The following is a 72,089-nucleotide window of genomic DNA, read 5'->3' as shown; positions in this document are numbered from 1 at the left end:
TGAGGATACATATGAGAATAAGATATAATCTTATTAAGCACAAAAATAAAATAAAAAATAAGTTTCTTCTTCTTTTATAACTAAATAAATAAAATAATCAATCAAATACATTATATAAATTAGTTTGCAATTAGTGAGGTTAAGATCTTAATATGAGTAGACAATGTGCTAATATATTTTCTGATTCGTAATTAACTTCTGATCCATATCTCTAAATTAAAGACTATTGCAACCTAAATATGAATATAAAAAGGGTTTTTTATATTTGAACCGCAAAAACGTTATAGCGTCTCTATAATTCGAGTAACCATTGCTCAACCCGGAATCCGGGCAGGAACAATGTCCAATGTGTTCAAGGCATTGATAGTTTAAGGCACAAAAGGTGATTTTGGATGAATCCAGAGATTTCATGCCTTTTTGCTCTCATTGTGCAGTAAAATATTTGATCTTTGCACGAAACAATATCATTTTATTCCTACCCTCATATTCTCTAATCACAACTATAGGGATTATTTGTTCATCATCATTTGTAGTAGCTAGATAATATGAGTATTTGATCCACTTTACTCTTTTTTATTGTTGAACCTCGTGAAATAGAGGCTAGAGGGAGCAAAAAGTGATAGAAATCCAATTTCCGTTGATTCACCACTTGTGAATTGTGATGAGATTAAAATGTTCAAAACTTCAAATGCAATTGAAATAGTAGTTGGGAAATTAGAATGATTGAAATAATAGGGTGTTGGTGGTAATTACTATTGTTATTGGATTCACCATAAGGAGATTGTTACCAAATTCCAGATTTAGGTAAGGAAAATTGTATATTTCCTATTAAATCTTTTTACTAATCTTCTTACCTACAAGAAAATGTCATATGGCATAAGGTGATATTTTATTTATTGATAATTGGTTTAAAAGTGATATATGTCACTATCTTGTAATTATAAAGATTAGTAGGAAGATATAACATTAGTCTTTAGATAAAGGTATGTGATTCTTTTTGTTCGAGTTTCGTCATTTATTGGAAATATTCTGTTAGGAAGATTGTAAAAGAAAGTAAGAGGGAAAAGAAAATGCAGAAGAGAAATTAAAGATTACTGAATATACTCCATTGTTAATACTTTCTTCCAAATTATACAGCTTATAAAGAAATCAGAATAAAGTAAAATGATTCTAGCCATACACTTGGATAGATCTTACATAAAGATAAAGTTTGTTGAAACAGAAAAATGGAATATTCTTTCCATTAATTCATCACATAATCCTTCTGCCATGTGGGAGTTGTTACTTGTTACTATAAGACGATTGAGCCTTATTGTAGACTGCTGGATCCTATCATATTCTTTTTGTTCTTTACTTGATATGATGAATGAGAGAATCTGATAAATATGGGAGTAGACATGCATGAACTATCAAGTCTCTAGCTAGACACTCTTTATTATTTTGTATACTTTTCTTCTAATTAAAAATGGGGCTAAAAGTCTAAGACTTTTTCTTTTGTATTATCAAGGGTATTCCCTCACCTAATAGGGTAAAGAATTAATGTTTTTTAGGGTGTGTGATTATCTCTCACAAATATATCGCTCCTAAAAATTGAATCATTGACACTTTGATCATTATTACTAGCTCAATGCCTTGTTAGTAGACCACAAACTAAACAATAGGAAAATAAATTAAGGGCAAGTAATTAAATAATTAAAATATGACTAAACTATAACCCTCATGAAAGTTATATTGCTGTAATTTTAATATCACTTTTGGTGAAATAAATGTAATGAAAACCAATAAGGTGTTGACCTAATAATGTAAAACTTTATTGGATTACAAATAGAATAAAAGTCTAAAGGTTTAATTCATATGAGTGATACCTATTGAGAAGGACCTGAAAGAAATTAATTCCTTATCTAAAGAATAAAATAATACTTTTGATTTTCCATAAAAAAAATGTAATGATTCACAAGCATCAAGTGTAATTAAGTGGGACTTAAATTTATTTATGAATATATTGAGATGGAACTTAAAGGAAATAGATGAGTCTAATATTTTAGTTTATAGAAATAGGTTTGACAAAAAATCGTGAGTATTACGAAAATAATGATTTTTTAATAGCTTATTATAAGATGTGCCAATAAAATACCTAAATAATTTAGAAGGTAATATACATGATTAAGAGGTAACCCAAACACTACCTTTCTGAGTTACACTTATCTGGATTAAACAAACTTAAGATAGTTGCACGGATTAGACAAACCTAAGATTCAAAAACCAACGTCCCAATCAAATATACTAATTTGTCTTTGCTTCAATAGAAAATTAAAGCAATTTCACTTAATTAGAATTGAAATAAACATCATTGAATTGTATGCTCTCTAGGCTTCGTTACACATTATGCATAAGAAAAAAACAAAGTTCTAAGGACATGGAATTCTGATAGTCACTTAAATCTTGTCACATGGTAGATATCAAATTATCAATCATTTATTTTTAATTATTATTATTAACTCTTAAATAAAAGTAATACAAATGAATTATATATATTATATTAATTTTGTATAAATTTTTATGATTGGTGCATAAATATTACACATCTGATTGAAACACATTTTGACAACATATAAAACTCTTATATTATTTTTCTTTTTAATTAACACCTTTTTTCCGAATTGAAAAAGGCACAGCATCCAAATTTATTATGATTTGACTTGGAGTCAGGTGAAAGGTAATGTCTCTTTTACCACTATGATATTGAGCCACCATTCGTTGTTGAGCACGTAAAAGATTATTTTTTACTATACTGAGCAGTTCCGTGCATTGATGCAGAAGTGTCGCGGCTGGAGTGGTAGGTGCTGGCTTGTTCAAAAAATGAGCTATAGCGGGCGGTGGACGGCCATAAAGAACTTCAAACGGAGAAAAACCCGTCGCTGAATGCTTCGACGTATTATACCAATATTCCACAAGGGAGAGGTGACGAAACCACTGCCGCGGTTGTGAGCCAGAGAAGCACCGGAGGTATGTTTGGAGACATCTATTGACCACCTCTGTTTGGCCGTCAGATTGAGGGTGATAGGCGGAGCTGAAACGGAGAGTGGTGCCTAATAACCGGAAAAATTCTTTCCAAAAGGAGCTGAGAAAAAGCCGGTCGCGGTCAAAGACAATCGCCTTGGGAACACCATGCAACTGAACTATTTCGGCCAGAAAACGGTGGACTAAAACCGTTGCAGTGAACTTGGTCGGAAGTCCAATGAAATGGGCATATTTGGAGAGGTGGTCCACCACGACCCAGATCACGGTGTGCCCTTGAGAAGGTGGTAAGTGGGTGATGAAATCCATAGAAATTTCTTCCCAAACCCTCTCTGGAATGTTAAGAGGCTGTAATAACCCGTTTTGTGTTGTGGGTGAGTATTTGTTGTACTGACAGGTCATGCAGCGGTGAATGAATGCTTTGGTGTCCCGATACATCCCCGACCAGTAAAAGGAAGCAGCAAGTCGAGCAATAGTGGGCTTGAGCCCGGAGTGACCAGCTGAAGGGGAGCCATGATATTCAACAAGAATGGCCTCACGGAGTCCTGGAATATCAGGTATGAAAATACGATTTGCAAACAAAATAATGCCATTAGACCACTGATATTTGAGTTTCATTTTATTGTTTGTTTCACATTTAGTCACAAATGACTGACCAACTGTTGTTTGATAGTGTTGCCGGAGTTGATCCAGTAGAGTCGGAACCCGGGAAGACAAGGAAACAAGCTCAGCCACTAGCTCGTCAACGCGCCGAGAAAGAGCATCAGCCACCCGATTGGAGGTACCACTTCGATATTTAATGTCAAATTGAAAACCAATGAGCTTGGTAGCCCATTTCTATTGCTCTGGAGTGTGTAACCCTTGTGAGACTAGATGTTTTAAACTTTGTTGGTCAGTTAGTATATTGAACTTCCGACCAATGAGATACTGACGCCATTTTTTTACAGCTTCTGTAACAGCGTACATCTCTCGGACATAGGCCGAAGCATGCTACATCCGGGGGACCATTTTCTTGCTGAAGAAGGCAATGGGATGACCGTGTTGGGATAGCACTGCACCGATTGTTATGGCAGAGGCATCCGTTTCAACTTCAAAGGTGGCGGAGAAATCCGGCAACTAAAGAACTGGAGTATTAGTTATAGCATTTTTTAAAGTTGTAAAGGCCAGCTGAGCCTCATTTGTCCATGTAAATTTTTGCTGTTTAAGTAGATCGGTGAGAGGAGCGGCGAGTGTGGCGTAGTGTTTTACAAATTTCCGATAGTGTTTTATAAATTATATATATTATATTAATTTTGTATAAATTTTTATGATTGGTGCATAAATATTACACATATGATTGAAACATATTTTGACAAAATATAAAACTCTTATATTATTTTTCTTTTTAATTAACACCTTTTTTCCGAATTGAAAAAGACACATCATCCAAATTTATTATGATTTGACTTGGAGTCAGGTGAAAGGACGTGTTCCATTACGGTACATCATCCCACATATGGGATCATGTTGAAACTATTAAGTCATCGTTTACAATGGGATTGATTGTTCCATTTTTTGTGTCTCATTATATTACAATAAATTGACACATATTTTGAAAAAAATAAAAAACTATAAAAATAATATTTTTATATGATTTGGTGATATATGATTGGTTTAAAATATGAAGATAGAAAGTTTTTGGAATAGAAATCGTGGTTGGATTTCAAAAATCACTTCTTTAGACTCTCACTCTTGCTACTTCTTCTCCTCTCACTTCATACAATCACTTCGTACTCTCTTTTTCTCTTCCTCTCACTTCATAATTTCTAGAGTAAGTTCTTCTTCATCTCACTTACTCTTTATCTTTTTTCTTTCACATGTTTTTTGTTTTGTTTTTGCTTAACCATACATGTTTGATGTTCATTTTTGTTCCATAAAACCAATGTCTCAAATCCATCAAACAAAAAACAAACTAAATCCTTCAACTTTGTTACATTGTTAGGTCTAATGTTCGTGACCCAAGTCACTAAATCCAAGTTTCTCCATGATTGTAAATATAATTTTTATTTTCTTAATTTCCAGTCTCTATTATTTTAGTTTATAATTTTGGTTTTAGTTCATATTATTAATTAACCACATCATCAGTTCACATGATGCATTTTACATTATGGTTCAATGTTGGTTATGCATTGTTTGATAACATGCATACATAGTATTAAGAGAAGTTAAGGTTCCTAGTTATATACCTGTTGATTTACCAGTTAGGAGCTTAAAAATGATAACACCAAGGCTTTTTAGTCTTTGAAAGTTCGGTTCATGCAGTAATGGTAATAGCCTAAGCTCTTAGAACCTTAACCTAATCTCTTAGAGAATTTCTGTTTTGCTGTGCCCTTTTGACAATGTTAAAGATGTAATTGTTTGAAAACATTCCATGATATTCTTCATCTAACAATGAATTTGAAATATTCTGCTTTGAGATGAATGCAGGTTGCTTTGGTGGTGGGATATTCACAAATTTAATGTTTAGGATAGAAGTCACATTTGCCATATTAGGCCTTTCTCTTGCACTCACACAGTATTTAAAATTGCGATTGCGGTCGCACTTATGTTTATTGTGATTGTGGTCATCAAATTGTTGCAGTATGAATTGTTTTACGAGTAAAAAAATATTTTTGATATCGATACGGCCTAAATGCGGTCGGATGTGGTCATGTTGCAGCCAGTTACAGTCGCGTCATTATAATTCGGTGTCCTCAATTTAAAACATTGGTCCTATGTGTACATACCTCAAAATATCCTTCTCATTGACAGGGTCACATATTCCGGTTGACCTATTATAGATGCAATATTGTCTTCATTCCATAGTTTCATTGCCTAAAAAAATTGTATAAAACTGATTTGTTGTGCAGGTATCAATCACTCATGGCTCCGGAGAAAGCTTTAAGTTCCAAAATGGATCCAAGAGTTGCTGAAAAGGTCAAAGCAACTTGCTTTCGACCTTTTTTAGAAATTAACATTGCCAATGGCCCAATTAGACAAAATTTGCAGATGATAGCTACATTAGTTAATTTTTATAATGTTGATAAAGAGTGTTTTCAGTTCGAGGAGGTCTGTAACACCGTGAAAATTCGATATATTTTATTAATTATTTTTTTAACAAAACTTGATTTTAGAAATTAATTAGTAATGACTTAGGCTAAACCGTAGTTGAGTGTTAGTCTTTTTTTGTAAATTCCTATTTTTTGGAAAAATTTCGTAATTTTTTGTGATAGGAAGTTTTTGGACTGTTGTTGGGTCCAAATTTTCGGCCCAAAAATGTGTTTTTGAGTTTCGTAGTCGGAATTGAATTCCGATTGCGCAATTGCCTTTGAAATATTATTTCGAGTCAGGATAGACATCAAGTTTGTCCAAAACGCATTTCTAAATATTTTTCACTCTGAATTCGGCATTTCGAAATTCTAACCATAATCAGAAGATTTTAACATCCAGCCAAGTATTAGCCGACAATACTCAGGCATGGTCTCATCGCAAATGTGTCGCCGAAAAAGTCACCTCATGTTCCCGAGTGAAACTTGTTGGGCAAAAAGCAAAAATACTCATCTTTTACACTAAATAACTAAAACCTTTCACTTACCGATTGCATCATTAATCTTGGAAACATTTGGTTTGTCTCCATAAATAAGATTCAATTATCCCTAACTCTGATTTATTCCACTTAAAAGAGTCATAAAACCTCTTGAAATCCTTGACTTGCTTCTCAAAAAACTGAACCATGACACTTTAAAAAGAGCCCACCCCCTTGAGAAACTTTTGGCTCTACATTGCATTGCATTTCTTCTTCCTTTGGATTTTCTCAAGAACAGTAAGGTAAACCCTCATGCTTGTTCTTTATCTTTTAGAAAATCTAGCCGTTCATTGTTTACGATATTTGAGTATGATGTTTATGTGTATGTTACGAACATTTTTAACTGTCAAAATTTTCTAAAAACCTTCATATCTCTTGTTATACGCAAGAACGCGAAAAATGAGTTTTCATGAATATAGATATTGTTGTATTGAAACCATGAAATCTTGTTGTTCATGGGTCTGTTTTAGTGTTTAAAAGTATGCATGTTATTTATATTGATGAAAGATGATGATTTTGAAATCAAAGAATATTTTAAATCGAAATATCGTTTTGATCATGAGATCAATCCTTGTAAAAAGGTGTTGAAATGATTATGAACCGATAAGAATCGGGAACGAGACTTTTGAGGATAAATGATGATTTAAGAATATAAATCTTGGACCGGATGGATGAAAGTCTCGGATGTTCTTAGAATGGATTAAAAGGATGTCTTTAGCTTAGAGTTAGTAGGAAGACGATTTAACTCGTGAATCGCTGATTAGTTTTCGTGTTTAGTTTCAAGGCGTTCGAAGTCAGACAACCTACGCATTCATGGAAGGGAAATCAACCGCGCTGCAACCCAAGGTGAGAGAGAATACACCGTGACATAGTGGTGTCCGAATATGACACTCGGATCTCCAAATTACCTCAAAAGTTGGAAGTTATTTATGTTTTTGATAGAAACTCGTACTTAACCATATGATTTTGTGTATGGATTAAGTACGGATGTTTCCTTAGGTTGTATGCCCCTAGGATAGTATAAAATATCAAGTCTTATGGTTGTTATCCATGAAGGAACACCACTCGAGAAACTAAAACTCGTAGGGATCGAAAACATCGGTGGTATTCGATCTCGTGGCCCAAAAGGTTGAGAGAGTGGTCCTCGCCACACCTGGGCGAGCCAGCCACGCCTGGGTGAGCCAGACACGCCTGGCTACTAGACCAGCCACGACTAGGCAACCCGGAACGCCCGGGCGAGCCAGACATGCCTAACCACTCGACGTGTTGCGCTTGGGCGACCCAGACACGCCTAGGCGAGCCAAACACGCCTGGCCACTAGACCAGCCACGCCTGGGCAACCCAGCCTCACCTAGGCGACCCAGCCACGCCTGGGCGAGGGCCAAGTAGCATGTTTGGCCTGTTCTGGGTGGTTTCGGCGCCCGAGCGACAATCTCTCGCCCGAGAGAGACATAAAGGGTGATTTTGACCAATTTTTGGTGGATTTTTAGCTTGAGCGATAGTCCCCTCGCTCGAGCGAGAACCATGAAGGAAATTGAGTCTATTTTGATGAATTGGTCGCTTGAGTGACAACCTCTCGCTTGAGCGACAGCCTCTCGCTTGGGCGAGAGACACACATAAATTGTGATTGTTTTTTATTGATTTATTTCTTAGGCAATAGCCCTAGCTTGGGTGTGAAGTGTATTTACACTTGGGGAAGACCGTGACTCAAAGGATTGAGTCTAGTGCCCGAATTGACAAATGTATACTGTTACTTTTGTTGTTGCGCCTTATGTGAGCAAGGATTCCAACGAGGATGTCGTGAGCAAGGCTATGCCTAAAAAGGATTACATGATACCACGTAGCGAGGTCGTCTGACCGTAAGAGGCTTGGTCATGTGGTCGTCTAGGGTAAGTCAGCGATGGTTCGTAGTGGTAGGGATGTTATTCCTATATTACATGATACCACGCAGCGATGTCATGTGACCGTAAGAGGCTTGGCCATGTGGTCGTCCAGGGTAAGTCAGCGATGGTTCGTAATGGTAGGGATGTTATTCCTATATTACGTGATAACGTAAGATTAGGTCCCACAAGAAGCATTCCTTTGGGAGATGTCTTAGGATAGGCCGATCGATATAAAAGAATAATTAAAATATTTAATCGACTAACTTCGGTTAGTATGCATACTCATTATGTTTAGAGGGACGGTGATTCGTTAGCAAAGTCTTGAGGGAGAGTCTAGGTGAGATGAGTCCTTTGTATTCTTGAATGAGATATTCTATTGGATCGGACAGTTCTCACAGCGCAAATTAGACGATCTCTGACAACCCCTCTTTGCAATTAGAATCAATGAGAGGGATTCCTAGAAAGTTTGATACGACACCATCCTGAAATGGACAGTTCTTTGAAACCGATTGATCAAATATCCTTGCGAGGAATTTATTTTTGGTGCGATCAAATCGGCTTGTTATGTGACCTGTACTCTTGGTTATTTCTGAATTGTATATTGAGAGGATATTGGTGTAAGGATGGATGAAATAAGCATATCATGCATACATTGAGAGTGTGAATATTGATCCTCATGATTCGAGTTATAACATCATTTCATTATTGTGCATTATGTTTGTGATCTATATTGTATATATCATGCGTGTATATCTGGATGTGATATTCCGTGTAATTCCACGCCGTCAAGGAATTATATTCATTAGATGTCTTACTCTCTCTTCTTTTCTTCTCTTCTCTTTTCTTTTCTTTTCTTTCTGCTTGTTCTCAGTTCACATTCTCATTCAAATGGACCATAGGACGAGAATTCGGAGCTACCGATTCATGATGTCCCAGGAGGGGGCATGGAGTAGTGATGGACATAGATATACCTACACAGGCCCTTGTCACTTAGAGCTAGAGATGGTTTGCGATGGCTCTACGATGCGCTTTCTTTCACAGCATGCGAGCTTGGAGGCTTCTTTCACCTTACCTGCTCAGAGATTTGCACCTACAGCACCATCCATTCGATCTTTGGTCAGGATACCATCAAATATGCGTCAAGTTAGAGGATATTCCGAAGACTACTTTTCAGACGCGATATGGTCATTACGAATATCTCGTGATGTCATTTGGTGTAACCAATGCTTCTGCAGTGTTCATGGATTACATGAATCAGATTTTTCATTCATATCTTGACACATTTGTGGTCGTATTTATCGATGATATCCTGATTTATTCGAAGAATCAAGAAGAACATGCAAAACATCTGAGGATAGTGTTGTAGATTTTGAAAGACAATCAACTCTATGCCAAGCTGTCAAAGTGCGAATTTTTGTTAGAATCGGTGAATTTTCTTGGGCATGTGATATTAAGCGAAGGAATTGTTGTAGACCCTACTAAAGTAGGAACGATGATGAAATGGAGTTCTCCGAAATCTGTAACGTAGATTAGAAGTTTCCTCGGTTTGGTAGGATACTATCGGAAGTTTATTGAAGGACTTTCGAAGTTGGCATTGCCACTGACTACGTTAACAAGGAAAGGCAATGCTTTCGTCTGGATGGCGAAGTGTGAAGTAAACTTTCAAGAATTGAAGAAAAGATTGACTACAACACATGTGTTGATTCTACCATACCTGAAGGGAAACTACAATGTATACTATGATGTGTCTAAACAAGGCCTAGGTTGTGTGTTGATGCAACAACAAAAGGTGGTAGCATATGCTTCTATGCAACTAAAGACACATGAGTAGAATTATCCGACGCACGACTTGGAGTTGGCTACGATCGTATTTGCTGTCAAGATCTGGAGACATCAGCTATATTGAGTAAGATTTAAAGTCTTCAGTGATCACAAAAGGCTGAAGTATCTGTTCGACCAAAAGTAACTGAACATGAGGCAGAGACGATGGATCGAATTCCTTAAGGACTATGACTTTGATCTTCAGTACCAGCTTGGGAAGGCTAATGTGGTGGCTTATGCCTTGAGTAGAAAGTCCCTTGAGTAGAAAATCTCTGCATATGTCAACCATGATGATTAGAGAGATGGAATTGATTGAGGATTTCAGGAATTTAAGCCTCGCGGTGCAAGTAAAACCTAAGAGTTTGATGTTAGGTATGCTTACAGTAACAAATGACTTTCTGGAACAACTGAAAGGTTTGCAAAGTTCTGATCCAGAACTGCGAGAGAAGAGAATCTTGTTGGCTGAAGGAAGAGCCTTGGATTTTCAAGAAGGAACCGATGGAGTGTTGCGATGCAAGAACCGAGTCTGTGTGCCAAAAGACCCTGATTTAAAAATGACAATCTTGGACGAAGGCCAAAAAAGCCAACTAAGTATTCATCCTAGAGCTACCAAGATGTATCAAGACTTGAAAAAGATGATCTGGTGGTCCGGTATGAAGAAAGAAGTAGTAGACTATGTCTCACGCTGCTTAACATGTCGAATGGCCAAGATCGAGCACAGACGACCCGGAGGAGAACTCCAACCTTTGGATATCCCCGTTTGGAAATGGGATAACATTGCAATGAATTTTGTGAGCGGATTTCCTCGGAGTCAAAAGGATCATGATACAGTTTGGGTGACAGTGGATCATGTGCCTAATGTAAAAGGGTTGTGGTTAGGGATGGAAATATGTCAGTACATCTATTAGGCGCATATTACATGCCCTGCCAGTCCATATTTTTTCGTAAATAGGTAAGACCCATGCTTTTTAAAAAAGACTATTTAACTTAACATGTGAGACTTTAGATAATCTAAAAGACGTATTAAACCTAACAATTCAGTCTATTTAACTATATTATATATTAATATTTATATTGCATTATTTTAATATAAATAATATTAACCTATATAAAAATTAATATAAAAGATATATACACAAATATAACTTAATTGTTAGTGTGAGATTAACTTATTTAAAATTAGATCTCATGACCTATTTAACTTTAGCATAATAGACCTTAAAATAGGCTAATAAATTACGTTAGACTTTTAAATAATTTAGATTGATATGATGACTATATATATGTGTTATATACACATGATAATGTTCAACTAACAAAACAAATATTTATTTCCTAGTTGCCGCTCCTAGGAATATAGACTTATTTCTAGTGAGACATACTTCTATCAAAGTATTGCTAGCCTTAATAGTTAATCAGGATCAATGTTTCAAAATACCATCCTCAATATTAGTTGCAGCTGGTTCTACAACAACAACGTATCACAGTTATGGTGTGACTCTGATTCATAGAAAAAAACAGCAACATAACGATGTTGTGGCTGGAACAAAAACATAACTCCACTACAAAAGACAACATGGAAAGGCAAAAAGGACATGCGTTATAGCATCTCCACCTCATTGTCTTCTCTTTTTGGGCTGAGCTTCTTATTGCACTGGAACACCCAATTCTTACCACCATTCCAACAATTTAATTAATAAAATGTATTTCATACTAATATATCACTTTATTAACATATATTATATTAAGGTATGTAAGAGATTAAAGGTAAATAAGCATATAGTTTGATTTCATCATAATATTTTGGTTAATAATTTATGTTTCAATTTTCCATGGGTGGTGGGTGATTCAGTGGATTGTTGAATAAATTGATATTTTTGAATTTACTTTTATTCTTATTATTAGCCATAAATCAAAAGATAAAAGGGAGATATGTGCTTGTCCATTTGTTTTCCATGAGTGTGAAACAATATGTTTTTTATTTTGAAAATAATGAAATTGCATCTAAACTTGACTAAGCCACCATTAAAAACTTCAAAATTATTAGAGACTATAAATATGTTTCATTCCTTAACTTCATTAAATTGTTAATAGTTGAGAACTTGAGATAAATAGTAAATTAAAATTATAAATATAATATAAGTTGCAGTAATTAAAGATATATTTTTCAATTGTATGAATTAGAAATATTTTCATGTCACAACGGTCGCAATCCACATCACAACTACAATCACAGTAACTACAACTATGATGGCAACCGCAATTTAAAATAACTAGATACAGTATTTTAAATTATGATTATGATTACATTGTGTTTACTATAATTGTGGGAAAATGCGGATATATGCAGTAAGGATGCATTGCTTAGACTCTAGGAAACTGTAATATTGCAATTGTTTTGATAGTTTGTTTAGGAGTTTTAAAAGTAATTTTGTTTTGATAGTTTGTTTATATCTTGTTAGATACCAACTCAACTAGTTGTGTGAAACTCAATCCCAACTAATGCAATGGGGAAGGTAATTTACTTTTGCTTTTAGGCACTCTATAGAGTTTGGACACCATTTCCTTCTTTAGAATGAATAGTTATTTAGGATGAAAAATCAATTCTTCTTTTGTGTTTGTGCAATTTTCAGGTGAACAAAAAAGAGCTATAGAAATTGCTGATTTGTTATGATTTAAGCTCATGAGGAGAGCCTAACCAAAAAGACTAGTTTATTAGGTAGGAAAATTTCATGACTTAATACCACATTGAGTTTACTATTCTACTCAATGTGGAACTCTTAACATGGTTTCAAAAAAGTAAAATGCATTTTAGCATTTGTTTACTAAGCAAAGTCCATTTTCTAAAACCACAAAAGTCTCACCATGAAAAAATGTTATATTATAACCGATAGGGATCTTCTCTCCCAAAAATATTGTCTTTTTCTGTCCCTATCCAATAAATACACACCAAGTAATATAACTTTAATTTTATATTTTTTATTTAATTGAATGAGTGCATTTTAATTTGTCTAGGACACAGATGAGAATACAGGTCAAGACAACATATCTCCATTCATATTGCTACTATTTTAGTTGCATGAAACAAGTTAGTGACTAACGTTCATCTATAATACATAAAACAAAATGTTGCATGACATATTCCAGAACACTCAGTCCTAAGAATAAACAATTTTGCAATGTGTGATTAATTTAGTACTGTCTTTGTATAAATTATCATGGGTATATTTTTGGTTATTAATTATCATGATATTGCCTCCAACCATTAAGCATAAAGAAATTTTAATGTAAACCTTAGCCTATTAAAAATACTAGTGAGTATATGGCATTGAGTTAAAACATGAGTTGTATCCTATATTTGTAGTCGACTTAAATTTAAGACTTGATTGTTGTTAATGATATTGAATTAAAAGAATGGAACACTTTTGGTTCCTCAGGAAATTATGGAATACAACTAACTTATTTCTCATTTTGGCACGTGAATATGAATAAGGTGTTGACTTAGTGGTGTAAGACTCTATTGAATCTTTAAGGTTGATAATTTGATTCATGAAAACGATACTTGATGGGAAGGAAAATTACAAACCGAAAAGAAATTAGTTCCTTATAAAAAATGTGAGAGATTGGTAATACCAAAAAAAGTTCTAAATGCAATTTACAATCCAGCAATGTTTAATGCAAAATGATTCTAAAAATTCATTAATTAAAGTTCATGCAAATAATTAGTTATAAGTTTTGCTACAGATAGTTTCCTTCTGTTTTAGAATCATGTTAATATTCTTATCAAAATCATTTTGAATACATTTTTTATGAAAAATAAGATGCTGAACTTTGACTTATTTCATTATATTAGTGAAACTAAAAGTTTTTTTTTATTAACAAGGTATTCTTTTGCTTTTTTGGTTTGTGACTGTCCTTCATAATAAGTATCGCTCTCATAAATTGAATATTTAATTTTAAGAATCCAATGTAACTTTGTATCACTAGACTAACATCTTGTTGCTAATAACCCGATTAAAAAATATTGAAAGATTATTTATCTTTTATAATAGTAAATAAGAAAGAACAAAAGAAAAATGTAAAATTATAAAAATTAACATTTTATATTTCTTCAAAGTTTGTTTGTTTGTGCTGTTAGTTACTCTGTAACTGAAAGTGCAAAAACCTGAGAAAGAGAGAGAAAAATGGAGAAGATGAAAATAGAAGAGATTCAATCAACAACCAAGAAGCAACGTATTGCTACTCACACTCACATCAAAGGCCTTGGTCTTCAGGTAATAATTAACCTAACCTAATCATCCTCTCCTTTAATCTATTAGTTTGTAATAGATTCTTGAAAAAAGTGATTTTTTATAAAAATCTATTATGATAGAAAAACATTATGGGAGAAGATGAAAATTCTTGGTGTGTTTGGGCTAGGAGTTTGATTGAGTGAGTGCTTATTCAATAGGGTTTTGTGAAGATAGCTGAAAAGAGCTTTTTTTCATAAGGTTAGTAAGAAAAGCTAGAAAGAGCTTTTGGGAATTCATAAGCTATTTTCCTGTTTATTTTTGTAAGCTTTTTCATAAGCTAAAATTCAAATAAGTTCTCTATAAGCTGTTTCATAAGCTAAAATTCAAATAAGATCTCTATAAGCTATTTCATAAGTTCAAATTCAAATAAGTTCTCTATAAGCTGTTTCATAAGCTCAAATTCAAATAAGTTCACTATAAGCTGTTTTGGACTTCTTTTTACCAAACTAGAATATAATTTCAGAAGCGATTTTTTCATATCAAAAAGTGTTTTTTTGAAAGAAAAATCTAAACAAATGAGCCCTGTGTTCATTTTTAAATTGGTTGGTTTGACTATTATGTAGGCGAGTGGAAGAGCATTACCATTTGGTGCTGGGTTTGTGGGGCAAGCAGAGGCAAGAGAAGCATCGGGTATTGTGGTCGACATGATAAGACAGAAGAAGATGGCTGGCCGTGCACTCCTTCTCGCTGGGCCCCCTGGAACCGGAAAGACAGCATTAGCACTTGGGATAAGTCAAGAGCTTGGGACCAAGGTTTCCTATTTTAATCTCTTTCGTCTTTCTGATTGATATTCACCTATATAATCTTGTTTTTACCAATAACTTTTTTACTAATCTGCAGGTTCCGTTCTGCCCAATGGTTGGCTCGGAAGTTTACTCATCCGAAATAAAGAAGACTGAGGTTCTCATGGAAAATTTTCGACGTGCCATTGGTCTACGTATGAAGGAGAATAAGGAAGTTTACGAAGGAGAGGTTAGCTCTTAAATAGGATTGTTGTCTATTTTTGCTTTCAACTTAATATCGTTGATGCCTTGTCCTGATGTGATGCTAGTCTCGTGTTAGGTAACTGAGCTAACTCCAGAAGAAGGTGAGATTGTTACGGGTGGTTACGGTAAAAGTGTAAGCCATGTGGTAATTGGATTGAAAACAGTGAAAGGAACCAAGCAATTGAAGTTGGACCCAACCATATATGATGCCTTGCTTAAGGAAAAGGTGGGGTCTTTATATTCCTTCCCTTTCCTTTTGTTCTTATATATCTCTTTGTGCACGGCTGAGTGTAACAGGTTTCAAGCAATGTAATCTTTGTGTCAACCAATCGGAATTCGGATTTGACAGGTAGCTGTTGGGGATGTTATATACATTGAAGCAAATAGTGGAGCTGTGAAACGGGTGGGCCGGAGTGATGTTTTTGCTACAGAGTTTGACCTTGAAGCAGAAGAGTATGTCCCACTTCCAAAGGGAGAAGTTCACAAAAAAAAGGAGATTGTTCAGGTATTTGATTTCATTTTGAAGACTTGATGCTTCTGACAATTTGCTAATTTAGGATAATCATAATTATGACTATAACAATTACATTTGAATCTGCAATATTTGGTCATGTTCGAAACATTGATGATAGGTTTCATATCTGAATTTAAATGTTATTTTCAGAGAGATCACTTTTGAAGTTCTATTTCAAGTTTTTCCTGCAACCGGTTCGGTGTAGATGATAATGTCTTAGGAGATAGTTTGTTTGGGTAATATTTTGTCTGTGTCTGTCTGGCTCTGCCGTCAGCACTTTCTGTGTATATTTAGAATTTAAGCATTGCAAGGATCTGAAATCGAGCTACTAAAACAAAGCTTTTCAAACTACTTTAGAGGAACAAGCCTGGAGGAAATATATCAGAATACCTTAAGAAGTCTCTATGCAAAGCCTTGTAATTTAACTTCCAGTAGCAATCTACTATTAGTTCATTAATTTCGTTGTGATTATCGAGTATCTTGCAATTATTAAAGTGAAAACGTGTCATGCGGGGGTAGGGAAGGCTTTAAACATAGTTTCTGTGATGATCACAATTGTTTTCTTCTAAATTTCAATTTTGATATTTTGAATTCATTTGTTTTCAAGATACTAAAAGGTTTTTGGATAACATTTGTAAAGGAAAATATTCGAAGGTTTAGACTCTGCTAGAATGTGCTTTAGACACTGGCTTGATATTACTAACTTCTCATTGTGATTTGGACTGTCTTATAATTTAAGGATGTAAGTCTTCATGATCTCGATGCTGCCAATGCACAACCTCAAGGTGGGCAAGATATTTTGTCTCTTATGGGTCAGATGATGAAACCCAGGAAAACAGAAATCACTGACAAGCTCAGACAAGAAGTTAACAAGGTATTGTCATAACATATGATGCATGCTAAATAATTCTTTTGCTTAATTACTCATGAGGCGTAAATGAATATTCTAAAAGTGAGTTTCTTCTTAGCAATTTCCTCAATTACTTTCAGATTTCCTTGTGCATATTACTGATTCTTGAGTTTTATACATTAAATTGAAATTGCTACCAAATAGAAGAGGAGGGATACTGCTTTACAAGAGGGTAACTGTTGGAAATTCACAGAAGTAAAACAGCAAAATAATACCAACAGCAGCAACAGATAGTAGCAGAATGAGAATTAGAAAACAGAAGCAGAAAAAAGTATAAGATGAATGGTAAACTGTTTGTATATATTTCTATGGAATGAGAGCCGTTTACACTTATGAAAGCAAGGTAAATATTGATAGAATCATCTATCAATCCATAGAGACATTTCTCTATTTCTCCCTCTATAACAGAATACTCGGATGATTTTCTCTCCCCTCTGCTTATGGTAATATAACAGAATTTGCACCCCTTTTGCCAGCTCAGCCTTTTTGCCAAATCTTGGGTTTCTTACCAACCTCAAGGCCCACATCTTCACTCATGCTTCTATCAGTAACTTTTAGTTTACCAATATGTTTATGTTGGTTACAGGTTGTGAACCGATATATTGATGAAGGTGTAGCAGAGCTTGTCCCTGGAGTTTTATTTATTGATGAGGTGATTTCATCTGTTCTTCACTACTTTTTCACCTACCATGTCTGCAATTCTATTGCTAGTAACTAACCAAATTTTGGGTTCTTCTTTGCAGGTGCATATGCTAGATATGGAGTGTTTTTCCTATCTGAATCGTGCTTTAGAGAGCTCCCTATCTCCGATAGTAATCTTTGCTACAAATAGAGGAATATGCAATGTGAGGTATGAAGCTAATATATTGCTTTTAACGAAGCTTTGGTCTAGTGGTAAATTTGCATAAACCAAATGTGAAAATAGGCAGCTGGTCATTTTCAATCTGCGTTGTTATCACAGCAGGCTTTGCCATGACTCTTTAGTTTGTTAATCAACAACAACAACAATCAAGTCTTAGTCCCACTAGGTGGATTCGGCTATCTTTAGTTTGTAATCAGTGTTCCGAATTCTCCTTAACATTTTATTCTATGACAATGATGCATACAATTAAAAAAATTGAAAGGTAAACCCTTATGAACCCTTGCTGGTTTTCAGGTTTTGAGTTCATACTTCATTTAAATACACTGATGTAATTTTAAGTCAATTAGTGTTGTTTGGAGATCTCTGCACGTATAAGATTCCCAATAAGCCATGTGTGTTTTCGTTATTTGTCAGATTTGTTAAGGCTTAAAAGTTCCTTAAGATGAACCTGTATCTTATTGATTGGATTCCATTTACTTTTACAGAGGGACTGATATGACCAGTCCTCATGGCATTCCTGTTGACCTTTTGGATCGGTTGGTGATCATTCGAACACAAACCTACAGTCTTGCTGAAATGATACAGGTATCAGGCTTCGTCCATCTTTGGAATAGCCTATCAATGTGTCGAAGTCTTTATATTTTGAATGTATTAATACATGCTTCTTACCTGTGGAATAGATTCTAGCTATTCGTGCTCAAGTAGAGGAACTGGTTGTCGACGAGGAAAGTTTAGCTTTCCTTGGGGAGATTGGACAACGATCATCTTTAAGGTTTGCTCTATAAATTCGCTGCTTTCAAATGCTTTTCTTTCATATATTACTTTATCATGATGTCATGGGTTCAAATCCTGGAAACAACCTCTCTACTTGTGGGGGTAAGCCTGTGTTTGTGTACATTTATCATCCCCATACCCCACTAGGTGGAAGCCTCGTGCCCTGAGCTGCCCTTTTTTATTACTTTAATCACACTTCTTTTTCATCAGGCATGCAGTTCAGCTTTTATCACCAGCTAGCATTGTTGCAAAAATGAGTGGCAGAAACAACATCTGCAAGGTAATTATGAAACGGTTTTTCTGTTGTGTGCCCATCGACACTGGTTTACAAATAAACAAAAAACAAGTTTTCATAGGAAAATAGTCTCTCCACTTGCATGGGTAAGGTTGCGTACATCTACTCTTCCCAGACTCCACCAAGTAGGAGTCTCGTGCAATAGACCACCCTTTTCATAAGAAAACAGAATATATCTTTTGCCGAGCTAATAAATTCATCCTTATACTTATCATCAACTAAATGTTATAACTTGTTTCTATTGTGACATTTATAGGCGGATCTTGACGAAGTTAGTTCACTATACTTGGATGCCAAGTCATCAGCCAAGTTACTTCAAGAACAGCAAGAAAAATACATCTCATAATTACACTTTTAATCTGTTACAATGGCTTGGCTTGGATAATTTTGGTTTGAAGAATACTACTTAATGTGGATATTGTCATTGATGGTAAATAAAGAACTTGACTATATGGGCAACAATGTGATATGGTTGAAGTGAGAGCAGTAATTTGTTGCTGAATTGATGATTTTGGGATGATTTTTCATCACATTCTGAGAACTGAAAAAGGCAACATGAAAATCCGTATACTACTATATTTTGTTTTGTTTATAATAGTCTTTCATTTTATCACTTGATTGTGTTCTTCAACAACTTTTGAATGGTTTTTGGAATATTTTTGGATGTGGTTATCATTTATTATTTGTATGTAATATCTTATTTATCATTTTATTCCTTACTTATTTATTTATAAAAATATTATATAGCTTTTTCATTTAAAATTTTAAAATATGGATTCCCTCGCCTTTGCTTCTGAAACCTTCCATCCAAATAGACATGTTCACGGATTGATTTTGAAGGGAAAAAAAAATGAGGACTAGAGATTCATCTCATGAATATATTTCATGATTCTTAAATATATTTTTTCCTTGGTTACTCTTCAAATATCAACTTGCATATATATCCTTACGTAAAACTTTCTAAACATTAAACAATGACAAATCAAAGAAAGCATTAATGATAGAGTTGACATGCTCAAAATAAGAGAACCAACCTTATATTAAATAACTCAAGTACTAATAAAGTCTTGATCTAGTGATGTAAAGTCTCAGTGGATTCCTAAGGTCGAGAGTTCGATTCTTGGGAACGACACTTGTTGAGAGGGACGGCTAAAGGAGGAAACTAAAACATGGTTGATAACATAAGAATAAAATTGAAGAGAAAGATAAGTAACTTCATGAAGAATCCTTTGGTAGTATAAAAAATGTGTTCGCTACTAAAAAATTTATCTCCCTAAGTCAATAGAAAATAGACTTTTACATTATGGGTATTGTTATAAAAATATTCTATTTGATAAAGATAAAATTCAAAACACTTAAAAAACTTTTGAAAATTGGATGCAATTACTAATTCATGATTTGACATGTAAAGAATGAAAACTTCATTCTCTATTCTATGATAATTTTTATGAAAGTCTTTCATTTGCTTCTCTTTCTCTTTGATGGAAGTATAATTTTCCAAGAATGTATCCTAATCTTTATTCTGATGATCGATTCAACCTTTGATCAAAAAGATATAACTTGATTCTATTTTATCTCTTCAACATGTTTAGTAATGAACATAAAGGTCCTAACGTTCTAATGGGAGAAGAGACTATGATTAGCTTTTCAGGAAATTTCCAATGGAACAATGCTTGAGCATTCATTATTTTACAGGTGTTTAGGTGCTCTGGCACTGAATGTTGAATGCTTGAGCACTCATTTAGCTAGGACCAATTCTTCGCACATATGCTTCTGCTCTTAGGCACTAAATTTCTAGTGATTGGGGCACTTACTAATACTCTTCTTTTCTTCATTTTTTTGCTTATTCATGTCATCCAAAGTTCCTCTCACATCTTCACTATCATATTAATCATTTCCAACCATAACTAACTAGCAAGTTATCCGTGTATTCATATGGGGCAATATTTTTTTGTCATATGGTTAAAAATATATATTTTAATTATGTATTTGTATAGTTAAGAACACACATATTACCCGTGCATCTATATGATAAAAAACACACATGTTATCCCTGTATTCATATGGTTAAGAATGTACATATACCCGTGCATTCCATGAATAAGAGCGCACATCTTAAAAGTACATTAACATGGTTTAGAAAAATGAGGTTACTCGTGCATTCACATGGTTTAGAGTACACATGTTACCCATATAATCGTATGGGGCAAGTTGATTTTGATGCATGTTTAGAAACAAGTAGCTATTAGTATTATATATATATATATACATGTTAGTAATACTGTGTAATAATTTGATAAAATAAAATGTATAAAAACACAAGCATTGTGAACTATTTTCATTGTATGTGTTTTGTGATGTAACCATTCAATCTCCACTTCGACGTATATCTATTTGTATTAGCAAGCACAATTATAAAATTCACAAGTTCAATATTATTGATTTAGTTCACATTATCAATTTAATATATAATTAATTGATAACTAAGAACTCATTATTACTTGTGTGAGCATTCCATATCTCTTGATCAATTTAGCAACGTTACGTTTTTATCTTAAACTTTTCAATTAAGTTGTCTTTTTTAGTGCCTCATGTCAATGCAAATTTTGGGGAAGCAATTTGACATAGAAATTAGCATATAATATCATTAATTATGTTAAGTTATTTCTATGCTATTATGAATTGACTTGTAAATTTTCTCCACTTTGAACGGTGGGTATATTGTGATAAATCAATGTGCAGTTACACAAAAAGAAAAAAAAAGTTAAGATAGAATGATTATTATGAGTGATAAATAGAATGATTATACATTATCAGTGATAAATAGAATGGTTATACATTAGGAGTAACATCAGCTATCAAAGTGAAGGGAAAAGAGATAAAATAAATAGAATGATTATTTCTTCTGAATTGAAAAAGTTAAAAATAAAGTCTCAAATCCCAAATTACAACATAAGATCCCTTTTCTAGACTTTTTCCAACAGCAACATCCCCTCGAACCTTAATTTTTGATGAGAATAACAGTCCATTTATTGCACAATATTATCAATTAAGTTACGTTACATTTTTATCTTCTTAACTTTTCAATTAAGTTGATATCTTTTTCGGTGGCTCAAGTCAATGTAAATTTTGCAAAAGCAATTTGACATAGAAATTAGCAAAAATCATGGTGCCATTTTTTTAATAAATATATAACATATCTAATGGTTAATGAACAGAGGTGTTACAAACTATTGTATCCCATCTTGATAGAATTTGGCTTCTTGGAATATTGGGAAGAAGAATGAATGATACCTCTTGTAATTTGCATTTGATTTTCAGTGTTTTACAAAGAAAGAAAGAAAGCTATTTATAGTAAGAAAGAGAAGTTAATCTAACAAGAATAACTTCCTTAATTTAACTAACTTTCCAAGATAAGAATGGGCCTAAAACAAAACACAACCCAATAACCAAAAATAAAAGAGAAAGCAACTAAAAATTCTTGTTTTCTTTCTTCATTGTTTTTTCAGTGGAGTTAACTTTTTGCACATTTCCTTTCTTACTTTTCTTCTATGCCAATAAAAGGTAAAAGAATACGATTAGCTTACCATCGATGAACAATCACACATCCTTTTTCAGAACAATGAAGAAACTTCAGATTCTTGACAATTGGATTATTGTAAGATACTTAATCAAATATCACAATTGAGGCAAAGACTTATATCCTTACCTTATTTCAGGAGATGATATACTTCAGATGTTTCTGAAACATGAACAAACAATCAATTAATGAAAATAGTAATTCTTTTGAATAAAAAAATATATAAACAAAATAAGAGATGTACATAGAGAGAGAAAACTAACTTGTAGAGATGTTTCAAAGGAGAACCAAACTGCAAACGAAAAGAAAATAATATAAGAACGAGATAAGATGAGGAGATAAATAGATTAATAATAACAACAAACAAACAAATACAATATCGTAAGTGAATGTATCTATAAATGGAGATCGACTATAATACAATTCAAAGAACGTGTCTACAAAATAAGAATAAATAACAATAAGTCAATGAATATATACTTTAAAAGGGATTTTGGAAGAGAAAAACAATAACGAAGGCACACCAAGATAATGAAATGGAAAAATGAAAAGAAAAAATATATAAACAAAATGACAGATCTACAAAATAAGAATAAATAACAATAAATCAATGAATATGTATTTTAAAAGGGATTGTTGGAAGAGAAAGACAATAACGAAGGTGCACCATGATAATGAAATGAAAAAATATATAAACAAAATAACATATCTACAAAATAAGAACAAATACAATAAATCAATGAATATGTACTTTAAAAGGGATTGTCGGAAGAGAAAGACAATAACGAAGGCACACCAAGATAATGAAATGGAAAAATGAAATGAAAAAATATATAAATAAAATAACAAATCTACAAAATAAGACCAAATAACAATAAATCAATGAATATGTACTTTAAAAGGGATTGTTAGAAGAGAAAGACAATCACGAAGGTGCACCAAGATAATGAAATGGAAAAATGAAATGAAAAAATATATAAATAAAATAACAAATCTACAAAATAAGAACAAATAACAATAAATCAATGATATGTACTTTAAAAGGATTGTTGGAAGAGAAAGACAATAATGAAGGCGCACCAAGATAATGAAATGGAAAAATGAAATTAAAAAATATATAAACAAAATAACATATCTACAAAATAAGAATAAATAACAATAAATCAATGAATATGTATTTTAAAAGGGATTGTTGGAAGAGAAAGACAATAATGATGGCGCACCAAGATAATGAATTGGAAAAATAAAATGAAACTAAAGAGGAGAATGAAATGAAAAAAATAAAATGCAAGTGAAGAGAAAAGTGGAGATAACACGCCCTGATGTTTCAAAGAAAATGTGAAAGATTAGTATAGTATACAAATAGAATATGTTAAGATATAATTCTTTTTTGGAGGGAAAATAATGAAGGAGAGCGTGACACGTGTCTAATAATGAAGTGAAAGGATTCTTAAATAGTTAATAGAATAGACAAGAGAATAAGGGAGTAAATAGATTAGGTTTTCTTGGAATATGCATTTAATATATCAAAAGGATTTCATTTTCTAAAGTTGGATTACTTCTTTGAGTTATGTTAAAAGTGTATTGATGATATTATTTAAGCAATACATAAGAAATAAGTCAATATTGAAAATTGAGTCGAACATTTTTTGTATGTGAGAACATCATTTTTCAATATATTAACGAGAATATCAAAGGTAATACAAGAAAGAAAGAGTTTATATCAATAACATTATCAGACTCAAAACCCGATATGGAAAAAAACACTAACATTGAGTGGTCTAAAACCAATAATAAAACATCAATTGAATTATATCCACAGCATTACAAAAGATAAATCCAGACTATAGTGCAATATCTCTAGTTCAATGATTGTCTTTTGTTGGAGTTCTATTCAAGAACACATGCCATGAATAGAGGACTCTTCCCCATATCAATGGAATGAATCATCCTTGGACTCACATAACACAACATCATGTAAAAAACAAAGAAATTTCTCATATGCCCCCTTTCTCTATCTAGGAAAATAATGACTAAAAGAAGTACATTATTAGAATACAAATACTTGAGTTCCATAAAATAATATAGATGGCATGCTTGATCCTAATAATGCAACTCAAAAAAGATTCATGATCAAAGATAGGCTTAATTACACTTTTGGTCCCTAACTTGCATAATTTAAGTCAACATAAGTCATAATTTTAACCTAAGGACTAAATTTGATTTTTGTGCTACTAAGAGCATCCCATTATCAATAGAGTAATGAACTAATCTTTTTCGAGATATGTGATTGCCCCTATCAACAAGTATCGCTCTTAGGAATCGAATATTTAACATTTTGGTCATCATGAAAATCTAACATAATCTTATACTACTAGATCAACGCCTTGTTGATGACTAAATTTGATTAATCAGATAACTTTAAGACCAAAAAGCTGAAGAAAAACTAGGGGATGAATATAACATATTAGAAAAAGATAAAGGACTAAAAGTAAAAGTTCAATTAAACCTTAAAATATAGTAAAAGCGAATTTTGTATTCTTTTTTCACATGAGTGACATGGCCTATGGAATATTTCATCATGCACATTTAAAATATTTCCATGTGATTATCATCGTCATCATATAATATATAATATTAAAGTTGACCATACACCAAAGAGTAATGAAAAATAAATATCTCTTACAATCTACTTTCTCTACCCATATTTAAGAAACTTAGATGGAAAACTCTTCTGAACTGAAATTAACCCAGAAATGGATAAAATTCATAGCAGATGGTAGTGTTGGTCATGAGATAGAGGCTTCAAGCACAAAGGGTATCACAGTAGTTAAGGCACACAAGGGTTTCATCCTTTGTGATTTCACTATACACAATGGCTTATTGGTAATAATTAATATTTTGATTCTCCTATTCATTTTTTCCTTTGATAATTTAACTTATCATAATTGTTGATTAGTATGAATTAGAAGTTGTTATTTTTCTATTCAGTAGACAATAAACAGTCAATATAATTGTTAGGAATAATATTTCATCATTCTATATAGGAACAATTATATGATACTCGTTATGCTATTCAAGTACGAGTTTCTTCTTTTCTGCATCAATTTTCCTTTTATATTGTATAGATAATATGTTTTGTTGATGAACGAAAGTAATTCGCCTACAAAACATATTTTCGATTTGTACTTTTGTTTTCTATATAACCAACAATAATATTAGTTCTTGCTATTATGTATTTATAGGACCAAAATGGAAATTGGTATGTGGGAGACATAGCAACATTAGTTGACACCATAGGTGCCTTGGCTGCTTACTCTTTTACTTCATTTCACCATATCACTCTTGATTTCACTATATCATACTACTCAACTGCAAAGCTTCAGGTGCACTTCTACTCATTGTGACATTATTCATATTACAAATGTTTCACTCTTCAACAATGTTTTAAAGTGATTTCTCGGAGCGATACTTATTGGAAGAGTAATCATGTATCTTAACATGGATTAGTGGAATATCCTTCATTATACCAAATAAATTGTAATTGTGATTGAGACACGTTTATCGTAATTGCTGGAAAATATTGTTGCTGCCACTACAAATGTCGTTATAGAGATTCATAAAAACACAAAATTGCGGCTATTGTTTTAAGTTGCACCCCATAATATTGTGATTATAGGAGTCTTCACGACAGTATTGTGGCTGCATTTTCCCGCAAATGCAGTAAATTTAATTGCGACTGCAACCATAACTTAAAACGCTAATTGCGGCCGCAATTGCTTTTATATAGTTTGTTTGTTTTAATATGACAAATTTATATGTCAATGATAGGAAGAGATTGGAGTGGAGGCAAAGGCTAAAGGAAAGAAAGATGGATTGACATCTCTAATTGTAGAAGTTAGGAAAAAGGAAAATGGAGAATTGGTTGCTTTGGGAAAGCTTTGGATGGTTAGAAGGAAAGAAAGACACCAAGAGAGTAAACTTTAACTTCTTTTATTGCATTTGTACAAGTTAATATTTATATCTAATAACTATCTTTTGTGGTATGTTCCTTAACTTTGATCCCTCTTGTAACTAGGTGAATTGTTTGGAATTGTTCTTTTTCTCATTTGAATGGTGATTTAAATTTCTAGAAATTGTTTGAGAAGAATAAGATTCTAGTGAATAAAAACAAGATGTCTATTTTAGGGGTGAACAAGACTTGACCTTACCCGCTCACTTAGTATGACCCGCTCACTTAGTATGACCCGATCATAATTGGACACGAATAGGGTTAGGTCTCATCGGGTCTAGGACTGAGTTTGGTTTCAAAAATTAGACACAGACAATATTTAGGATCAGGACAAAAGTAATGACACATTTGATCGAAAGTATCATTATTTTTCTAATTTTTCATCATATATACATATATCATTTTATATGTCAAATTACATACTTATAATAACAAGTAATATTTAGAATATTTTATCTAAAATGAGTATACATTATATTTAATCAGACTAGGTTAGGGTTTAAAGGTTGATTAGATCGATATTTAGGATCAGGTTAACTTCGGGTTTATGGCCGAGTCCGACCCTAAATATATATTATGTCACACCCACCTACTTCAACATATTCTAATCTTCATTCTCATTCTCTAACCTTTATACTTCATTGTCAAAGCATAGGTAACAAAGTGACATGGTTGCTTTTTTGTTTTGCTCCTTCTCAAGGGTTACTCCCTTACATTGTGACATTAACTTATGAGATATAATTTAACTTAGTTTTATATTTTTTAGATGACAAAATTTATAGGTTTTAAAAGTATCAAAGTTGATGTTTAAAGTGCAAAAATGTTGATGTCATTCTAGATTGTGGGTATTTTTCTTTTGGTTTTGTTGATATTTTCTCACTAATTTTTCTTACAAGCATATCCTTAATTCTTGTTGGTGCAACAATGTGTAAAAGAAAGAAAGAAAATGAAAGTGAAAGTGCAGAATGATGATTGAGATTGAATGAGGGAAAACAGAGAAGAATTATTGAATTGTAATGGATGATGAATTGGTTAGAAAATTGCAGAGAAAGTAAGATAGAGTTTAAAGAGAAGAATGAAGGTGTTTCTATTAGTGGAAAGTTGTTGGTTGATGTTAGTTAGGGAAAGCTATTTATAGAAACCCCCCAACTAACTTAACTGATTTTTGAATCACATTTCTTAACATCCCCCATGATTCGAAAATCTACATCTAGCAGCAAAAAAATAGTACATTCAATGTAGACCTCTCTAACAACAATCCAAATCTATTCTTGCAACAAATCATGGATTCCTATCTTCTTCCTCAAATCTTTGAACCTTTCTATCTTCAATGGTTTAGTCATTAAATATGCCAATTGAAGATCACTTCTGCAATGAATGAGCTTGATTCTGCCCTCTGCAACTTGTTGCCTTAAGTAGTGATATCTTGTCTCAATGTGCTTGCTTCTACCATGTGAAACTGGATTTTTAGCTAGATCAATGGCTGACTTGTTGTCTATGAACAACTCAGTTACTTCTTCTTCTTCAATGCCAAGTTCCAGCAATAATGAAGACAACCAAATAGCTTGGCAAGCAGCTGCACATGCTGATATATATTCAGCTTCACAAGTTGATAAAGCAACTACCCCATGCTTCTGAGAACACCAAGAAATAGGAGCCCCTGCAACCATGAAAACATACCCCATTGTGCTTTTTCTATCCATAATGTCTCCACACCAATCAGAATAGGCCATGAGATGTGAGCTAAACTTTTCATCTTGGTGGAATATAATGCCAAAATCCAGTGTTCCCTTTAGGTACCTGAGGATCTTCTTAGCTGCAACCATGTGTGAGTGCCTTGGATCACCCATAAACCTACTAATCACTCCTACACTGAATGATATCTCTGGTCTAGTGTGGCAAATGTACCTTAGGCTTCCCACAATCTGTCTAAAAATAGTTGCATCAACTTGTGCCTCTACTTCACAGCCATCCAGTTTCAAGTTTACCTCTGCTGGAGTTTCTAAGGCATTGCAATTCAACATGTTAAACTTGCTCAAGACTTCCAGCAAATACTTCTTTTGATGCATGAACAAACCATCTTTCATGTTTTGAAATTCCAAACCAAGGAAGTATAACAATCTTCCCAAGTCTGTCATTTCAAACTCAGCTTTCAAGCTTTTCTTCAATTCCTCAATTCCACTTGAGCTGCTTCCTGTAATTAGGAGATCATCTACATATAAACAGATGAACAGAGCACCATGGTCTTGATCTATAGGCTTGATGTATACACCATACTCAACTGAGCACTTCTGGAAGCCAGTTTCATGTAAAAACTTGTCAATCCTCTTGTTCCATGCTCTAGGAGCTTGTTTCAACCCATAGAGGGTCTTCTTGAGTCTTAGTACTTTCTCCTCATTTCCTTTGCTAATGAACCCAGGTGGTTGGGTCACAAAAACCAATTCCTCCAGTGGACCATTTAGAAAAGCTGACTTGACATCTAATTGGCATAGTTTCCATTTCTTCCAGCTAGCTAAGGCCATCATGAGTCTCACTGTTTCTAGCCTAGCCACTAGTGCAAAAACCTCTGAGTAGTCAAGCTCTGCCTTTTGCATAAATCCTCTAGCCACAAGCCTTGTCTTATGCTTTGCTATGGAACCATCAGGTCTTAACTTGACCTTGAAGATCCATTTGACATCTATAGGAGTTTTCTGTCTTGTCAAGGTCACCAACTCACATGTGTCATTCTTCTCAATTGATTTAATCTCTTCTGTCATAGCCTCTCTCCAAAACTTGCTTGTGCTAGCTTCTTCAAAACTTAATGGCTTTGCATCAGCTAATAGTGCCATGTGTTGAACCAGATCACCATCTGCGTTGATTGCATCATCAGAATATAGATGAAAGTCTCTGCGTCTAGATGGAACACCTCTTTGTCTTCTTGGTCTTTCATTAATTTCTGGCTGCACTTGGTTTGACTGATTGGTATCTTCTGTTTCTCTTGCCAATTCATCATTCTCCCAATCCAAATGCAAACTAGTCATAGAAGTGACTTTGTCTTGAGCCCATTTCCAAGATTCTGATTCATCAAATTGTACATCCCTACTGAATACAACTTGATTGCTTGCAGAATTGTACAATTTGTATGAACCAGTAAGATTTATCTTCTGTTTCTCTTGCCAATTCATCATTCTCCCAATCCAAATGCAAACTAGTCATAGAAGTGACTTTGTCTTGAGCCCATTTCCAAGATTCTGATTCATCAAATTGTACATCCCTGCTGAATACAACTTGATTGGTTGCAGGATTGTACAATTTGTATGAACCAGTAGGATTATATCCTATAAAGATCATTGGTTCACTTTTGTTGTCTAGCTTCTTTCTTCTTTGATCTGGCACATGAGCATAGCAAAGTGAGCCAAATATTCTTAGGTGTTGCACAGATGGCTTCACTCCTGACCAAATCTCTTCTGGCACAACAGAACCTAGTTTCTTGGTGGGACATCTATTCAAAACAAATACTTCTGTAGTAGTTGCTTCTCCCCAAAAATTGTGTGGAAGTTTCTTGGTTTTCAACATACTCCTAACCATATTGAGAATTGGCATGTTTCTCCTTTCTGCCACTCCATTGTGTTGAGGTGTGTATGGAGCTGTCACCTCATGCACAATTCCCTGATCTTTGCAAAACTCATCAAATTCTCTTGATGTGTATTCACCACCTCCATCTTTTCTGAGTATCTTTATGCTCTTCTCATATTGCTTTTCAACTAATCTCTTGAAGTCTTTGAATATTGAGAAGACTTCACTCTTCAATTTGATTAGGTAGATCCAAACCTTTCTGCTTAGTTCATCTACAAAAGAAACAAAATACTTGTTGCTTCCTAATGAAGGGACATCAAATGGCCCACACACATCAGAGTATACAATGTGCAGTAGGTCATTTGCCCTTGATGCACTATGAGAACTAAAGGCATTTCTTGGTTGCTTACTGATAAGGCAATGTTCACGTACCTTCTTTGGATCTTGTATTGAAGGCAATTCTAGAACCATGTCTCTGGTTCTTCGCATGCTTAGATCTCTGAAGTTTAAGTGTCCAAATCTGAGGTGCCAAAGCCATGAGTCCTCTGTCAATCGCATAGCAAATAAACACTGAGATTCTACTGTTGCCAAACTGATCTGAATTATTCTATTTGGTGCCATGCTTGCTCTTAACACTGACTTCTTCTTTTGGTCATAGATCTCCAAGGAACTATTGATCAATCCCATGGAGAATCCCTTCTCTAGCAACTGTCCCATACTAATCAAGTTGCTCTTCATGTTTGGCACATACAACACATCAGATATCATAGCATGCTTGCCATCCTTTCTTTTGATCAACACATCACTAGTGCCTTCGGCTTGGATGACCCTATTATCAGCAAATCTTACAGTACTTGTTCTGCTTTCATCAAAATTAACTAACCAATCTTTATGTCCAATCATATGACTTGAGCAACATGAATCAATATACCATACATCATTGTGCTTACTAGCCTGGCTTGTCACCATCATGAGCAAAAGAGGTTGCTCATCATGTTCTATCTCACTCTCTTCCTTAACCATGTGTGCTTCAATGTGTTGTCTGTTTCTGTGTTCACTAGAGGAAGTTTTGCATTCATTTGAGAAATGACCAAATTTGCCACAATTGAAACACTTCAATTTCCTTCTATCCATTGCTCTTCTTCCACCTTTCCATTGATTAAAACCTCCTCTTTTTGCTGCATTTTCAGTTTTGTCAGGGTCCATTCTGTCTTGACTTTGTTGAGAATTTTTGAAGTATCCACCTCTGAAGTTACTTCTCCCTCTTCCTCTAAATCCATTCTTGCTGACAGAGTTTCTTCTACCTGTGTGAGCTTGTAAAGCTTGCTCAACAGGTCTTTCTATGGCTCTTTCCATGAGTCTTTGCTCATGTGCCTCCAGAGAGCCTTGTAGGTCTTCAACCTTCATTTCCTCTAGTCTTTTGGATTCCTCTATGGCCACAACTATATGGTCAAATTTTGGAGTTAAGGTCCTTAAGATCTTATCAACAATGGACTGATCTGATATCTTTTCTCCACATGCTTTCATTGAATTTGTATGAGTGACAATTCTATTAAAGAATTGAGCCACTTTCTCATTTGCATCCATCTGCATCAATTCATATTGCCTTCTCAATGTTTGCAGCCTCACCTTCTTCAATTGCTCAATTCCTTGATTGCAAGCTTCATGAATTTTCCATGTTTCCTTCGAATTTTCAGCACCAGAGATCTTCTCAAAGTGTGCCTCATCCACACACTGATAAAGAAGGAACATTGCCTTACAATCCTTCTTCTTGCTTTCCTTATACATCTTCATTTGTTCCTCAGTTGCCCCTTCAACAAGAGATGGAAAGCCTTGCTCAACGATTTCATCCACTTCTTGATACCCCATTAGAGCTTTCATTTGCACTCTCCATCGGTTCCAATTCTTGTCATCCAGCACTGGAAGGTTTGCTGGAAAGTTTCCACTGTTTTGTCCCATTGCACTCGAGAATGAAAGGTGAAGGTGATTTCTTGGATCTTGTTACCTTGCTCTTGATACCACTTTGTTGGTGCAACAATGTGTAAAAGAAAGAAAGAAAATGAAAGTGCAGAATGATGATTGAGATTGAATGAGGGAAAACAGAGAAGAATTATTGAATTGTAATGAATGATGAATTGGTTAGAAAATTGTAGAGAAAGTAAGAGAGAGTTTAAAGAGAAGAATGAAGGTGTTTCTATTAGTGGAAAGTTGTTGGTTGATGTTAGTTAGGGAAAGTTATTTATAGAAACCCCCAACTAACTTAACTGATTTTTGAATCACATTTCTTAACAATTCTCACTTACATTGAACTTGGGATTTAGAGGAAATGAAAGACTTTAAAATTATAAATTACACTTATAATATGACTTTCCAGTTTTCTTTTTCTACGTTCATTTGCCTTCAAAACTTAACTCATTAACGAATCCTTAAAAACAATAAATTTCATGATGATACATGTTATAAAAACCAGAAGATGGAGTAGTTGTACAAATATAACCAGGAAGAAATGGTTTTTCTCAGCAACAAGAGAAAAATAGATGAAAGAAAATGGTTTGAACACCCATTCACCAACTGAACTTATTTTACATGCTTGTAATTAGAGAGAGTAGAGATCCTTTCTAGGATGTGGATGTTTACATGTGACAAAAAAATTCAACCGTCCAGATTTTAATTGTTTTTAATAAAGTAAAATAAAAAATTATTACATATTTTTTTCTCACATTTCAGTACTGAATACCAACCGAATAAAAAAAGAGTAGCATAGCGAAACTTTTAGTTATTACAAAAGGACTAGTCTAAGTCTTTATCTCCATAAAACAAGGACTATACCATTTCTTTTTTACCTAACCAAAAGACTTTAACAAAACATTGAATATTATCTTAAAAGTTTTTTAGGAAAATCTCAATTTCTAATCACTGATTGATATGCCATGAATATATTATATTATTTTCTTAATAATGGAAGCAAAAGGAATGATGATCTAGTTTTGTGAATTAACTTGTACTCAGATATATAAGGTGTCATTTTACTATATATGCAAGAGTTGCCTTAACTATTTCATACAACTTTTATTGGATCAAATATCTATAATCACATACACCATAGTTTATATATATATATATATATATATTATATATGCATCTATAGACTGCTACTACTAATTACATGAAAATAGACCTATGGATATTCAAATTGAATGTGACTGCCTATATAGTAATAAGTTTTACTTGATCACTAATCTCTAATTTTGGAGGGGGATGAATAAAAATAGAAGGCTTAAGAGCCATTTTACCACTGTATTTTTTTCGTGGCTCACGAGTCTTCCTTTTCCTTTTCTTTCCCCTCCAAAAACCGAACTCGGAATCAGACCCTACACTTCATCAAATCCACTAGGCAATTATTGCACCTTCACCTTTTCCTCCTTCCTTTTACTTCTCATCATGAACCCCTTGTTCAAATAACTCTTCCTTCAATACTTTATTCACTGAAGAACCATTACCAAATTCAGTTAACTCTTTCCCTTGTGGACCAATTTCTTCACTTACATCTGAACCATTTACATCAACTACCTTAGAAACTTGATCAACTGTAGGACCATAAGCCCAACTACACACTATATAATAACCTATATTAACAGCGCTAATTGAAGCAAGAATCCAATAGTACCTATCATACCTACCCTTATTAATATTATCCAAAACCCAACCTTCTTTTCCACCTCTTGAAGTAACATTCTCAACAATACTAAATACCAATGAAGATATAACATTTCCTGCAGCCATTCCAAGTCCAAAAAGTGAAGAAGAAACACTGGACATAGTTCTAGGAAACTCAGTGTAATAGAACTCATTTTGTCCTATAGCATTGAATGCTTCAGCCATGCCACCTAAACAAAGTTGAGGGAAAAGCCACATTGCAGACATGTTCAACACTGCATTAGTATCATTTATATAACCTTCTTTTATTGCTCTATTTCTTCTTATACTCTCAACTATAGCTGCAGTAACTAAGTGGAGAAAAGAGAAAAACAACCCTATTCCAATTCTTGTTTTTGCACTTATCCTAACTTGTTTTCCTCTTAACTTTGATGCTAGAGGAATTATGATTCTATCATATAATGCTACCCATATGAATATTGTAACTATCATGATTACTGAAAAAGAACCTGGTGGAACTTCAAAGTGTGATGTTATGTGTCTATTAAGGGATTTAGCTTGAAGCAACCCAAATGAGCCTCCAATGTTTAGTGACATCATGATGCTAGAAGACCATAGGGGAATAACTTTGATGATGGCTTTTAGTTCTTCTACTTGATCTATTGTGCATAGATTCCATGGGTTTGTGGCTGAACCATCTGAGGCTACATCATTTTCTGGATCTTGAATCACACAAGCTTTATTCAGAAACCTATAAAATAAAGGATCATCACAGTTTCAGTATTATTTTCGTGATATTCATTGAGTAAACAAAAGATAATAGAGTAAACCGTCAATTCAGTCGTCGAACAATTATAGCCTCACCAGATAGGTCCTTAAGGCATGTTTGCGAGTTGATTTTTAGAGGGGAATGAAGTGAAAGGGAAGGCTTGAGGGTTATTTCACAAGTGTATTTCATGACTCTGAAGCCTTTTCCTTCCCTCCATTGACCTCGAATAACAAACTCGCAAACAAACTCTAAGGATAATGAAGGAAAGGGAGAGACATGAGATTCATGAAATACGCTTATGAGATAGCTTTTAAATCATCCATTTCCCTTTCTTCCACTCAAAAAACTAACTCACGCAAATATGCTAAAAGATTTTTGTCACCAACTAAGTCCTAAAGGTTTGATTGTGAGCTAAGTTTTAGAGAGATAGGAATAAAACGGGAAGGCTTCTGAGCCATCTCAGCAGTGTATTTGATGGCTCTCAAGTCTTCCCTTTCTCTTTATTCCCTCCAAAATTTAACTCACAAACAGACCCTAAAAGATTTAAATTGAATGACTTAATTGCTGACTTAAGGACTTCAAGCATTTTAAATCTCGTGACAATAAACTTTGGGGGACCATTCTAGCGATACCATAATCTTCTCGGGACTAAAATGAGGGTTTACTTGAACATAATATAGATAGTGGTGTGCACCAACCTTAGTTTATCAGTTGGAACAACAAGATCTGAGTCTTTCTTATGATGGTACATTTCAGCTGAGTTCATAGGTGGTAACAGAACCTTCCTGTTCTTATAGGACACAACAATAACTCTTGCAAAACCAGTGATCAAGCTACCTTGTGTCTTATTCTTCACATAAAGTGGAGAAGCAAGAAAGAAGAAAAAAGTGGATAAGAGCATAAGTGCTGCTGGAACACCAAAACCAAGTTTCCATCCAAGATGATCTTGTATATATACTATCCCAGTGAAGGCAATTATGACAGAAATGGCTGAAGAAGCATAGTACCAGCTGAAGAATATTTCCAAGGCCCTATGGTTTTTTGGATTCTCTTTCTTATTCACTTGGTCTGCACCAAATGCTAGAGAACATGAAAGGCCACCATTTCCAATGGATTGGAGAGCAAGGGAAGAGAGTAACATTGCCATTTGACCATTTGTTGCTGATTTACATCTTTCAGTTGCTGGATTGCAAGGTGGAGGTCTTGCCTTTGGGATCATGGCTGTTAGCCATAAAAGTGTCATTCCCTGTAACCAAAGAAAAAGTTATGACTTTTCTTCCCGGTCAGTCGGGTACATGGAGGGTAGGTGTGCACAGCATTACCCTTACAAGTGAAGATATTGTTTCCAAGATTTGATTTGAATCCATGACCTCTACGTCACAATACAAGCAACCTTACTATTGCGTTGAGCCTGGCCTCTAAGGGTATGTTTCTAGTTGAGTTCTGGAAGGGAAGGAAGGGAAAGGGAAGGCTTTCGAGCTATCTCGCAAGTGCATTCCATGGCTGCCAAGCCTTTCGCTTCCTCTATTACCTTCCAAAAACCAACTCGTAAACATACCCTAAAAATCATAAATATGTAAAAGAAAGTGACCAAATTGGTTTATTATAGAAATTTCCCCCTTACCCACACGAAATGTAGAAAAGATGTTATTATGTAAATGTTGCATTCATCAACAAACTACATGTTATCACTATCAAACAATTAATGAAAAATAGTAATATTGAAGAAAACTACAACCATTTCTGAATAACAACTGTTAAATCAGCAATATGCCACCTTCATTGAAGTTAATTCTTTTCTTATTATGCAAGACAATAACCGTAAACAGAGAAAAAGACGTATGCACTAACTGACAGTGTCAGAGTTTTTTATACTATAGTATAATCCACCATTCATTTTCAATCATCGTTGACTCTTAAATAAAAGTAATACAAATGGATGATAGATGATGCATGAATATTACACTCTTGTAAAAAAGGTCAAGTTGAAAAGAGAAACACATAAAGGGATCTGAAAAAGAAAAAGAAAGTAAGAAAAAGGACATACCATGAAAGTTACAATGGAACCTAAGCCAACAGCATTGAATCTTCCAAGATAAGAATCAGCAATGAAAGCAGCAACCACAGGTGTGAAATTGCTTGATGCAGTGGATAACAACAGTATCTGTGTTGCTTTTGCTAAATGAAGCTTATAACTTCCCATCAAATACAATATCATGTTAGGCAAAAGACCAATGCTTGCTACCCTTGCAAGTGCTTCATTTGCTGCCATTCATATAAACAAATATTATAACTTTACATCGCCTACCTCGTTATCTCGGACATTGCAGATCACATTCGGCCGCAATATTGCGGTTATGATGACCGTCGCAACCGCATCACATCACAATTATGCCATGACACTGAATCACAATGTTGCGGCTACTTCGAGCCGCAACGCAACCACGTCAGACCGCATTTGAGTTGCATCAGGCCGCATCAGACCCATTGAATAAAAAATATCTTTTTAATTATAAAATAATTCACACCACAACGGCTGCAATCCGCATCGTAACCACAATAAACGCAACCGTGACCGCAATTGCAGCCGCAACTGCAATTAAAAAACATTGGTCTCGGGAATGGTTTAAATACATGTTGAAGTACTTCTCATGTGTATAGGATTCGTCATGAAAATTGAAAAGCAAATAGGATTCATGTTTACCTATGATGAAAGGCATGGTAACAAGACCACCCTTGTTCCTTTGTGGTTGTGAAATGTGTTGAGAAGCCATTTCTAGTTCACTAGAAGCAAGTTCCACTTCATTCTTCATTGATATACCTTCTTGTTCTTCCCAATACTAAAAAAAGCAAAAGTAAAAAACTAAAAGAAAACTAGATAGAATAGTGAGAGATAGGAACTCTTAAATAGTACTACTCCTAATGCATTCGAGAGAATGATGTCAAAACACTGCTACGAATGTTACTATTTACGGGACTAATGGATATATTCAAGTGTGAAGTCTCAAACTTGATATAAGTAGAAGATAGCAATCTAGTAGTGTTATTATTTATACTATAGAATGTTGGATATATTCAAGTTTGAAGTCTCAAATTGGATAAATATAAGTTGATAAGTGAAAGACTTTATAAATGAAAAGACTTATACATGATATCTCCCTTGTAAATGCATTAGTGGAAGATAAAGACTTAAGTGTAAATATTCATTTCGATCACACATGTTGTTCAATCTTATCATTTTAGTTCTTCAAAATTTGAAACATTTAAAATGGTCTAAAAAATTTCAAATGTGGATCAAATTCTTTTTTAACATGTTTTACCACGTCTCATAGAGACTAATTTGGCCTTAAAAATTATTAATTTGACTCGTATTTGAAATTTCTAGGAACCATTTTTTGGATTTTCAAATTTTGAAGATCAAACTAGTAAGGTTAAAAAACATGAGGGACTGAAATGGGCTTAATAGTTAGAAAAACAATTTGCATTAGTAAAATATTAAGTAGATAAATAATAGATTTAGTAAATGGAAACAGACAAAAGATTATTAAACAAGTTTCTATAATTGGTCAGGCATTATTAGTCTATTGATATAATATCTCATTAAATTTTTAAGGTAGAGAGTTTTATTTTTATGAGGTACATTTGTTGGAATGGACAGTCACAAAACCTAAAAAATATTAAATATTCTCCAAAAAAGTGAAAAATACTTTTGATAGATATTATAAATCTCGACTGAAATGATTAATAAATGAAGAAAATCTATATGCCTCTCTTTCTTGTGAACACGTTACAAGAAAAATGCAGACTAGATTATTACGTTGTGTGAACATACAGCTAAAGAGACCCATGTGGGTGTCTCTGTCCAAACATAACAGTTATAAGATACAGAAACACATACATCAATACATCAATGTATGCTCCACTTTCCCACTCTATTGACCTTTTTCAACTCTGATAGTAACAATAATAAGTTTTTATTATTTATTATTAGAGTATAATATTTATGTATTTTTAGTATAAAAATTTATATATAATTATTATATCATTCATCATTAATTTGGATTATTTCCTTTAAAGAAATAACTACTGATATAAATGGTAAATGATATAATGACATTATATAAAATTATACATTATTGACACCTATATTATTTCTACTGTAATTTAATATTCAAATAAATGCATAATTCCTTAGGTGTTGTACGCTTTACCATCAGCTAATCACTCTTTTTAAATATCAAACACAAAAAATAAATATGCATTTTAATTGTGTGAGTTGGTATATTGTAACTATATCATTCATCATTTATATTTAATAATCATTGACTCTTCTAAAACTGAATATGATGAATGATAAATAATATATTAAATGTATATAAATATTTACGTTAACAATACATAGATATTATACTCAAAATTAAAATTATCTTAATATTTTAGTAGTCATGTTACTCACAATTTATATGAAATTGATGTGTTAGGTCAAAGTAATATATTATTTGGTATAATTTAGATGATTTTTGAATTAATTTATTATAATGATATGACATTCCTCTTTTAAATATACCTTTTTTATGGGATGCACATTTATGAATATGCTTTATCAATATGTGCTTATAATATGAAATTTAATTTTGATCTATTTTATGTTAGGATACGTTGATGATGTTTGAAATATGTTATTATATGAAGTTCTACAATATCTAGCATTAGAATATAGTAGAATATCAATGTTATATATTGGAGTCATATTCGTTGTTGTAATGTGCGCCGGATATAAATACCAAATAGAAACACCTCATAGGCAGGTGGGTCATAGGTCTGCTAGGGTTTGTAATCTTTATTCTCTCATAAATTCTCTTATTTCTTCTCTTTTATTTGTTCTATGCCCTTTATTTGATTGTTTATGGTCAACGTTGTGCAACGATCGCTTCCGCTGCACCAACAATTGATATCAAAGCTAATTGGTATATGACTCTTAACTCATACGTTAAATAATGGCTAAAGATGGTGAAGGCGTGATGGCTAGACAAGATGCATCAAAGGTAGTGGCAAAGATAGAGTAGATGAGTTGAAGGAGAAGAAAACATGGCGAATTGCGGTGTGTGCGATATATGTTGATCTAGAACCCCAGAAATTCATGTATTGGGTTAGGATCAAAGTGGAGATAGGGACTCATGTGTTGAGTTTGACCTAGAGACAGATGCTGACAATATCTCTCTAAATGTTGAAAGAATGTTCTCATTTGATATGAGAATTGGAATATCCTAATGGCGTGCCTAGGACGTCATAGTGAAGGATATTAATTGTTAGCAGATCCACAAAAGTACAAGGACACTGGTTAACTTTGATGTAGGGTGTGACATGAGCATTAGCTTTGATGCAAGCTATAACACGGGCATTGGTAGAGATGCAGAGTATGACATGGGCATTAGCTTGGATGCAAGGTTGTGGTACGGACATTGGTTAGTATTGACGTAAGGTGTGTGCAGTAGGTATACTCCTTATTGTGGAGTATGATAGTTCTTTTGAATTATGATTGTCGGACTAGACAATGATGGTAGTGGTTGAGGCTTTCCAAGGAAGCCTAAGGTTCAGTGTGACTGAGTATTGAAGAGGACGATTATTAATGAACTTTTGTGTAGAGGTTCCAATATATTGAAAAACTTCCTAGCAATAGGTGGCTAGGCGGCGTGTTCCATTTGATGGCGGTATGGGAAGTTGAACTACAAGTTTGGAGAGCTAGACTCTTGGTAATATCGTCAAGGATACTCGGAAGGTCTATGTTTTAGGGGAGCAGTTAAAGAGAATTAGACATTGAGCAAGGTGAAGTCATATATTCGCTAAGGTGAAGATTCTTGTGTGGATTTCCTAAAGAACGAGATATTCGTCTATTTCAACCAAGGTGGAGATTATTGGAGATGTTTGAAAAATGTTATTATATGAAGTCCCACATTGCCTAGCATTAAAATAAAGTAGAATATCAATGTTATATATTGGACTCATATCCCTTATTGTAATGTGCACTAGATATAAACATCAAATAGAAACACCTCATGGGCAGGTAGGCTCATGGGTGTGCTAAGGTTTGTAATCCTTATTCTCTCATAATATCTTGGTAGACGCTTAGCACTCCCGAGGACATAGACACAATTGGCCGAACCCCAGTATCAAATTCTTTTATTTCTTCTCTTCTATTTATTATATGTCATTTATTTAATTGTTTGTGATAAAACGTTGTGCAACGATTACTTCCACTGCACCAACAGGATCCTGCCCCACAAAAATGATCATGAAAAGAAGATCAAAGAATGGGTGATTTTTTGTTTGTTTTGTAATTGGTATGAAAGAAAATGCAACAAATGTAGAATGCAACAAATGAAACCTACAATTTATTAATCTCTTCTCACTTTGATTTGAAGATACAAAGAGTAGATCATGTTACCCATTCTTATAACCAAAGTCATCATTTTCTGCAACGTTTTTCATATATAGATGATTCATCTTTTCTTAAATATTTATGAGGACTTCATTCATTGGAAAAATTATTTTTTTTTGTAATATCTAATTTGTTTGCACTTTAAGTATTATACTGATTTTGTTCCTAAAATTTGGTCTTTTACCTTTAACAGAATTTGTTTTATCTTGATTCCTCTACGCATTTGACTTCCTTACATATAAAGATCATCACTTTGAGATCTCAATTGCGAGACAAAAGTACAACTATGATCTCATCAACTTTTATTAAGTGTTTCTTATTCATCAATGTTATTAGTAAGTGCTCGTAGGAATTGTACAAAGAACACAATAAAGTTAGTGTTTTGTCCTCATTATCTTGATTTGGTTGAAAGTATTGAGATGCTACTGCGAATTAGTACTTTATTGCATTATCTTCAAGCATAGAGTCTCTAATTCAAATACAACTACCAACAAGGTGTTGATCAAGTAGTGTAAGACTTTGTTAGAGTTCTAGGATTACCAAAAGGTCAAGGTGTTTGATTCCTATGAGTGACACTTGTTGGAGGGGCAGTCACGAATCCTTGTTGTTGATAATTTCAGCTTTTGGTGTTAGTTTTGTAATAGTTTCCTAATTAGTCTAGTTAGTTAAAAGTTAGTTAGTTAGGAGTGCTATAAATAGAAGTCTAGTGTATTTGAGATGATGATTGTATTTTGATACTTCAAGTGAATCAATAATACAAAAGAGGTATATTCATTGAATTGTTCTTTTATTACTTTCTTGCTATCCAAGTAAACTCATCAATCTTCAACCTTCTTTCTCTATTCCTACTCTCCATTCTTTTCCTGGTTTTTGCTGGTGTATGTATGCACTTGGTGTGCATATCAGCTGCTTGCAGAACAAGCAACAGAGACAACAATCCTGAATGAGTATCTTTGGTGTAATACAAAAAAATATAATTTATTTGTTAGAGGCTTGGACATGAAGTGTTTCTCTAATGTCTCTCATACTTTTGTTGATAACATCAAATATCCATAATGTGGTATCTCGTATGATAGGCAGAGTCATATGGTTTCCTCAGTCTTCTTTAACTCTTCTCAATTTAGTTGATACATATCACCTTGTTTATTCTCACACGACACATTCAATAGACCTTGTTGAGCTAACACATTTTTAACTCACTTTTCCAACAATCTTAAATTATCAAATAGTCGAACTTCTCCACCTCCGATAGTTGGAAACAATGGATTAATCAAATATTAAAGAGAATAAGAAGAATAAGGAATAACACAAGAAATTTGTTAACGAAATTTGACTAATCTGTGCCTACATCTTTGAGAGCATTAAGCGATTACCATTATATATTAGAGAATAAGATTTATCTTTGTTTATAGTTGTTGTTATTATTATTAGGTTTATATAACACATAAATATATAATTTTATATCTAAAACCCTTTATATTATTCGAAGGAAGGCTTATAACTTGAATTGTTATTTTATAAAATGTGAAATCAAGTAGAATATATCATTTACACAACATCTTAAGAGACTTTACCAATATAAAAATACATAAATTTTCATTTTTACTGTGCACCTTAACTAGGTGAATCTTATCCCCACACTCCCATAGGCTTTCACATTGTCCATTGATAAACATTTTTTAGTGGCAAGTTAGGTAAAATCAAAATCTTCAGCAATATACTATACTAATATATTTCACACATTCATCAATAATTTATGATTACATATCTCGTATATATAAATTAATTTTAACAACAAAAACAATAATAGAGGGACATGCTAATCTTCTAAAAAATGATAGCATGTTGGATGAGACTACCACCGGAAGCCTTCAACTACTAGGGAGTTCTATACCGGAGAATGAGAAGAATGGAGAGCTACAAGTGAGACACTACATTTTGAAACAAAACCTTGAAGCATTAGTTTCATGAACATTTTCTACTTATAAATTCTTTCACTTCTTTCTGCGTATCCCATGTGTGACTTTATACTTAAATAAACCCAACATAACTAACTCTCATATCAAAAGTGGGCTACGTGTTGGGATGGAGATCACATATCCCTAACGGTGTCTCGTTCTCTGTCTCAAATCAATCATATATTAAAATGTGGATAAAATAAAAAATTTAAAAGCAAAAGTAATAAAATGAAGCATTATGATTGGTTTGGAACATAAAGTAGGACACAATATAGGAAAAGTGATCTTCATCCTACTTATTAAAGTGTGTTACCATTTGAGCCCATTCACATCTCATCTAGATCTATAAAGCAAACTTACGTACTTGGATTTCCCACACTTGCCACCACACATTAGAGGGGAGGTTGGGTCGGGCTAAGTTGAAAAAGACTTGTCCCTTACTTAGCATAAACGTTGGTCAGATTATTTTTTAAATTCGAACTTGATTATATATCCAAAACTAATCAGCCCCAAATGTCGGCTGGACTAGCATTTATATATGAACCCGATCCTAGGCCCAATTAAATATAATGTATATTCTTTTAGATAAGATATTCTTAATGTTACTTGTTATTATGGAGTATGTAATTTGACATATGAAATGATATACATATATTGTTAATAATATATATAATATATGATGACAAAAATCAGATAATCTGACGATACTTTGGACCATAGAAATGTTGTTACTATATACACAATTGGGTGACACGTAACAAACATGATGAATGAGTGACCATAAAATGGGTTAGGTCGAATTATGTTTATTCATTACTCAACTCTAGATATTGATTGGATCTAATTTTAAACTCAAACCCAATTTTAAACGTGATGAAACCTGACTATATTTTGGGTTTGATTATGATCTAAATCGAGTGAGCAGGTATGGTGGGTACTACTCATCCGTGCCAATCATTGAAATTTGTAATGCACACTTCAAATGTTCACACTGGAAGCTGAATTTTATAACTTATCTTTTAACAAATTATTATTGATTATTACGTCCAAAACACAAACTGTTACATTACTATTGTGCCGACTCAAGCTCAAAGATGGATGTAAAAATGATAAGAGAATAAAAACAAAATTATGAGCTAATGATTACCCTAACATTTCATAAGAGTGCCGTTATTGGAACAACTTAAAACCATAAATCAAAAAGTATATTCGGTGGATTTGTTATTCATTTATATCTTTGTTTGATATTCCTCATTATTTTCAAGGTTTTCTAACATCTTAGATAGTTAGCATATACACTATATATATTACAAGTTACTTTTTATTGTATTTTTATTGATCTACCTAATTCTATTTTGCTATGTTAAAAATTACTATCTAAAATAAATGCTAATTTAGTTTCATAGGGTAAAAATTGTGATCCTACTATTATTGTGATCCTACCTATTTTGTTATGTATTTCTCTATATATACTCTTTTAAGTTATTCGCTTTTTTGTTCACCACTATTAATACACTAGAGCTTACCTCTGTATATTTGCATCTCTTACATTCTTTTATGAGTTAAGTAAAACACTATCATAATAGAGTTCACATCATATCTTGACCCAAAACAACATTAAGTATATGAGTTTTTTGACTTATAGATTTAACATATCTACTTCTAAATGCTTTAATTCTTTACCATATCACTCATACTTAGAAATACAGAATAAAAGATTACATCTCCTAAAAAATTCTTGTCTTATGTCCCAAGTCAATCACATTACAACAAGTAATAAAAAATTTATTTTTTGTTTTTATACTTTTTTTCTTAACTAGTTGGCACTTTTTAATATGATTGATATACAATGTGACACCAAATCTTAGGATATTCATTCTAGAAATACCTATCAAATATTGTGGAATGTGAATCATAGAGATCTTCCACGGATTAAAACATTCTTTTATGAACTGTGTGAAAAAATGTAGGAGTGAACTTAATATTGCATCTTGATCTAAAATCTTAAGATATTAGACCTATAAGTATTTTTATTCGTTTATTTTTTAACTTATCTACTTCTAAATGTTGGACCTCTTTCATTATATCACCCATACTTAAAATACATAACAAAATTAGAATTTTTCAAATCAGAAGTGGAACTTATATGGATTATGAGCTATGAACTGTGATGTTCACATTTGACAATCAAAAAGAAAATAAGAATAAAGAAATACCTCATGGTTCACGACATATATTTATTTAATGCTTACTTGACCCCACTCTCATTCACTTTATGTTCACACTACTCTATTATCTCTTATATACAATATACATTATTAGATATAACACTCTTTTTAAGGGAAAATATCAACTTTACTTATAAGGTCAAGATTCAAATCATAGTTATTATTTTATGGATAATTTTTCTCACTCAATGATTGATCTTACAATTATATATGTGAAGATATGTGGCACCTTAAAAAATTATAAAAGGTTAAAATAGAGTATCATATAGTCGTATTATAAATTTGTTTCTTTCTCTTAAAAGAAGGAATAATAATGAAAGTTTCATTCCACCAAAAATCTAACCCTTGCACGGAATTGCAACATATAACTTTTTATGGAGATCCTTGACCCTAAAAAAATTATTAAGAAAGGGTTACTAAAGAAAGAAAAACTTAAATAAAAGTCGAAGTGAAAGTTTACTATTATGTCTAATATCTCAGTCTTAATATGCGACATTCTCAATCCATGAAAACATTGAGCATGCTATCCATAAGTTTAAATATTTTTTGTAGTATTTTATTCCCACAAAGGGAAGTCTTCCATAATAGTCAATATTCTTATGAGTCACTATCATTAAGCTACACTACTTAATGGTAGCAACTCATAAGAATAATGAATTTGGTTCTTAAAAGAATCAAGGTCAATTAAAATAACTTATTATAATAAGTACGTGTGAAAATGAATTGAATCAAACTTGATTTAGTTGAGCTCAATTATATCAAAATTAGATCAAGTCAATATTTGAATTGACTTCAATATAAACTATTTTTTCAACTCAAACTCAAACTCACATGGATTTAAGTTTGTGAACTTTAAACAAATTAATAAATTCAAATTTATATCTTTCTCAATCAAACAATAACCCTTGATTTTTATGAAACTTTTAATTAAAATATATATCATACATTAATATAAAAGTATATTCGATAATTATAAAATATTTTCATATATATATATATATATATATATATATATATATAATTGAGTCAATTCGTGAATTTAACAACTTGAATTATAGTTGACTTGGATTCAACTTATTTATTTAACAAATTTATTTTTAACTCAAGTCCAATTCAAAAGTATCATTTAGGAAATCTAAGAATAAAGTTGATGGTTAATAATTTTGCATTTTTGTTTTCTACATAACCAATACATACTAATTCTTGTTATTTGTAATGGTTTCTATTTTGTTTGTAGTAAACTAGTAATGGAGTGATTGGTATATTACCATTCCATATGTGACACAGCTTCTGTCTCAAGTAATTCAGATTTTCAGATATGGCAAACAGAACATGAGTTCATATGTTTGTTTAATTTTTATGATTTTTTTCATCGGAAATAATTTATGAGTATAACATCTATGTACTGTCAGTGTAAAAAGTTATACATAGTCTCATATTATTCACCATTCATTTGAATTACATTTTTATGATTTTTTGAAGTTATGCATTAATGGAGACACAAGTGGTTGTTTTTCCTCATATTTTCAGTGGCAAAAATGTGATTTCATGGTAAATAAAAATATAAAAGTATGCAATACGCTACGCATCAAATATGATACGCTAGGGAGTATACTAAGCTAATTAACTTCATGCACATTTTAGTTGTTACACTCTTTTTTATATTTTTGATCGACTAGTTAAATGAACACTTATCATATTGATGGAGTTCCTTACATGAGAGGATACCATTGATTATACCCACACAAAAATGCGGCTAGGTTACATGATGAAGTTCATAAAATTTCTTCACTAACCTAGGATACCTTGTCATATTGATCCGCAATCCCTAATTCCATTAACGGTAATTCTTCCTCATTTGAACTATTTTCTTCGGTTACCGTGTGTTCTTCATCGGCAGTAGGTCCATAAGCCCAACTACATACTAAATAATACAGTATATTAACACCGCTCAGTGAAGCAAGAACCCAATAGTACTTGTCATACCGACCCTTGTTAATATTATCGGAAATCCATCCATCCTTTCCTCCTCTCGAAGTGAAGTTTTCGACAATTTTGAATAACAAAGAAGACAGCAAGTATCCTGGAACCATTCCCAGTCCGAAAAGGGACGACGCAATGCTCGACATAGTCTTTGGAAACTCGGCGTAGTAGAACTCATTCTGGCCTATCGCGTTGAACGCTTCAGCTATTCCACCCAAGCAAAGTTGAGGGAAAAGCCACATAGCAGACATATTCAACACTGCATGAGTATCGTTAATATAACCCTCCTTGATCGCTCTCTTTCGCCTCGTAGTCTCGACAATAGCTGCAGTTACCAAGTGAAGAAAAGAGAAAAATAAGCCTATTCCCATTCTTCTCTTGGCACTGATCCTAACCGGTTTTCCTCTAAGCTTTGATGCTAGAGGAATAACGACACGATCATAAAGAGCTATCCATACAAATATCGTAAATATCATGATTACAGAAAGAGAACCTGCAGGGACTTCGAAGTTTGAAGTGATATGTCGATTCAACGATTTAGCTTGCAGCAACCCAAAGGATCCTCCAATGTTAAGTGACATCAGGATCCCGGTCGACCACAGCGGAAAAACTTTAACGATGGCTTTTAGCTCTTCTACTTGATCTATCGAGCAGAGACTCCATGGACATGAGGCTGACCCATCCGAGGCTATATCTTTTTCTCGGTCTTTAATAAAGCAAGCTTTATTCAGAAACCTATAAAACAAAGCATAACCAGATGTTCAGTATGATTTCATCCACTGAATAAGCAAATGCCGATAAGGATGATAACATCGATATTGAATTTAACCTCAGTTTATCGGTTGGAACAAGAAGATCGGAGTCCTTCTTATGATGGAACATTCCAGCTGAGTTCTTAGGTGGTAATCGAAGTTTCCGGTTCTTATAGGCCACAACTGTTACTTGTGCAAAGCTAGTGAGCAAGCTGCTGTGTGTTTTATTCTTTACATAAAGAGGCGAAGCAAGGAAGAAGAAGAAAGTCGATAAGAACATAAGTGCTGATGGAACTCCAAAGCCTAGTTTCCATCCAAAATGATCTTGGATATATACTATTCCGGTGAAGGCCATTATGACAGAAATTGCGGTCGAAGCATAATACCAGCTAAAGAATATTTCCAAGGCCCTCTGGTTATTCGGGTTATCCTTTTTATTCACCTGGTCTGCACCAAAAGCAAGGGAACATTGAAGGCCACCATTCCCTATGGCCATGATAGCAAGGGAAGATAGTAACATTGTCATTTGTCCACTTGTTGCTGATTTACATTTTTCGGTTGTAGGATCGCAAGGAGGCGGCCGTGCCTGTGGGATCATGGCTGTTAGCCACAAAAGTGCCATTCCCTGTAACCAAAGTAGAAAAATGTTCTTATGAGTTTGAGAACCCTGAATGAACAACCTTTTCCTAGATTAAATTGAATATCTAGCAATCTTATGGCAGATTGATTTCTTCGCCCCGAAAAAAAGTTTTGAAAGTGAAAAGGGTTGAAGATGTTAATCTTGTCTTCATAGTGAAATATTTATTGCATGAATGCATCAAAATAGCTTATTCAACTCCATAAAGGGCACTTGCACTTCGAAACTACATTGATATTCCAATAGGCATACCCATTGGAGTAAACTATGTTCTTAATATGTATGAAAATAATTGAATATAAAAATTACACTGACCTCCTTGAATTTTTTAGGAATTACATCAAACACCCTCGAGACAAACGTTGTAAGGGGCGGGGCATAAGTTAACAAGAACATAAATCTCGACGGGTAAAATGATAATATAAGCCTCCATGAAGGCCAATTTAGTTTACCCTAAAATCAAGGAGAGCTAATCCATGTTCCAATAGGCATACCCATTGGAGTAAATTATTTTCTTACTAAAAAGACGACACAATGCACGAGACTCACGTTAGATGTATGTAGCCTTACCCTCGCAACTATTTTTAGGAATCGAACCCAATACCAATTCTTCCGTATTTTCTTACTATGTAAAAAGGATAAGACAACTAAGTTCCTAACTGATTGAGCTATAGAAATGTGAATTAGATGCTGAAATGAAAAGTAGGAATAAGATTAGTACCAGGAAAGTGATGAAGGAACCTAAACCAACAGCGAGGAACCGACCCAGATAAGAATCAGCAACGAAAGCACCAATAAGAGGAGTGAAATTGTTGGTTGCAACAGATAAGAGGAGTATATGAGTAGCATGTGACAAATGAAGATGATAGTTCCCCATTAAATACAGTATCATGTTTGGCAAAAGGCCTAAAGTTGCAACCCTTGCAAGTGCTTCATTTGCTGTCAAACACATTCATAGTCATATAAACTTATGAGCATAATTATCCGAACAACTGATTCTAACAACTCGCGAAACTAAAAGGGGCTACCCCCAATCACCCAAGCCTACAACTGAAAGCGTTGGAAGAATGCACCATCCATACAGCCCCTGGTTCACGAACAGATGTGACCCAAATAGGGTCTGATTCATGAATCAGATTCTTTTTGGATCACACCTGTTCTTGAACCGGGGTTGTCCGGGTCGTGCATTCTTCCAACGTTTTCGGTTGTAGACTAGGTGATGGGGGGTCGCCCCTTATCACAAACACATTAATAGTCATATAAACATACGAGTATAATTATCCGAACAACTGATTCTAACAACTTCTCGCAAAACTTCATAGTGTTTACTCATAAACTACAAGGTAATGCAAGAATCAAGTTATGCAATGGGATAACATTTTTTGTATTCAAATCAACAACAAATATATAAGGCGGGTTTAGGACTATGCCCATTTTTTAAATAACCTTAAAAAAACTTACTTTCTCTATATTCAACACTAAGCATACTGAAATAAGCTAAAAAGAACTTATTTTGATAAGCTAATTGAAATAATAAGCTAAAAAAAACTTATACTAATATCATGAACTATCTTCTTAATAAGTTATTATCATGACCCTAAACAAGCTTTCTCTGGGCTCTTCCAATCACTCCCTTAATACAATTACAAAGAATCATTCAAAGAAAAGAAAGAGAATAGAACCTATGATGAAAGGCATGGTAACAAGACCACCCTTTTGCTTTTGAAGAATGGTTTGAGAATGCATTTTGAGTTGAACAGAAGAAAGTTCCACTTCCATTTCCATTGCTTAGTTACTGTTAATGCAAATTGTAATAGAAACTGAAAAAACAGAAGAAATTAAGCAGAATCAAAGATTGATTGATTGATGCAATAATCTATAGATTTTGATCTTTGGAACTGGGTTATGGTCAATAAACAGTGCATTTGACTTTATATCAATTTTCCAACATTATTAAAAAAACAAGAACACATGTAAGAGGTGTAAGGTAGTTTTGTTTTTTTAGGTTTAGCACGTATCCTCACACCGGAGGCAATCATGTCCGAGTAGTTGGGAACATTCACATGTACATGTGGTTAACTCTCCCAGTGAGTATTTTTTATCTACCGGGCTCAAACCCGAGACTTTGCTTAAGGAAAATCACCACTTGAACCAACACTCGTGAGTAATGTATAAGGTATATACAAACATAGAAAAACAATGTAAACTAGAACTCATGTCTTATCCTAAGAAAATAAAGATGTATTTTATTTCATTGTGAGTTATAGTTAAGAAATGTAAATATGAATCAATTGTAATTTGAATTAAAAAGTAATTACTATCTGTTATTACTTATTAGTTTAATTGTTAATTCAAACAATATAATGGGGCTAGTTCTCCAACCTGAAGTATCTCGATGAATGAGATTCAAACTCAAATTTTTGTTGAAGATAAAATAAATATGTAATTGAATCAATCAAAATAATTATTAGATTAAATTATTAAAGCAAATGAAAGATCTATATATTGTGTGAAAGTTTATTAGGAATTTTGATTGATTACTACATGATTGTCATTTCATATTAAACTACTTTATTATTAAAGAGAAAAATATGTATACACTCACAAGATAAGAGTTTCATATATATTATAAAACTATCATTCATCATCCACATTTAATTATTATTGATATTTAAAAAAAATATAAATGAAAGGTAAATATTATATTAAATAAATATAAATCTTTAACTGACATGTCTACATTTAAATATAAAGATTATCTTCATTTTCGAGAAGATTTTGTTCTATTAATGTCAGTAGATAAAAAAATATGTATGCATTCACAATATAAAAAATTTCATATATATACAGGGGCGGAGCATGCAAGGGACAGGTGGGGACAACTGCCTCCTGGATTTTTTTTTTTATTTTTCTTAAATTTTTTTTTTTACTTTTTACTCTACTTAAATATATTTGTTGTCCTACAGAATGTGTTATTTCATGTGTCACTTAGTATGTTTGGCCAAAAAGATATTTCATTATTAAACTTTTAAATTATAAAATGTGACACGTTGAAATACAAACTTTTTGGAGCAGATATATTTTTTTTTTACCTACACCCAAATGATGTCTTTATCGAGATACTAATGAGAGCTCATATATTTCTTTAATTTGTGGCTAGATAAATAAATATAGTATTAGTTTAATTGTTAATTCAAACAATATAATGGGGCTAGTTCTCCAACATGAAGTATCTCGATGAATGAGATTCAAACTCAAATTTTTGTTGAAGATAAAATAAATATGTAATTGAATCAATCAAAATAATTATTAGATTAAATTATTAAAGCAAATGAAAGATCTATATATTGTGTGAAAGTTTATTAGGAATTTTGATTGATTACTACATGATTGTCATTTCATATTAAACTACTTTATTATTAAAGAGAAAAATATGTATACACTCACAAGATAAGAGTTTCATATATATTATAAAACTATCATTCATCATCCACATTTAATTATTATTGATATTTAAAAAAAATATAAATGAAAGGTAAATATTATATTAAATAAATATAAATCTTTAACTGACATGTCTACATTTAAATATAAAGATTATCTTCATTTTCGAGAAGATTTTGTTCTATTAATGTCAGTAGATAAAAAAATATGTATGCATTCACAATATAAAAAATTTCATATATATACAGGGGCGGAGCATGCAAGGGACAGGTGGGGACAACTGCCTCCTGGATTTTTTTTTTTATTTTTCTTAAATTTTTTTTTTTACTTTTTACTCTACTTAAATATATTTGTTGTCCTACAGAATGTGTTATTTCATGTGTCACTTAGTATGTTTGGCCAAAAAGATATTTCATTATTAAACTTTTAAATTATAAAATGTGACACGTTGAAATACAAACTTTTTGGAGCAGATATATTTTTTTTTTACCTACACCCAAATGATGTCTTTATCGAGATACTAATGAGAGCTCATATATTTCTTTAATTTGTGGCTAGATAAATAAATATAGTATTAGTTTAATTGTTAATTCAAACAATATAATGGGGCTAGTTCTCCAACATGAAGTATCTCGATGAATGAGATTCAAACTCAAATTTTTGTTGAAGATAAAATAAATATGTAATTGAATCAATCAAAATAATTATTAGATTAAATTATTAAAGCAAATGAAAGATCTATATATTGTGTGAAAGTTTATTAGGAATTTTGATTGATTACTACATGATTGTCATTTCATATTAAACTACTTTATTATTAAAGAGAAAAATATGTATACACTCACAAGATAAGAGTTTCATATATATTATAAAACTATCATTCATCATCCACATTTAATTATTATTGATATTTAAAAAAAATATAAATGAAAGGTAAATATTATATTAAATAAATATAAATCTTTAACTGACATGTCTACATTTAAATATAAAGATTATCTTCATTTTCGAGAAGATTTTGTTCTATTAATGTCAGTAGATAAAAAAATATGTATGCATTCACAATATAAAAAATTTCATATATATACAGGGGCGGAGCATGCAAGGGACAGGTGGGGACAACTGCCTCCTGGATTTTTTTTTTTATTTTTCTTAAATTTTTTTTTTTACTTTTTACTCTACTTAAATATATTTGTTGTCCTACAGAATGTGTTATTTCATGTGTCACTTAGTATGTTTGGCCAAAAAGATATTTCATTATTAAACTTTTAAATTATAAAATGTGACACGTTGAAATACAAACTTTTTGGAGCAGATATATTTTTTTTTTACCTACACCCAAATGATGTCTTTATCGAGATACTAATGAGAGCTCATATATTTCTTTAATTTGTGGCTAGATAAATAAATATAGTATTAGTTTAATTGTTAATTCAAACAATATAATGGGGCTAGTTCTCCAACATGAAGTATCTCGATGAATGAGATTCAAACTCAAATTTTTGTTGAAGATAAAATAAATATGTAATTGAATCAATCAAAATAATTATTAGATTAAATTATTAAAGCAAATGAAAGATCTATATATTGTGTGAAAGTTTATTAGGAATTTTGATTGATTACTACATGATTGTCATTTCATATTAAACTACTTTATTATTAAAGAGAAAAATATGTATACACTCACAAGATAAGAGTTTCATATATATTATAAAACTATCATTCATCATCCACATTTAATTATTATTGATATTTAAAAAAAATATAAATGAAAGGTAAATATTATATTAAATAAATATAAATCTTTAACTGACATGTCTACATTTAAATATAAAGATTATCTTCATTTTCGAGAAGATTTTGTTCTATTAATGTCAGTAGATAAAAAAATATGTATGCATTCACAATATAAAAAATTTCATATATATACAGGGGCGGAGCATGCAAGGGACAGGTGGGGACAACTGCCTCCTGGATTTTTTTTTTTATTTTTCTTAAATTTTTTTTTTTACTTTTTACTCTACTTAAATATATTTGTTGTCCTACAGAATGTGTTATTTCATGTGTCACTTAGTATGTTTGGCCAAAAAGATATTTCATTATTAAACTTTTAAATTATAAAATGTGACACGTTGAAATACAAACTTTTTGGAGCAGATATATTTTTTTTTTACCTACACCCAAATGATGTCTTTATCGAGATACTAATGAGAGCTCATATATTTCTTTAATTTGTGGCTAGATAAATAAATATAGTATTAGTTTAATTGTTAATTCAAACAATATAATGGGGCTAGTTCTCCAACATGAAGTATCTCGATGAATGAGATTCAAACTCAAATTTTTGTTGAAGATAAAATAAATATGTAATTGAATCAATCAAAATAATTATTAGATTAAATTATTAAAGCAAATGAAAGATCTATATATTGTGTGAAAGTTTATTAGGAATTTTGATTGATTACTACATGATTGTCATTTCATATTAAACTACTTTATTATTAAAGAGAAAAATATGTATACACTCACAAGATAAGAGTTTCATATATATTATAAAACTATCATTCATCATCCACATTTAATTATTATTGATATTTAAAAAAAATATAAATGAAAGGTAAATATTATATTAAATAAATATAAATCTTTAACTGACATGTCTACATTTAAATATAAAGATTATCTTCATTTTCGAGAAGATTTTGTTCTATTAATGTCAGTAGATAAAAAAATATGTATGCATTCACAATATAAAAAATTTCATATATATACAGGGGCGGAGCATGCAAGGGACAGGTGGGGACAACTGCCTCCTGGATTTTTTTTTTTATTTTTCTTAAATTTTTTTTTTTACTTTTTACTCTACTTAAATATATTTGTTGTCCTACAGAATGTGTTATTTCATGTGTCACTTAGTATGTTTGGCCAAAAAGATATTTCATTATTAAACTTTTAAATTATAAAATGTGACACGTTGAAATACAAACTTTTTGGAGCAGATATATTTTTTTTTTACCTACACCCAAATGATGTCTTTATCGAGATACTAATGAGAGCTCATATATTTCTTTAATTTGTGGCTAGATAAATAAATATAGTATTAGTTTAATTGTTAATTCAAACAATATAATGGGGCTAGTTCTCCAACATGAAGTATCTCGATGAATGAGATTCAAACTCAAATTTTTGTTGAAGATAAAATAAATATGTAATTGAATCAATCAAAATAATTATTAGATTAAATTATTAAAGCAAATGAAAGATCTATATATTGTGTGAAAGTTTATTAGGAATTTTGATTGATTACTACATGATTGTCATTTCATATTAAACTACTTTATTATTAAAGAGAAAAATATGTATACACTCACAAGATAAGAGTTTCATATATATTATAAAACTATCATTCATCATCCACATTTAATTATTATTGATATTTAAAAAAAATATAAATGAAAGGTAAATATTATATTAAATAAATATAAATCTTTAACTGACATGTCTACATTTAAATATAAAGATTATCTTCATTTTCGAGAAGATTTTGTTCTATTAATGTCAGTAGATAAAAAAATATGTATGCATTCACAATATAAAAAATTTCATATATATACAGGGGCGGAGCATGCAAGGGACAGGTGGGGACAACTGCCTCCTGGATTTTTTTTTTTATTTTTCTTAAATTTTTTTTTTTACTTTTTACTCTACTTAAATATATTTGTTGTCCTACAGAATGTGTTATTTCATGTGTCACTTAGTATGTTTGGCCAAAAAGATATTTCATTATTAAACTTTTAAATTATAAAATGTGACACGTTGAAATACAAACTTTTTGGAGCAGATATATTTTTTTTTTACCTACACCCAAATGATGTCTTTATCGAGATACTAATGAGAGCTCATATATTTCTTTAATTTGTGGCTAGATAAATAAATATAGTATTAGTTTAATTGTTAATTCAAACAATATAATGGGGCTAGTTCTCCAACATGAAGTATCTCGATGAATGAGATTCAAACTCAAATTTTTGTTGAAGATAAAATAAATATGTAATTGAATCAATCAAAATAATTATTAGATTAAATTATTAAAGCAAATGAAAGATCTATATATTGTGTGAAAGTTTATTAGGAATTTTGATTGATTACTACATGATTGTCATTTCATATTAAACTACTTTATTATTAAAGAGAAAAATATGTATACACTCACAAGATAAGAGTTTCATATATATTATAAAACTATCATTCATCATCCACATTTAATTATTATTGATATTTAAAAAAAATATAAATGAAAGGTAAATATTATATTAAATAAATATAAATCTTTAACTGACATGTCTACATTTAAATATAAAGATTATCTTCATTTTCGAGAAGATTTTGTTCTATTAATGTCAGTAGATAAAAAAATATGTATGCATTCACAATATAAAAAATTTCATATATATACAGGGGCGGAGCATGCAAGGGACAGGTGGGGACAACTGCCTCCTGGATTTTTTTTTTTATTTTTCTTAAATTTTTTTTTTTACTTTTTACTCTACTTAAATATATTTGTTGTCCTACAGAATGTGTTATTTCATGTGTCACTTAGTATGTTTGGCCAAAAAGATATTTCATTATTAAACTTTTAAATTATAAAATGTGACACGTTGAAATACAAACTTTTTGGAGCAGATATATTTTTTTTTTACCTACACCCAAATGATGTCTTTATCGAGATACTAATGAGAGCTCATATATTTCTTTAATTTGTGGCTAGATAAATAAATATAGTATTAGTTTAATTGTTAATTCAAACAATATAATGGGGCTAGTTCTCCAACATGAAGTATCTCGATGAATGAGATTCAAACTCAAATTTTTGTTGAAGATAAAATAAATATGTAATTGAATCAATCAAAATAATTATTAGATTAAATTATTAAAGCAAATGAAAGATCTATATATTGTGTGAAAGTTTATTAGGAATTTTGATTGATTACTACATGATTGTCATTTCATATTAAACTACTTTATTATTAAAGAGAAAAATATGTATACACTCACAAGATAAGAGTTTCATATATATTATAAAACTATCATTCATCATCTATATATATATATATATATATTACCTATATTAATATCAAATTAATAATTAACATAATAAAAATAGAGTTGCTTCAATCTTATGTTTCTCAATCGATTTCTCTCGAAAAGGTTAGGGTGGCCACAAAAGTGTACTTCCTTTTGTCATTTTTACATTACTTTTATTTTTAAAATGACGAGAGTAAGTAACTTCTATTAACTACACAAGAAAAAAAACTCATTCACGACACATGTCACATTTTCTTCACTTTTTTTCCTCCAAAAAGGTTCTATACTACCTTCTTATATCACATTCTTACTTTTTATACATTTTATATTTTAATAATTTAATGCTAACAAGTGATTGACTCCTATGTTGAGAAAAGTACCACAAAACTTTGATGAAGTGAAAAATACAATAATTCTTAGAGTGATAACAAACGTTAAAAGTATAGATAGATTAATGCAAAAAAAATAGTTCATGTGTGAAAAAAGATTTCAAAAATGTTCAAAAATTATTATTTTTTAACATAAAAAACATGTGGGTCACTAATTAATAGTTAATTAATTTTACAAGTTAGATTTGTTTGTTGGTTTTTTCAATTGAATATATATTGCATTAAAGTTTCTTCTTTATTATTAATTTTTTGAGGGGAAAAAAGTAAATGAGATGGTGACATGTGTCCATGATAACATGACACAGACCTTTTTTATTATATATTTAATTAATAGATTTGACTTAATATTTTCATTGTTTGAATTTAGTTTCTTCACCTATGTTATTATTGAAGTTATACATATTTCTTATTAGTTATTTTAGAATTAAATAACAAATGATTATAAATTTATATATATAATGAGTATTATCTAAAATTAAGGAATCCGAAATAACCTTAATTGAAACATATTAATATTTGAATTAGTCATTTTCCCAAGGTTATTATTCTAATTTTGGTGGTTGATTTTACGTGTAGAATAGAGATAAAAAAGATCTCGTTTTACTTTATAATGTTCTATTTGAATATGAAAAGGCATGAAACTTTATAAAGTGTTGAGAAACATATCATTATCATATTAATTAAAAAATTATCAATAAAATTGCAATATTAGAATCAAATATCAACTTTAAACAAAATATATTCATAATGAGTATTTACTCTAAAATAACTGCAAACAAATAAAATTCAAAAATTGTTACTATTGTTACTACTCTTAATAACTACTAACAAATATTAATAATAGAAAATTATTAATATTATTTTTCTATTATATTTTTTATTGTTACTATTTGAATACTGCAACAATAATATTTTCTAAAATTAAGGAATACATATTTGTTATGATTTATAAATATTTCTTATTACCTATTATATAATTAAACAATAAATTGTTATAAATTTCTATTTATAAGGATAATTATCTAAAATTAAGAAATCAGAAATAACTTTGATTGGAGTGGTATAATATTAGTTAAAAATATAGCTAGTCACTTTCAGAACTAAATAGAGAAAATTTAAAATCACACATATATTACAATTTATAAATTTTGTCGGTTACAATTCTGCGGTTACAATTCCTTTTTTATAATTCAAATTTTATGAAAATATATTATTACACTGTTACAATTCTTATATTATAAGGATTGCACTTTAATATTATATAACATAATATAATTGTTGTACTTTAATATTATATAATGTAATAAGTGTACATTAATGTTTTTTTAATATAATAACCGCATTGTAACTATGGGTATGGAATAATTAATTTGCTAAGCGTTTTATTGATTTTATATTAAATAAATTTTAAAATAACGTTCATAACCAATAAAATCTCCCTCCTCAAATAAATGCAAATAATAACATACCTTAAATTGCATAATTTTTCATCTTAGAGGATTTGATTCTATTACATTTGTGGTCTTGATTGAATTTTCTAGTTAATCAAATTGAAAGTCTTCAATAATGATTAAATCAATAGCAAAATAAAAATATACTCTTAAATCAATAAAAAAATATACTCTTAAATCAATAAAAAATATACACTTAAATCAATCTTACAAATTTTTATACATCACAAAATAACATTAAACACAATAAAAATGATATTACCACAAAAATGTATACTTTAAATTTAAAGTTATGGGTTGATTTTGAAAGATACAAATTATTTTTCTAAAATAATATCAAAATGACTATAAACACAAATATGATTTCTTGCTATAGTTTAGGTAGGATAACATATAATACATTCCCTAGTGTTTACTTTTAAACAATTATTTCTTGACAAATTAAAAGGAAAAAGGTCAAAATATCAAATTGTCATGGACTATTAACTTTTCTCTTCCTATGTCCATTCATCGTTGTCGACGCAATTTTCAACAATTATATTACAATTTGGTATCAAGACAATCTATATGCTCTTTGTTAAAATAATGATTATTTTGAGTAGAAAATTCTATAAACAAAATAATAGATGCATGAATATATAGAAACCTAACCTACAACAATGCTTCAAGTGTGAACTGATAATAAGAGACATCATATCGAATACAATCTTCATCACCGCTCACGTCATTGGAGACAAATCACTCCTCCAGTTATCATATCTATAAAAATAAATAAAAAAGTTAACAAAGAAGAGATTTTAATGCAATGTTTTCAGTGGAAAAAATCAATGAACAGATCTATATTCGTAGTATCACTCTAAAGTTAGCTATAAAACATTATGGGAAAAAAATACTTTCAAATGGTAACATGCATCTCTAGTCATTATCAAAAGAATCTTTTGAAATGAAATTGAAGAAGAATAAGATATTGACATATGTCCCTTGTTAATGTGGCTATAGTTTATTTTTATTATATAGTAAATAGAATAGTATATATATAGATTAGGAATCATCTTGTTAAAGCCTATTAGTGTGTAAACTCATATTTTAGTGTTACCCAAAATATCTTATTTCTTAGAAAGCCTATAACATTTTCATTATAGAAACTTTTTGAGTGATTGTTAAACTTAAACCTATTCTTTACAACTCAAAGAATCTAATGGAATATTTAATTTTTTTGGATGAAATATCTATCTAAAGGTTCATTCCATTTTAAACCAGCAGTAACTAATTAAGTTTACTTACATGCATTTACATAATTTCTTAGAAACCAAGTAAAGCATATAATGTGGTGCCATATTCTAAGTCTAATTTAAACTAATATATCTTGTGACTAATGTGTATTTCTTGCAATGAACTTACCCAAATAGCATGCAAAAACATGGGTGGTCAAAATAGTCAACACTTATGCATATATGTACATGATTTTTTTGGTACTATTAAGGGTATCTTCTCACATTTTTTGGTAAGGGACTAATCTCTTTCAGGATTCATGGCTGCTCCTCCCAACAAGTATTGCTTTCAGGAATCGAACTTTCGACCTTAAGAATTCAGTGGGGCCTTACATCACTAAACCAACGTATTGTTGGTGTACATGATTTTTTTATAAATGGTTAAGTGTCCCTTAAAGATCCCACGAAGTATGTATGACATGATAGATCCTTATTGTGGTAAAAAAAACTCAACAAAAGTCAACACAAGTTCATTTCTTCTTCATCCTTTCTCTTTTGTCAGCCATTGAAGGGCAAGAGGAGAGCTTCAAATTCTTCTCAAATTCCACATGAAATTGATGATTCTGAACCCCTAAGGTATAATAAACATAACTCTGGTCTGTTTTTGACAAATCATTGGTTTCCTCTTACCTCATTTCTCACTTGAACATCCACGATCCAAAGTGAAGATTAAAGTGTGTTTGTGTTGTGTTCCTGAGCTCTACTCAACTCCATTGCTTCTAACCTTGCTGTGGTAATTTCCAATGCCATTAATTTGTTGAATTTGATTCTGCATGTTATGTTTTAGGTCCTGTCCTTACAGTTTGGAGGTGTTTGAGGTGGAATGCACCTTGAGTAGACCTCTCTGCAATGTCAAAATTGGTACCTATGGACCAAATATATTCTGTTTAGCCAAGTCCAGTACTGTCCTAAACTTAGTTTAGGGTCAGAGTTTAGTGGTTATGGGAGGTTGAACACCTCACCAAGACCTCGACTAAACTGAGCGGCGTCGGGACTATTCTGTGGCGGCTTATTGATCACAGCCAGAGAAACCATACCCGTGCTTGTTAAATCTCAATTGAGTCTATGTAATAATGTATATGTTAATGAGTTCATAATGTTTTACTATGAGCAATGTCCATGCAAACACAAATCCTAGACAATTACATTCATATAGAATGTTGTCTAGAAAACTATAACTTCCTCTGTTATTATATCAACTATAACTTCCTCTTTTTCTTGGGATAGGCAGCCCGAAATGGATTAATTCCTTATCCATAGGGTAAAGTACCCTTAGTAGTACCAATAATTATGACCTGGAATCAGAAAATCAGACCCATAGGTTTATTTCCCTTCAATTGAGTAAGGATGCGAAAAAGGAATTTGATTTGTTTTTCACAACTAAAAGTTAACAATGAGAGATAAACTACAAAAGCAAAAGTGGGTGGGGGAATACCACCACAATTCATGCAGTATTATTTATATGTAAATTCTGTGTGTAGATCAAATGAACCCTAACCCTATTTTTTTTCCTTCTCTCTAGTAAGAATCATTCTGTGGAAACACCACCATGCCTTTGCATAGCAACAACTGGCTCACTGCATCTGGAACACCTAAATGATGGAGCAGCCGCACATCGTGTCCGAAGACAGTAGTAACAGTATCTGCACAAAGAAATTGTAATGCATATAGATGAGTTTGAAGCATGCATATATAAAGTTCTGATAAAGAATTTTGATCCTCTCCGGTAGCTGCGCCTCTTCAATAGCTGCTGAAGCCTTAAAAAGTTTTCGTGTTTCTAGAAAGAGAAAGAAGAGAGGAAAAGTATAGGAAATGGTTCTTGTCTTATACTCCGACAGCTGCTGGAAAGGATCCAAATCCACGAAAAACTAATGTGCGATGAGAGTATGTAATCTAGATATACACCTGTGCTGACAAGGTAGAGCAACAAAAGGAGTGGTTGGAGAAGCCTGGCAAACGGGACATAGAGTGTCATCCTCTGCTGAACTTGATGATTTATCATTCGAAAATGGTCGAAGGAGATTTTTCACAGATGATGAATTAAGAAGAGGAAGAAGCAACAACAGCATTTCCTGCAATCACCACCAGACATAAACTCCATAGCCCATAAGATTACAAAATGTGCAAAGGTAATATGCTTCGCAAAATCCTTTGCCATCAAATCCAGATAATGAGCATAGTTGCAAGATAGCATCCAGTTACTGATGTCAGAAAATACCCAAAACAACTAATAGCATCACAATGATTTTTAGTAAATGAAATAATTATATGATCAGTGTTTCAAGAGTGGGATTAATTAATTAATTAAAGCAATAAGTAAATTCACACAGGTAACAGCACACTTCAGGAACAGAATCTCATTAATTGAAAAATGAATAGCCTATGAATGGCTCATTTCCGAGCATTCTTAGCAGAAGAAACAATGCAGACAAAGAGTCCCATGCATAAGGTGCATTTACCCCAATTTTCATATTCATTTGTCATAAATAGTAAATAAAAAAAAGATCTCATGTGACCGATGAGATTACTCAAACAGAGAGAATAAATAAATTTCATGAAGGAGGGGTAAGGTACCGAGAATTCATTCCAAACTAATTGCCGATTCATATACTCAAAGCTAACAGCACGGTTCATATTTGGGCTCCCATATACAAGCCTAGCTCGTAAAGCTCTTTCAATAAGATTTCGGTATCTGCTTCACAATAGCACACAAGAAGATAAGATTTATGGAGAAAATCTGTCATGAGATGGAGTCATCATCGATGACCTGAAGAACATTTGAACTAAAGGAAACCAATCGTACACTTGAAAAATGCATAAATAACTAACAAATATTTCAATGGACATAAACTAAAGAAACATATAGTTTTGTTGTGTGAATGGTCTTGAAAAGAATCACCTTCCTGTGCAAAGAAATATCAACAGGTTTCCGAATGAAGCAGCCTTATAAACCCCTTCTATTCGTTGTATCAAGCTCCATAAGCGCCGCGCCAATGGTCTCTGAATAAAATGAAAGTCAAGTTAAAGTTAAATTCAATACACTTGTACCAGAAACTTGCAGGTTTTTAATGTAGGGCTTAAGAGGGTCAACTAAAAAATTTACCTGCTCAGTATCGCCCCATCGACGAAAAGCAGAGAAGGACTGTAAGCGAGCCCAGAAATACTGGCCCCCAACAGTGGCAACGCAATACCAAATTTTTTGAGCAACAGTGAGTCCAGGTCCCTCCAGACCAGTTCTGACTGTGACAAAAAGTACCAGAGATGAATAAGAATAATAGCATGAACATAGTAAAAGGATGAATGACACTCAAATTAACCTAAACATGCACTGATATCTCATCAGTCATAACCAGCAAAAATGTGAACTTTTCTCCCTAGTCCCTACATTATGGTTTTGTTAAAAAGGAAACAAGGCCAACAACAACCAAGCCTTTGTCTAACTTGGTGGGGTCAGCTTTCGTTAAAAAGGAAATGCTTCAACATTATAATACTTTCGAACTTTTTGCTTGTGCTGTATGACCATAATGCAGACTACAAATGATCCTGGACACATTAAAGACTTGAAGGCATGTTTTATTATTTGTGTTAAAATTTCTTATTCAAAGGCATCAACAGCATATTATCAAACTAATTACACAGATTTCAGGGTACAATTATAAAAATACCGGTGTTATCGAAAATGGGTATGACAGAGAGTTCATTATCAAATAATCAATGAGAATTCAGAACTATCTCACAACATTGAAGACCTGCTTAGCTAAATAGCACTACAGACACATGGGATTCAGACCTTCTTACCTTTATCTCTTGATTCCACTGCACGCTCATCTCTATACCTCAGGTTCATGAGAGCAATGCCTGGAGTAGGCTTATCTACCCAAATTGAGAACCGCCAAATAAGAAACTCAAGGAAAGCATCAAGCTCAGCTTCATACTGAAATAACATTCCTGGCTAATCCCAAAAAATAAAAATAAAAAATTGAAAGATGTTCAAAGCAGTTCCAAATCTTTAGTGAAATTACCATGATCATTTATTTCACACAAATGTCCAAGTAAGTCATAACCATACCTTCATTAAAGAGAACACCTTAACCAATTGTTCTTTCAACATGCCAGACATTTCAACATCCAGTCTTGCTGCATCAACTTGGTTAACTCTTGATATAGAAATTGGGATCTTTGACTGTACAAAGTTCCACATGGATAATAATAATTTAATCAACAGTTCTGTTTAAATAAGAATAGAACACTAAAATATCCCCCTTTGGGGTCTAAAATATTCGATTGACTAACACAACCTTCACTTTTTATCTGAGCTTAGGACTGACTATATCAGTGTTCTTTATATATAAGGAAAACAACAAAAATAACAGTAAATTGAACACTCAATTTCTACTAAACTTAGCAAGTTTCTCTAGTTGGCTCCATTTGGGATTGAAAACCTCTTCCACAAAAACTCACTATACAAAATAAACTGTTTTTCTTAGTAAATCACAATTTTAGTGTAACTAAATTGGTTAAGCTTGAGACATGATTTGTGAGACTGATTGTGAGGGTTCAAAGCCGCAATCGGTTTTTTCCCAATCTCTTCTCTCCCTCTCCCTTGTAAGACCTCCTATTAAGCTATCCCTTACAATTTAGTCCTAAACGCTCTAAAATGATACCTTTTGTCTCTAAACATTCAAAAATCTTAGCCAAATTAGCCATTCGTGTAGTACTATCTTGACTGTCATTTTTGCCATTTAGGGGCTAAATAATTCGAGGTTTTGAACATTCCCGGACGAAAAGTATATCATTTTACCGGAAACACATCTTCTGTCCCAAAAAGTAATCACTTCATGTGCAAAATTACTTAACTATTAAATTTTTAACTTCAATACATTTTTTCAACCAATAAAAGGAAGCAACATATAGAATGACACGTTTTTTGGGACAGAAAATATGGACCCTATTTTAACCAATTTGAGATCCTTGTTCCACTCTGACTCTCTCAGTGCTGTAAAATGAGTGATGTTATCATTTTCAAATTTATTTTATTTAAAAATAACTTCAAATCCGAACCGTTAACTACGTATTTATACGACATGTCATTATCTTCATCCATTATTGGACTCTCCGGAATCTTAATTCCATCCTAACGTGTAATTCCTCGGTGTCCTATCTTCTAGCGACGAAATTGATTATTTAATCACTGCTTATATAACTAACAGATTACAATTCTATGAACTAATATGATAATTCTCCAAAACTCGAGTTAGCTGAGAAGCGTTGTTTCTATTCTATCATAAACAAATAAAGAAAAACAAGGAATATGAACAATGAAAAACGGTTATGAAAAGAAACCCTAATAATTTGGAATTGGAATAAAGAAGAGAGAGAACCTGATGAAGAGAAAGGGAAAGAGATTCCCAGAGAGGAAGCAAATTGTGACAAGTGTGAATCCAAGCATCTTGTGAAGGTGGAGAATTTCTCATTGATTGATTATGATGAAGTTGAAGATTGTTGAGTTTTTTGTGTGAATGAAAAAACAACACAAAAGAAATTGCATTGGTTTCTTCAACACTTCATTCACTAAAGCGTTTCAATCCATTCACTCATTCTTATGTTTCTCTGGACCAGTTTTCAGGTTCGTTTAGTCTTTTCATTTCTAGATTAAATGCTCATTTTATTCCTAGTATTTTTTTGATTTCGACCTTACCGGTTTAATTCTTTAAGAAAAAACCTAAAATGTTCGTTAAAAATTTCAAATGTAGTTTTAGTTAATTTCTTTTAGCATATTTTACTATACTTTGTAGGACTAATTTGATCCTAAAAAGACATTTGATCCACATTTAAAGTTTTTAGGGCACCATTTTAAATCTTTTCTTTTCAGAAAGACTAAACTGGTAAGGTTAAAAAAAAATATGAGGGAGATATTTACACTTTCATTTATTTATTGTAGTATTGCATTTGAGAAATACTTATCTCTTTTTTTTACATGATTTAGGATAAATGATATTAATTATATTGTTTATTATTGATTTAAAATAAATTTATTTATTTTTATACCATTAATGTATGTGAAATTTTGGTTGGTATTATTAATTAGGGGTAGCAATGAAATTGGACCGAAGCAAATTGAAAAATGTAGTTCTTTTCAATGGTTTGGTTAAAGTTTTAAGAAATTGTTTGTAACTCAGTTCAAACCAATTACTATCTACACATTATTGGCGTAAAGTTTTATAAATAATTAATATATCATTGACAATTTATTTATATTATTTATATTTTAAAAAAATTAATAATGTTTAAATTTTAACAATGAATAATACATTCACAGTATAAAAAAAATCTTAATCTTTAAAAACCATCATATATACAACCTTTTCTCAAACACTAGGTGATATGTGATAGGCTTGTGCAAAATAATGTAATATTTATTTAGTAACAGTGTAAAGATTTATACACAGTTAATGCATAATACATCATTCATTTGTATTAATTTTATATAAGAGTCGATAATAATTAAAAATAAATGGTGAATAATCCTTAACGGTATAAAAAAAACTTACATTATTAATTCATTCATCTTTTTTCTAAGCAAAATGGTAATTAAAAAAGTTTTATAAGATTTGAGCATAAAGATAAGATAACACAAAGGAAGGATAATAAAATGCCAAATCTACAATCATGACAAAATCTAACATGTTCTATTAAAAAGTGAATCAAACCATTAATAATCACTCTGATTACTACAATAGAAAACACCATAAACCGAATTATACTTTTGTTTGGTTTAGCTCCTGAACTAACTAAAAAATCAAACATTGTAACATAATTATTTTGTTAGTGACATAATTTATTATATATCATTTTAACATGTTTTAGAATTTTAGTTAATCCCACATAATAAAACTAAGATTTGATTATTATTACTCAAAATTAGAAAAAATCATATTAAAGTACTTCTACTCACTTGGTAGTTAGTTTTCTAGGTTGAGTAGAAGTCCTATGATAAAATTAATAAATTCTACTCAAAATTGGGTGATGTGAGTTGCATATTCTTCAATTTCATGGTCATTGATTCGTAAGTTTAAAATCTATGCACTATAAAGTTTTTTACATTGTCAGTACATCATTTATCATTGATTTGTATTACTTTTGTTTGAGAGTCAATATTAGTTAACATATACATGATAGATGCTTTGCTGACAGTATAAAAACACTTATAATGTGAATATAAATATATTAAATTCATCATAAATCTTTATCTTGGGCATAGCATTATCTAACCATCATCCATGCTTTGAGGATTATCTTCCCATTTATGCACATGGAAAGATAAGTCAAAGAAAAAAATTAACGAAGTACTATTTGGTATTATTTTTTCACTTCTAAGTTTTGAAACTTTAAAAAACAAAAGTACTTTCGAATTTTATAACTTTAGTCTAAACTTTGAGATTTCTTGTTTAAAAATTTGTCAAACTTATATTTTTCAAGCATCACCATCATTTCCATGCACACTTCATTATCATTAATGTTACTAGAATCGAAAGATCAAGTAAACTTATGGAACTACCCTACACTCAAATCCTAAGAGTTAAAAATATCTACAACATTATTTAGTAACATTTATAAACTATATTTCACACCAAAAAAATTTATAAACTATATTTAAAATTGTTAGTAAACATTCTAATTTCACACCAAAGCAGCTAAAATAGTAAAGTATAAACTAACTCAAAATTTAACCTTGTTATGATATAATTTTAGCCCTCATTCACTTTATAATTTGTAGTTAAAAATGCCAAAATAATACTCAAAATTGTACATCTACATAATATACAGAGACCACATCAAGAGAGTAATGTACATATATTTATAAGTGGACATTAATATTGTAAACGAAATTAAACACTCATAATCAAAAAAGTAATTTAATGATGCATGATTTAGCAAGTGTTCTTTAACACATAGCCCATTTTGCTTGTTGTTGTTGGAACGGTGCAGTATTATTTTGGGTTGCAATTTTCACAAGGAATCCTTATCAGCCTCTCCAATGTTATAAGCTGCAGCAATATTGGATGCAATGAAAGTATTTCTTGATAAAGGCTGGACGCAAATTCATAGGGAAAGCAATTGATCAGTAATTGAAGGAATCAGATCAGACCAATGTTATGATACCCAAATGGAAAATCGAAGAAATCTCATATAGGTTCTAACCAATTTAAGCGGTTAAAGGTCGAACTTATCAACATCATATATAATATATAATTAAAAAATATAAATGAAAGTTAATGATGGATGAGAGTGAAAGAGGATATGGTTTCACGGTTTATTTTAGCACATCTCTTACTCTCTTTTTTGGCTTTTTTTAATGTGAGCAAAATGGCCGGTCAAAACGATTTTCTGGCTTGCAAGGAACTGTTCCCCTATTCAGTCTACGGTTGGACAAGTCGGGCCATCAAGTCCGGTCCAAACAAGATTGAGTCAGACATCAGAGTTTCGACCTTTAATTTAGAAAATAAAACTTTTTTTTTTGTTTTTGACAGCCAATGGAGCTGCACCTGCACATCCCCAAACTAAAAGCAGTCCTGTAATTCAGCTTCCTTGACTTCTTAAAGTTATTTTTTCCCTGAAAATAAAAACAAACATGAAAATTTATTAATCTATACCAATTGTGAAAGAGATAAAATAGCTAATGTAAAAACAATGTTTTATATAATCAAGCAATAAAATCTATTTTGTTGGCCATTTTAAGCATTCTGCAATGAATCAGCATGTAAAATACAGGTGAATTATATTGGCTGAGTTCTAATTAAGGTGGAGACAAAGACATTCAAGATCTTTATATGATACATGTAATGTCATGCTTTTTCTGTAAAACAAATGAGTGGACTTCACAATATGCCAAGTAATTAAAATTGCAAATCGCATCTCGTGATGCAACCATAACATTGCGGTTGCGGTGACCGTCAAAATTACAGTATGACACCAAATCATAATGATGCAGCCATGCAGCCGCATTAGGCCACAACGCAGCCACATTAGGCCACAACGCAACCGCATCAAAGCACATTTAGGCTACATCAGGCCACATTGATTCAACCAAAATTCATATTACAATGTCCACAACCAAAATTTAAAACACTACCTGTGTGCACCATCCTTCCACACAAGACTTCCAACTTCAGGTGTTGTTTGCCATAGACTTTATGGCTAAGGTAATCTTGTAAGATAGCTTCTGGAGGTATATGATCAATATTGACAGAAGTTACCTATAGGTATATGATGTGGAGAAATTTCACAAGCACAAAAGTTTAATCAATGGAATTGCCCACTATGCAAATCCTGCTTATTAACAGTACAATTTCCCTGTTCTTTTACTGCACTAACAAAATCAGACATGACAATGAGCACTTATAGCCCTTAACATGCTAAGCAACACTCTCTCTGAGTATCTAAAGGTTCTATGAGCTTCTCATAGTGCAATTACATGTTCTTTTAGAAATGTGCAACCAGAAGTATTAACAAAATAAGACAGCATCCACATGATTAAGAAAAAAGACAAGATAACATAGTTGTCATGGTAAATACTACTCCAGAGTATCATATAATTTCCTAAGAGCTATGGATCCCAATGTATCAAATACTTGACAGACCAACAAATACTAAAATGTTATAGAATATGTTCAGAAGTGTCCAAAATTATCTAATATAGAAACCCGACTTACACACGACATGGTGACAATTTCGAATCGGGTGTTTCCATGACTGAAACTCTTAGCAATAAAGGACGGCTCAATGCGTGAGACACCTCCTAATAGTGTAAGGCCCAACTGGATCCCGAATATACCAAAATGTTTCGATTCCGAGAACTGATACTTGTTGGGAGTAACACTCACATACCCTAAAAAGAATTAGTTCTTTACCTCTATGAAGTAAGAAATACCATTGTTTATAAAAAAATTGCAGTGATCCTAACCGTTATTCTACCATTCAAAATAACAAATATTTTTGCACTTCATATATTACATAAAAAGAACTTTGTAAAAATAGTATGATGTCTAATCCCAATATACAATGAATGAACACAAATTACACTAAACTCTCAAATTACCCAAAATGCCCCTAGAGAAATTATCAAACGCTCTATTCCATTCATTTTGCACTTCCTCGGCGAGGGCAATTTCGTCAAAACCCTTAAGCCCATTAACCAAAACCCTAACCACATATTCATCAGGTTCAACAACACTACCCCACCCACACTTCTTCATCAACCGATAAATCCTAACCGTTGATTCTCTCCTCTTAGCTTCAATCACAACCTTCATCAAATTCACCAAACCCTTATAATCACCACAATCAATTTCACAATTCTCTTCCAAATCAACGATGAAATCGTCTAGATCCTCATACATACCGCAATTCGCGAGCGCCTTCGCAATTTCGGCGTGGAGCGTGAGATCAGCGCCGTACTCCGATCGGAGCGTGTGGAACACGCGGAGTGCGAGCGTGCACTGTTGCTGCCGTAGAAGCTCACGCAGGGTGGCGTCGAGGTCGGATTTGATGAGGCGCGTGAGGGTGGTGGAGAGCGCGTGGGTTAGGTTGGGTGGGTTTGTTCGATAGAGACGTTTTAGGGTTTGGATTGCTTGAAGTGATTCGATGCTTAGTATTCTTCCTTTTAAAAGAGGTAAACGCCGCGACCTCGAGGTTGCGCACCGTACCGGAATGTAGCTCCGGCGTGTGGCGGCGGCGGAGGTGGCGGGCGTGAGTGGTTTATGGAAGGTAAGGTTTAGGTAAAGAGTGGAAGCCATAACCGATGTTCGAATTTACAAAGGGACGTTATCTTATTACAGGTGTTTGGGTTGATAATGACGATTTTACCCTTTAGTGTTTGAACTGGACTTGCAAGCTGTTTAGTTTTCTCGTGAAATAAAAGTAAATAAAGATAATATAATAGTGATTTTCCTTAAAAAATATAATTAACAAAATGGGAAATAAACAATAATATAATTATATAATTTTATTAAAAATATTTAGATATTTTTCAATTTTATGAAAAACCTCAAATTCTGATAACTTTGAAAATAGACATATAGAAGGTTATAGGGGACTTGAGAAACTCTCCAAAATATTCTCATCTCCATCATTAGACTTCGAAACAATGTGAGGCTTTTCGAAATTATATCTCCAATTCCACTCGAAAACCATACTCTCAAGTAAAGAGTTAGGAGTGTGTGACTATTTCTCAACAAATATTGCTCATACAATTCAAACATTAATATTTTGGTTTATTTGAGGATTCAATAAGACGTTATACTATTAAACCAATTAATATTGATATATTTCTCACCAAGGATAAAGTCTTTCCACAAAAATTCAACTTCAAAACAAAACCTTAACATTGAAGAAGAAAAAGTGGAGTAATTGAAGTAGGTGAGTAAGTGGAAATATTTATGATATCTCTTAATAATATCTTATTACTAAAAGATTCTTGGAGTTTGAAATTGACGGTTTTGCCCTTGGAAAGTAAAATGGAAAAATGAAAGCGTCGACAGCAGGATTCGAACCTGCGCAGGCAAAGCCCAACAGATTTCGAGTCTGTCTCCTTAACCACTCGGACATATCGACTTCACACATCATCCTCTTTGTTCATTATGTATATATATATATTCACATTAAGTTGTTATTATGTTTTATTTGCCTATTTTGTTGAGTGATTAAACAAGAAACACAATTGTTCTAAATCTAAAAATCTGAGCTTTTGAAATTATAGAACTTAATTAAAAGAATTACCAAGCTCATATGCCTCACGAGTTAGTATGTTTTTACACTATAGATTCACACTCATCAACCATTAATAAATTTGACAATTATTTTAAATTAGTTAAAATAATGTATAAGTAACCGAGTTAGTTGGGAAATTTTAAATAGCTCT

The 72,089-nt window shown here is 32.2% G+C and overlaps 7 protein-coding genes and 1 non-coding gene across 10 annotated transcripts; 3 read left to right on the top strand and 5 right to left on the bottom strand.

Moving 5' to 3' along the window:
- On the top strand, positions 9,529-10,336 carry LOC109356237 (uncharacterized mitochondrial protein AtMg00860-like). The gene is made up of 2 exons (XM_019599568.1): positions 9,529-9,648; positions 10,034-10,336. Exons 1-2 carry the CDS (start codon positions 9,529-9,531, stop codon positions 10,334-10,336), a joined length of 423 nt encoding a protein of 140 aa, XP_019455113.1.
- On the top strand, positions 14,443-19,461 carry LOC109355846 (ruvB-like protein 1). The gene is made up of 12 exons (XM_019599086.1): positions 14,443-14,600; positions 15,182-15,370; positions 15,459-15,590; positions 15,681-15,830; positions 15,954-16,109; positions 16,858-16,992; positions 17,615-17,680; positions 17,772-17,878; positions 18,376-18,475; positions 18,571-18,662; positions 18,875-18,944; positions 19,216-19,461. The coding sequence occupies exons 1-12, from the start codon at positions 14,511-14,513 to the stop codon at positions 19,303-19,305; spliced, it is 1,377 nt and encodes a 458-aa protein (XP_019454631.1). The 5' UTR covers positions 14,443-14,510; the 3' UTR covers positions 19,306-19,461.
- Positions 22,966-37,345, bottom strand: LOC109356999 (protein NRT1/ PTR FAMILY 1.2-like). Of its 3 annotated transcripts, XR_002108814.1 has the most exons (6): positions 37,237-37,345; positions 36,580-36,797; positions 35,231-35,778; positions 33,598-34,514; positions 33,482-33,549; positions 22,966-22,976 (listed from the first exon to the last, which is right to left on the bottom strand). XR_002108814.1 is itself a non-coding variant. In XM_019600674.1 (5 exons), the coding sequence occupies exons 1-5, from the start codon at positions 37,343-37,345 to the stop codon at positions 33,536-33,538; spliced, it is 1,806 nt and encodes a 601-aa protein (XP_019456219.1). In that variant the 3' UTR covers positions 33,399-33,535. The 3 variants fall into 3 exon arrangements, 2 of the variants coding, with proteins under 2 accessions (XP_019456219.1, XP_019456218.1); XM_019600674.1 differs by lacking the exon at positions 22,966-22,976 and having other exon boundaries at positions 33,399-33,549; XM_019600673.1 differs by lacking the exon at positions 22,966-22,976 and having other exon boundaries at positions 33,400-34,514.
- LOC109357001 lies at positions 25,248-26,876 on the top strand. The gene is made up of 3 exons (XM_019600676.1): positions 25,248-25,425; positions 25,785-25,925; positions 26,371-26,876. The coding sequence occupies exons 1-3, from the start codon at positions 25,261-25,263 to the stop codon at positions 26,524-26,526; spliced, it is 462 nt and encodes a 153-aa protein (XP_019456221.1). The 5' UTR covers positions 25,248-25,260; the 3' UTR covers positions 26,527-26,876.
- On the bottom strand, positions 46,796-50,456 carry LOC109357000 (protein NRT1/ PTR FAMILY 1.2-like). The gene is made up of 4 exons (XM_019600675.1): positions 50,212-50,456; positions 49,251-49,468; positions 47,970-48,517; positions 46,796-47,875 (listed from the first exon to the last, which is right to left on the bottom strand). Exons 1-4 carry the CDS (start codon positions 50,312-50,314, stop codon positions 46,954-46,956), a joined length of 1,791 nt encoding a protein of 596 aa, XP_019456220.1. The 5' UTR covers positions 50,315-50,456; the 3' UTR covers positions 46,796-46,953.
- LOC109357529 (peroxisome biogenesis protein 2) lies at positions 61,490-65,734 on the bottom strand. The gene is made up of 8 exons (XM_019601532.1): positions 65,551-65,734; positions 64,239-64,352; positions 63,968-64,121; positions 63,273-63,409; positions 63,069-63,169; positions 62,744-62,861; positions 62,075-62,241; positions 61,490-61,812 (listed from the first exon to the last, which is right to left on the bottom strand). The coding sequence occupies exons 1-8, from the start codon at positions 65,641-65,643 to the stop codon at positions 61,698-61,700; spliced, it is 999 nt and encodes a 332-aa protein (XP_019457077.1). The 5' UTR covers positions 65,644-65,734; the 3' UTR covers positions 61,490-61,697.
- On the bottom strand, positions 70,154-71,016 carry LOC109355964. The gene has a single exon (XM_019599269.1). It carries the CDS (start codon positions 70,963-70,965, stop codon positions 70,252-70,254), a length of 714 nt encoding a protein of 237 aa, XP_019454814.1. The 5' UTR covers positions 70,966-71,016; the 3' UTR covers positions 70,154-70,251.
- Positions 71,701-71,782, bottom strand: TRNAS-CGA. The gene has a single exon. It is a non-coding gene; the product is annotated as a tRNA-Ser (tRNA).

Source organism: Lupinus angustifolius, chromosome LG09, assembly GCF_001865875.1.
Source record: "Lupinus angustifolius cultivar Tanjil chromosome LG09, LupAngTanjil_v1.0, whole genome shotgun sequence".
Taxonomy (NCBI): Eukaryota; Viridiplantae; Streptophyta; class Magnoliopsida; order Fabales; family Fabaceae; genus Lupinus; species Lupinus angustifolius.
The sequence above is the reverse complement of the archived record's forward strand: the minus strand, read 5'-3'. Positions and strand labels throughout refer to the sequence as shown.

What these genes read in the sequence shown, in the direction of transcription:
- LOC109356237 (XM_019599568.1), top strand. Translation starts at nt 9,529, where the DNA reads ATGCGCTTTCTTTCACAGCATGCGAGCTTGGAGGCTTCTTTCACCTTA. An exon ending in TACCATCAAATATGCGTCAA is followed by an intron (nt 9,649 to 10,033) that starts GTTAGAGGATAT and finishes TCTGTAACGTAG; the next exon opens with ATTAGAAGTTTCCTCGGTTT.
- LOC109355846 (XM_019599086.1), top strand. Translation starts at nt 14,511, where the DNA reads ATGGAGAAGATGAAAATAGAAGAGATTCAATCAACAACCAAGAAGCAA. An exon ending in GTCAAGAGCTTGGGACCAAG is followed by an intron (nt 15,371 to 15,458) that starts GTTTCCTATTTT and finishes ACTAATCTGCAG; the next exon opens with GTTCCGTTCTGCCCAATGGT. An exon ending in AGGAAGTTTACGAAGGAGAG is followed by an intron (nt 15,591 to 15,680) that starts GTTAGCTCTTAA and finishes GTCTCGTGTTAG; the next exon opens with GTAACTGAGCTAACTCCAGA.
- LOC109357001 (XM_019600676.1), top strand. Translation starts at nt 25,261, where the DNA reads ATGGAAAACTCTTCTGAACTGAAATTAACCCAGAAATGGATAAAATTC. An exon ending in CTATACACAATGGCTTATTG is followed by an intron (nt 25,426 to 25,784) that starts GTAATAATTAAT and finishes ATGTATTTATAG; the next exon opens with GACCAAAATGGAAATTGGTA. An exon ending in ACTCAACTGCAAAGCTTCAG is followed by an intron (nt 25,926 to 26,370) that starts GTGCACTTCTAC and finishes TGTCAATGATAG; the next exon opens with GAAGAGATTGGAGTGGAGGC.
- LOC109356999 (XM_019600673.1), bottom strand. Translation starts at nt 37,345, where the DNA reads ATGAAGAATGAAGTGGAACTTGCTTCTAGTGAACTAGAAATGGCTTCT. An exon ending in TACCATGCCTTTCATCATAG is followed by an intron (nt 36,798 to 37,236) that starts GTAAACATGAAT and finishes TATGAATGGCAG; the next exon opens with CAAATGAAGCACTTGCAAGG. An exon ending in GTTCCAACTGATAAACTAAG is followed by an intron (nt 34,515 to 35,230) that starts GTTGGTGCACAC and finishes TTTATTTTATAG; the next exon opens with GTTTCTGAATAAAGCTTGTG.
- LOC109357000 (XM_019600675.1), bottom strand. Translation starts at nt 50,314, where the DNA reads ATGGAAATGGAAGTGGAACTTTCTTCTGTTCAACTCAAAATGCATTCT. An exon ending in TACCATGCCTTTCATCATAG is followed by an intron (nt 49,469 to 50,211) that starts GTTCTATTCTCT and finishes TGTGTTTGACAG; the next exon opens with CAAATGAAGCACTTGCAAGG. An exon ending in GTTCCAACCGATAAACTGAG is followed by an intron (nt 47,876 to 47,969) that starts GTTAAATTCAAT and finishes TTTGTTTTATAG; the next exon opens with GTTTCTGAATAAAGCTTGCT.
- LOC109357529 (XM_019601532.1), bottom strand. Translation starts at nt 65,643, where the DNA reads ATGAGAAATTCTCCACCTTCACAAGATGCTTGGATTCACACTTGTCAC. An exon ending in TAGTTTGGAATGAATTCTCG is followed by an intron (nt 62,242 to 62,743) that starts GTACCTTACCCC and finishes TGGTGATTGCAG; the next exon opens with GAAATGCTGTTGTTGCTTCT. An exon ending in GCTCTACCTTGTCAGCACAG is followed by an intron (nt 61,813 to 62,074) that starts GTGTATATCTAG and finishes TTCTTTGTGCAG; the next exon opens with ATACTGTTACTACTGTCTTC.
- LOC109355964 (XM_019599269.1), bottom strand. Translation starts at nt 70,965, where the DNA reads ATGGCTTCCACTCTTTACCTAAACCTTACCTTCCATAAACCACTCACG.